At 32.8% G+C, this 65,970-nt stretch overlaps 2 protein-coding genes and 1 long non-coding RNA gene across 3 annotated transcripts; 2 read left to right on the plus strand and 1 right to left on the minus strand.

The window, feature by feature from the left end:
- Positions 1-22,723: 22,723 nt before the first annotated feature.
- Positions 22,724-24,757, minus strand: LOC108782452 (protein FAM192A). The gene is made up of 5 exons (XM_018550733.1): positions 24,529-24,757; positions 24,280-24,378; positions 23,692-23,911; positions 23,434-23,498; positions 22,724-23,360 (listed from the first exon to the last, which is right to left on the minus strand). Exons 1-5 carry the CDS (start codon positions 24,728-24,730, stop codon positions 23,005-23,007), a joined length of 942 nt encoding a protein of 313 aa, XP_018406235.1. The 5' UTR covers positions 24,731-24,757; the 3' UTR covers positions 22,724-23,004.
- Positions 24,758-25,965: 1,208 nt separating this feature from the next.
- On the plus strand, positions 25,966-26,523 carry LOC108782455 (uncharacterized). The gene is made up of 3 exons (XR_001940996.1): positions 25,966-26,051; positions 26,208-26,427; positions 26,508-26,523. It is a non-coding gene; the product is annotated as an uncharacterized LOC108782455 (long non-coding RNA).
- LOC108782432 (uncharacterized) lies at positions 26,522-29,324 on the plus strand. The gene is made up of 8 exons (XM_018550711.1): positions 26,522-26,702; positions 26,833-26,925; positions 27,231-27,329; positions 27,402-27,500; positions 27,696-27,788; positions 28,025-28,117; positions 28,615-28,674; positions 29,191-29,324. Exons 2-8 carry the CDS (start codon positions 26,877-26,879, stop codon positions 29,322-29,324), a joined length of 627 nt encoding a protein of 208 aa, XP_018406213.1. The 5' UTR covers positions 26,522-26,702; positions 26,833-26,876.
- The last annotated feature ends 36,646 nt before the right edge of the window (positions 29,325-65,970 follow it).

Below are 65,970 nucleotides of genomic sequence, written 5' to 3' on the forward strand. Positions count from 1 at the left end.
ACTATATAGACCCGCGTTCGCGTATTGAACGAGCGCACGTTGACACGAACACTCGCGTACGTGCGTTCTCCAGAACATGTGGCAAGCGCGTACCTACCCGTGTAGCTTTTGTGTTACAAATCATGTTTACATTATCGCTACACTTGTGCCGCTGCTAACCGGTGTTCTATACGCGCACTCATTCTCGACAGCCTAATAGCCCGAGGAGGCTAGGCAGCCAATTTACTGAGCTTGAGGGCTACGGCGATTAGTTTGATTTTCGGATTCGTTACGTCTATGTATAGTCATCGAAAAATCGGTTTCGCGAGAAACGATCAGCTGTGCCTCCGACGGAAAAAATACGTGTTATTGCGTTAAAGAGATTACAGAGATTTCCCTGTAAGTTTTACCAATGCAAAAAGAGAATGCAAATAAAATTTAATTTAATATTTATGTATAAATTTAATTTTTCAATATATTAGTAAAATTTTATGTGAGATGATGAGAAATTAGATAAATTAATGTCAGGTTTTTATTAAAAATTATTACGAACTACGTTCGTTTTGAGATGTTAGTTAGAAAGTACCAATGTTATAATGCAATCGTTTTATACGAGTAAAGAACGAATGAGTATAATAGCTCTAATGCGACGCTATTAGTTACTTCGGCGTCTAGCGTCGTTGCTGGAGTTACTAATACCTTCGTATTAGCAACCAAGTTAAAAGCAGAACAGACTATAGCCGTTAAATATTGATTCGGGAACATTTAACCGTCTGTGCCAAAACTAATCAGTCGGAATGTACTTTTTGGACAAAATTGCATTTTCCATATTTTGCACGTCATGATTAAAAATATCTTTCACGCATATTATATTAACGTTGATATATCTTTCCTCTTACAGATCTCCGTCATTCTCTTCGCGTTAAATTTATAAGGAAAATATTTTCACGCAAAAGTCATAAATTAGATATGTAAACTTAAATATATTTCTTTAAAATTTTAAAATAAAATTTATTTTTACACATTTGGAATACAACGTGTAATGGAAATAGAAACTGCAGTATTCTAATATATTATTAATAATTGTTTATTATCAACGTATTAACATCATACGTGATATTAAATAAATTATATGAATCATACGTGGCACTTCGATTTGGAATCTACCTATATTTCATATAATTCTAACGACTGGCAATGGTGGCAAAGAAACATTAACAATAAGTCTAATCTAATAATTTGAAGAGAAAACGTTATCTCTCCAAATTATTAATTTATGTCCTGTTGAATGATATGTTTCTGTATGATACTCACAATTTTTTTCTATATAATTTTCAGAATAACTATATAAATAATTTATTGAGAGAACAAAAGAAATTTAATTTAACTTTTTTCAAAGGTTTCTTACTAAAGAAAGATCGATTTTAGATTAGTTGGTAAGCTTATAAATAAAAAAAAAAAAATAGTTTGAGACATTTATACAGTTCGTTCTACGCAGATTTTACACTTAAGTTACACGTGCGATTGTAATGCTAATCAAATATTATATATCCTTATTTCTTTTCACACATTCAAGTTACTATATATCGCGGAGATTTTTAGATAAATGTCACAAAAGTGATGATAAAACTCGACAATACAAGTTTGCGAAATTCTCTATATCAGACCGATATCATAATCCCGTTGACAATAACAACCGGGAGAGAAGACGAACAGAAACTTTTCTATTGTACAAGAAGGAATATAGTGTATTAGCTTTGGCGATCACGTCACAAAAGTTATATTGCGATACAATGACAATCCTTATAAATGATTCAACGAGCGTAGAATTGTCAAGAGTTGTGTGACATTGTTCAACCGTTCGGGGAAGGTGCCCCTTCTTTACTTCTCCTTTCCCGCCTTCTCCCGAACAAAGGACTTTCTGACACGCAAAATTAACCAAAGGAAAAGAGAGAGAGAGAGAGAGAGTACAAAAAGGGATGTGACTGGAAAAGGAATGAATGTGTGTGATCGGCGAGCAGCTTTGCGCAAAGGAAAGAAGCCGAAGAGAGAATGAGAGTGTCGCGGTATCGCGATGAGACGCGAAAGCGAGAGAAAACTCTTTCTCCGTCTCTCATTATAAGGACGGTCGTGCGCAGCGCAGGAAAGAGATCCCAGGAAGCAGAAGGAGGGTCTCCAAGATGTCGTGACAGTGAGGGGTCGGATATATCGTTCCACGAGCCACTGCAACAGATATAACGGGTACAGACGGGGGTCCGGAGCTGCCGACGCGAGACCCGAGCGATGAAGGTGAATTATACATGACGCAGAACACAATCGCCCCTCTCTCGCCCGCAGTCCCGTCTCACAGCCCTACCCGAAAACCACCCCCAAACTGGCTTCCGCCAAACTGCCCGTACAAATGCCGACACTCGGGGATACCTCCTGATGTCCGCTGTCGCCCGGCCTGTCGCTCGTCGTTCCACCGAGCGCGAGTGTCTTCGATTCTCTGGCTGAAAATCAAAGATCGCGGAGAACATCACGCGTGAACGCGGTTGACTTGGTCTGCCGGTCGCAAAAGTCAGTGAATCGTATCTATACATCTTCGTTTAATATCGCGCGTGTTTTTTATCCGAAGTTACATTTATTTAAATAAAAAAAAATCGTATTATCGAGATATAAAAATCGTAAATTTTCAACCAATTTGATTTGAATCTGTTACAACTTTATGACATTCATTCTTTCTTCATAAAGAATTTATTTTTACATAAATTTATTTTATGCTTTTTCCAAAAAAGCGAACTGTTAAACACTTTTAATTTAAAAACTCAACAAATAAGTCATAGAAATGGTCAAAACGGTCGAAGCTGGATGTTTTAATGCTGAAATAATTCAATGGGAATTTGTATATAGGTACTACATATGCCTATACATGTATATGTACAACTTATTTGGAGTCATTTGAACTGCACGCCGAAATTTTATCAGACTTAAAAACGCAGTTAAACTACTTTACTATTGAAATAATAATATCACAATTAAATTTTGATGCTCAATAGGCAACTATTAATTAAAGGGATTTTAAATATCTGCAAATAAATTTATTGCAAAAAATACCATCTCGGCCGGGAATCAAACCCGGATCTCTAGTATTCCGAGCGAGTGTCCTAAGGACTGTTCTACAATAGAGTCGCGTAAGCCGTTAGAAATTAACTAACCATACTCGATTATTTTTGTCATATTCAATCGCGATTGGCCCATTTCTTACGACTTACGACTTGCAACCCCATTAAGCCCATTCTACAATAAATCGGAAGCCGTTGACGTATGTCGTGCCGTAAGAAATTGGCCAATCACAGTTGAATATGAAAAAAACAATGGACCATGATTGGTTAATTTCTTACGGCATGACATCCGACGCCGACATACGACGTATTGTAGAACAGGCCTTATAAAGCTGGCTTAAAGCCTTTAGACCAGCAAGGTTTAGTGTAATATTCTTCACAATAACTTTTAATTTAAATATTAATTGCGATTTTTATGTATAATGACTGTGAAACGTGAGAAAAATTGACTTGAATATTATTTGATAATTTCCGTCCATTTTATACAACGGTTTCTTGATTTCATATTTAAGCGGAAGAGTTGATGCGACAAAGACGGTTCTTCGTATTTTTACGAGAGTGTTAATGGCGTCGAAAGACCCTCTCGCCTCAACGAGAATCTACCCTCACTTCTTCGCTCGTCCCGTAATTGAAAAAATATGAACTTTTTTGTCGCCGCAGGAGAGTACTTTCTACCACCCTCGTTGCCTACCGCTGTCTTAGTTGGAACGTTATTATAAAACATCGCGTAGCGCTCTGTAGGCGAAAAATTAAGACCAATTTCACCGAGAGAAGAAAATTGATTTAAACAGAATTACGTGACGTGAGATAAAGAAATCGAAGCAATATTTAGATTCATAAAATTAAATGCTCATGGCATGATTGTTTCACATTTCCCAACATATACATATATATATTATGTAGCTTTTATAGAGAATATCCCATAAAATATTTATCTGTTCTGGAAAAGTTATACAGCATCTTAACAAAAAAAAACTGTCCTAACTAAAATTTTTATTTTTATCTTTATTTATACAGAATTTCCAGTAAATCCACAGTACAAGAAGTTATATAAACAAATAAAAAACAGAATAAATTTTAATTATGTAATAGTTATGTAGTTTTCGAGGAAAAAAGTTTACGTTTTTTATTTGTTTTTTTTACCGAAGAATAATCTCCTTATTGATTTTACCACGTTTTAGTGGACGCCCTGTATAAATAAATAATTGCTTTAATAGATTTTGTTTTACAAATAGTTAAAAATGAAAAGCTTTTTGCACAAATCAAAAACGATGGATGTAAATAACAAAATCTTATTCTATAGGCTTTGAGCCTTTATAACAGAATTTATACACAAAACTCAATTATCTATTATCTTTAAATTAATATATATAAAAAAAATAATTCAATATTAAAAATTTAAAAAATTGTTAAGAACTTAATAAGAAGATCTAAATCAATCTTTGCTAAAACGTTATTGGAAAAAAACCTCAATTAAAAAAATATACGTCCGTTTATATCTACATGAAGCTTATCAAGATATTTATTAGAAATACCTGCTGTATATTGCTTATTATTCTTTTTAAATCTATATGTTAATGAATTACAATTACATTATGATGCGTGCGGATTACAAATACGCGCCATATTACAAACATTCGTTTTATTGGATTGTAAAACTAATACTTAATTTTTTCTCTTAACAATAATTACCTAATTAACGAATACTTGATAATTTACTAAAAAATTCACGCGTTTGTGTTTCTTAAATGTGTTTCAATGTGTTTCTTAATTCTATAAGCTATAGCTATATTAAACATTCGACAAACTTACTTATTTTTCCGCACGCGGTTTCCTAAGGTGTTACCCCCCCCCCCCTTACGCCTCTATAATAATTACCAAGAATTGTTAACGTTAATCCGCGAGCCCAATTGCCAGTGGCGGTTGAAAGACGCCATCGTAGGTAAAAACAAGAGCTCGTCTCCGCTAATCAAAGTGTTTGCCTTCGCTTAATCCTAGCTTAGCGGAGACTTAAATATTCCTTGTAAACTCCCGGCCAACGTCGGGGATTACTAAATGGGAGCAGCGCGAAGGGGTCTTGTCTTCGACTTAGCTAGAAAGTGCCAAGCTTGACTGTAATAGGATAAGACCGGAGAGAGGAGTTTTCTCCGACGACGGTATACGCTTCAAAGCGTATAATGTATCGACGAGGAAAACCTCCACCTCTATACGCCCGCCGTTTCTCCCAATGTCGCGGCTTAACGGTCTAAAGCCTCGTTCACTCGGTTTTGTCCCGTAATGACCTACAAGAGATTCTAATTGTCGCATTATACATCGTATACGGTACCAATTTAATACTATTTGTAGCTAATTTCTTAACTTGATGGGGAAAGATAAGGAGTTTCGAGAGCAAAATAAGACGCCTTCATTGGAAAGTAAATAGATCAATTGTCTGCGTGTAATAACGTATATGGTATACCACGTGTCTATGTAGAAAATTACTTATCCTAGTATCAATTCAGCTTGAAATCTTATAAATTGCGAGGTCATTAAGATGTTTATCGTCAGGAAGATTTCTTTACTTTAAGTGCACCACTCTCTATGTATCTCCTATCAAAAAGAGATAAATGCATACATTGAATGCACGAGTGCACGCGAGTCACACTAGAGTATCCGCGTGCCTTCTCGCGTGTATATACACGCGCGTGTAACACACACACTACGTAAACTTGGTCATGCACGCGCCTACCAGTAGCGTGGCAGAGCACTTATCCATTGTTACGAAACACACACGCGTACACACACAAAACAGGGCGGAACACCCTATATGCGCTGAAGTGCCTTGTCGCACCACGTCGCAACGTCGCGCCGGGCAACACATACGTTAAGAGACCCGGAGAAGTATGCATGTTTTGAGAGAGCGGTATTATATCGAGCATAAAGAGCGGCCGCGTCCCAAGAGGATGTGCAGCGTGTACGTGCTCGTATGCTTTATTCGACCCCCGACTCGAACCCCCTTCTCTCTCTCTCTCTCTCTCTCTCTCCTTCTCTCCGTCCGTCTGTCTGTCTTTTTCTTGGTGACCCTCTCGATACACCCTACTTTCATCACATACGTCTCCCTTGGTGTCTATGTGCCATCATATCCTACCATTTCCTTCTTTCTCTTCGTGTCTATTCTTTCCATTAATCTCTCTCTCCTTCATCCTTTCTCGCTTCAGTATAGTATGGGATGAAACTGAACAGGTTGATAATCTCCGTATAATGCAAAAACTCATTCCGCATCCTCTGTCAGATCTCTTAACCCTCTTATATTTTTCTAATTACTTCAAATCGTCCCCCTCTCTTCGAATCTTCCGCTGTCGACACGTTTTCTCTTTCTCTTTTTACCCGCTCTGTCCACACCACACACACATACACACATCTTTCAAATGTGGATACCTAACAAAAATATTTCGTTATTGTTAAAATTGCAATCGATGGTATACAATATTCTAATCGATGTGGCAAGTTTCGTTTCGGCAAACGTCAAAAGTTACTTGACGTTACAGTCGGCTATCTACCGCCTGCGGTAGATAGCAGAATAAGCGATTAAACGCTTTTGATTTGGATCAAAATTTAGCCGCCCAAAGCTAATTTGAAACTACCCGTGTCTAATCTAACGTCACAGTAATTATTACACAAAACGACGATGTTTTAAAAATGTATTGTCTCTTAACATGAATAAAATTTAGATGGCTGAAAAGAAGATTGTACTTTATTTCAAACTCCTGTACATTTTTAATGAACGGAATTGAAATGTCGCGGTCAACTTGGCAGCGCGACGAAAATTTTGCGACTATATACGTGTCAAGATAAAATCAACTCGTCGCAACTCGTGGATACTCACGGATTACGTGTGTAAACCTCGTAGGAATGGTCAAACGAAGCAACGTCGGTTTACCCAGGGAATTACTGCGCGGGCCGGGCAGCCGATACTCTTAAAAGATTAATGCGTTTCTTTTCTAGGTAGTGACGTGACATTAGAAGAAGGAAAGCTACGTTGCTCGGTCTCTGGAACTTGGCTTGCGGGCAGCACCAACCTGGGCTTGGTCCGAGTACTCTATTCGATGTCGGTGTAGATCGAATATAGTCGACTGGTGATCCGTTGGTCGCAGGACTAGCGCAACCATGATTCTTTTTCTACTTCCGTCTCCTCAAGTCCTCCTGGGCTGGCTATATGGCCTACCCATTCTACCCGCCCGTCTTTTCCGTTGCTTGTCCCCCTTCGAGTTTGCGTGGATCCTTTTCGACTTCCACTTGTCTCCTTTACCTCCGCCGCCGCCCGCTCGATTTGCGCGGTTCTTCCAGTCTGATTCTCGTCGCTCCACCTACCCACCCGCTGTCGTCTCTATGCGCGACATTAAGTGCCCTGCTTTGATTTCTGTCGACGACGGAACACGGTAAATTCCTATTGACCCTGTCTGCCGTCCCGTTATCGCGTTAAATTAGTCGGTAGTAATGATTATCGACTACCTTTCTCTTTCTCTCTTTCATCGCGCCTCGTTCTTTACGTCGTATATACGTATCTCGTGCTCGCCGGATGCAATGAAATTCTTTGCCTTAAGTAGTATGTATCGTATCATTGAAAAGTTTAAAAACGTACGCTTTAGATATATCTCGATACACCTATTATGTTCAAAGCTGATTTATAAATAGTAAAATCTTCGTAAAAAAAATTAATCAATTTTTTTCTTAAGAAATTCAGTGACGAAATACTCGAAATATGTATCGAAGCGAAAAGTCGCGTGTAAGATAGAGAAACATATGCGCGTATATAAACTGATGATGTTTCCAAAAGCGTAATAGGTGCAGATATTGGTAAAGGAACGCCTCATATACAAATCTGTGAGAGTTAAGAAGAAGACCGAGCATAACGGTACTGCGTGACAGTGTCTCCTAAATATTCAAGCGGGGCAGGTACCTAAAACTTGGCAGCTTTATCTCGGCATTACTCGAAAATTTATTCATATATAATGAACGGTTGAATAATGTAGGAGGTTAACCCCTTGTTCTGCGCCTACAAAGCCTACGCGAGGAAACTGGGAACTCCGAATATTGCGAGGAGGAGATGGAAGAGTAAGAAGTAACAAACGCGGTACCAGATTATATTTAACAGCCCGGATGGGGTCTTCAGATTGGGGGAGAAATGTATTTTCCATGGAATTATGTGGGGATACAGTAGAATTAAGTGTACCATATTTGATTATTACCCTTTTAATCTGACTGCACACCACGGCCAATGCTCTCTCTCTCTCTCTCTCTCTCTCTCTCTCTCTCTCTCTCTCTCTCTCTCTCTCTCTCTCTCTCTCTCTCTCTCTCTCTCTCTCTCTCTCTCTCTCTCTCTCTCTCTCTCTCTCTCTCTCTCTCTCTCTCTCTCTCTCTCTCTCTCTCTCTCTCTCTCTCTCTCGTAATAGATACTCCCGCGTAATTGCACGTTTCATTATCGATATATGTATGTGCGTCTACATAATACATAATCTTTAACGTAAATTTACCTTTTTGTAACATATCAGTAGCAAACCGCGCTTTAAAAATCGAATATCAGCCCAGAACGCAGATTTTCAAGATATATAACCCATCTTAGATAGATGAACATATTGTATTGTATTTTGCCGACGAGGAAAATATTTTGGATTCAGTTCAAAGACGACCGCATCAAGAAAACGTCTTTGCATCTTACATAATACACTATTAAGTCCATAATAGAATAGAAAAGGGCGCTGAAATAAATCCGTTTCCAATACTCTTTGTAATTTGAGATGATCGGCTTGGCGTAGCCGTATGGGACTTCCCGGCTACTCTGATATGTGTCACCAAGAAGTAGCGCTGATCTGTGATGTGATCCGGTGGGTGAAAAAGGTTGCGAGAAGATCAGATCAAATGGATTACGGAGGAGAGAAAGTAAGAGAAGATGTCCCTTTTGAAGAAGAAGAAGAGCGTAACTTTGTCGACAGTGATCCGCCATGCGTTTAAGGCCCGTATTTATAGTTGCGTTTCTCTGTTCTAGAAGAACTTAGTTGAATCTTCTCATATAAGATACAGAAGTCTGAAAAAATAGATCTTGAGAATACATTTTTTTTTATTCGATACATCATACAATCGTGGTTCAATTAAGAAATTTGAATGAAATTTCTCTTAAGACGCGAGTCTTGCATTTTTCGTGATTCATTAATTACTTCTTGAAAAAAAGTATTATGTACATACATTAATAATTCTTGAATTTTAAACGTAACATGTCTCCGAAGATGAGACGAAGCACGATTACTTACGTGGAACTCAAACTGACAATGAGTTGAATACATTTTTTAAGTTTAAATTAAAATGAGAAAATATTTAAATGTATGAAATGACTTTAAGTGGTGTGTCACGATTATATATTTACAAATTAAGAAGTGACATTCGTGCATACTATTTGCGATTTGTTAGAATATTTTTGAGAATTTCTGTTTGAAATTTTATTTAATTTGTAATATTCACGTATGTCGCGCATAAGAAAGTTTTGAATATTTTTCGCTTTATTTTCGTGATCGCGTATTTCGATGGAATTTACGATGTACAGTGATAAAGTACATGTCGCGTGAGATTAACGTCGAAAATGTCGTGTAAAATCTTGGTGCATTTATTTTATTCTAGTAATTAATACGCACGATCGTAATTAGCTGTATTTTCGCAAGAGTTATAAGTACAAAAAACGAATATGAGAGAGAAGGAAGGGGCCTAGAAAGCATCGAGCGATAGGAATATTTTACGGGAGGAGCACAATTATGGGATAAATTATTTTTTATTTTAACTGATACTTTATGCAGAGAAATAATCATTTATACAATTTTACATGTGCAGTAGCAACAATTTATCCTTCTAGATGTTAATTGTTTTAGGTATTATTATAATTCATATATGTATATTTCTGTTTTATATAGTTATAAATGTAGTTCCAACATGATCAATGATTTTTAAGATATAATACACATTTGGTTAAATATAAATAATATATATTTCTATAATGTTATAAATTTATGATAATTTATATTATTTACTAAAGATGATGACATTTTCAAATATCAATAATATCGCAAAAATCTCTTAGCAAATCTGGCTTTATGAAATGATCGGGAACGTAAAACCTTCAAAGTGATAAAGTATTATATGTCGAAGAAAAGAACGGCGAATAATGCACACTTTCGGCATAATAATGGTACCTGGCTCATCCTACGCTATATAGGAACTTCAGATATAATGGCTGGGTGGAGTGTAGAGAGGAGCGGGCTGAGAGGAGAGATCGGCGTAGTGCTTGCTAATGGAGGCGCATTGCTCCCGTCAAATATACGTCTACTTATCAGCTTAATACTCACGCACGTAAAACAGCAGAAATAGCGGAAGCAAAAAGGACCACGCAACGTGCGTTAATACAGAGAAAGACCAATACATTATGAGTATTCCTGCGACGAAAAATATGTGCTTATTCTCCCATGAAATTAAATTATTCTAAAAATTATTCGGCATAATCGATAGTTCGAAAACTTAAAGTCGCTTAAATTTCGTATTTATCATAATTATATATATATTTCTCTTTCTCTCTACTTTATATACTATACTTTTCAAAATTATAGTTAAATTATAGTTAAAACAATATTAATAAATTTAATTTTTGTTTAATACTATCATAAGAAAGTACATATATTATAATTAATTCTGTTCGCATTAGCAACTAATCAAGGATATCATTTCCCATATACGGTCTAAACTCAATAAAATTATGATCGAAAGCCAGAGATTTATTATTAGTATATTTGCTAATCTTTAAAACTCAAATCGGTAATCCTACTTAGACAGAACTTAATAAAAAAATAACAAACTTTTGCATCAACTTGACGTACCCATTATTCAATCTCTGATTGCAATCGTTTACGAATCAATGCTTTAGAGTCGATTCTCGATAATCTGGTAGTCCATCGACCGCAGTCGCAACCTTTGAGATCGCGAATGTACAAGAGAGAGGAGGGGGGGGGGGGCTAGATCAAAGACGAAAGAGAGATAAGACGGAAAAGAAAGATAAAGAAAAAGAGAAATAGAGGGAAGGAGGGAGCGAGGAAGAGAGAGAGAGAGAGAGGGAAGAGTAAGAGGGCTTGAGGGAGGCGCGAGGGAGGGCAACGCGCATGAGAGAGATAACCGGTGTACGGATGCTGCGTGCTTCTCCATTTTGTCTTAACGCGGTGTATGCGGTTGCTAGGCAACAGCCCTTACGCTCCATTCATATATAATTCAACAGCCAATGCGGGCCACGCGGGCCCGCACCCTCGCTCAGTCATTCGGCTTCGCGCTGCTCCGAAACGAAACGAAACGACGCGACGGCTGAAACAGTGGCACGGTGCTTATAAAGCACGCGCACGCGAAAGCCTTTCGAAGGCTTTCGCTTGCACGCATATTTCGCGGCCACCACCGCGCTTCTTTCCCCTTTTTCTCCTATACGCCGACCTTCACCAGTGAGTGACCCCACCGCGGTCGCTCCCGTGCGTTCTCCTCGCCCGACGTTTGGTACGGTTGTCTCGTTATTAGTTTCGGTCGTCACATCGAAAGAAATATTTTTATTAGATTTTAGTAGGAGGAAACGGAGGGTGTCCTTTCATAAGTAGGTGTATACCTATACTCGACTTCGTTAAATAATCTTAGGATTTTCAAAGAGTAAACTACCAGAAATCCTAACTGAACGTCGCTTTAACTCTATTCCTTTACGTCAACACTGTGTCTTTACTGATGACTGTATTTTTCTCATCAACGAGCAGTTTTAATTCCAGCTAATAGCTAATTAAAGATATTTATACATATAGACAATAACAGAAGGACATTAAAATATATTAATCAAGAAAGATTGACTGAAATGTATTAACGCTTTCCTGTGTGTGAATATTTCAATAATGCCCAATTTCTTCACTTCTAGATAAGTTATGGATAACTTTATCTAGAAGATATTCCATTGTATTCTGGGAGATATCTTCTGGATAAAGGTTATTCAGAGGTGAACAAATTGAGCATAAGTATTACAATTGCACGAAAACCTTAATAATTACGTTTTAGTTTTGTGTAACTTTACACATATACTTTATACGTTAATCTTCTTGTATTTATCGATACATCAATTATCGATTATCAAATGAAGAAACAATTATCAAAAAGTAAATGATATTTAAAAGTACTGATTGACATTTACAGGATAATAAATTAATGACGCGTTGTAATACACAGCAATTTTGACGCGGCAACGACGGCTTAATAACGTTGAATATCGTAGCAGGTTATGATATCCGTTATCGCAGTCAACACGTTAAAATTACAGAATTTAACAGTAAAATTCTTTATGAAACAAATATGTTTACTTTTATTAAATCTAGTTAAAATTTATATCTTAAAAACTATATATTGTTATACTTTTCTTATTTTTAAGTAAAAATTGAATAAAGTAAATTCATAAAAATAACTGTTTATATATATAGTTTTAATAAAAAACGTTAAACTAATCAAGATACAAAAAATTTTTGGAGAACATGCAGAGTCCCGAAGATTAAAAACTGTACCAAAATGTCCCAGAATGTCACAATCCCGAATTTCAGAACTGTGATAGTGTCCCGAAAAATCACAATCCCGAGGAAATTCAATAAGTGCGACAATGTCCCCGAAAATCATAATCTCAAAATCTTAGAAAAACGAGATAACATCCCGAAAAATTATAATTCCGAAATTTTAGAAGTGGAACGTGATCCCTAAATAATTCTCGAAATATATGAGAAATTTAAGAAAGAAAGGTTAATACGAATCGTTGATATCAATACGTGAAGAGAAATTTTTCGTATATGTAGTTTCTGACATATACATATGTAATTAATAGATTTTTTTATCAAAGAAATATATTGTTACAAAAATAAAAATTTTTCAATCAGCAAAGAATTAAAAAAAAAACAAATGAGTAAAGATATATAAATTTATTGCGATAAAAAATGGACAGTGATAATGACAACTTTTTAATTTTGATTAACTATTCTGCTTATCTGTGTATAATGCTATATATTGCATTAAAATGCTATATTTCAATGATTAATGATTTTTGACGGTAATGATCACCTTATACATTTCAACGTAATGATAATCTGGCCAGACGTGTCGCCATGTTTTGCCGTAAAACGGGCACTCCGACTTGCACAGTCTGCCAAGTTTTCTAACCTCTCGTTAAACGGGTTTTTTTTCCGAATGTCGTTCCGCGCCTGTAGCGTCTCTCTCTCTCTCTCTCTCTCTCTCTCTCTCTCTTGTAAGATACGTACTTAAGCTGGCGCGGTTAACTCTGTAAAAACTGTGTGTATGTAAACGTATTCCCGCCTTTTTTTCCTTTGCTCTCTCTCTCTCTCTCTCTCGTTTCCTCTCGCTCTTATAGGTCCTTTCCTGACCCTTATTTTTCTCCTCCTTTACTACTCGCCCGCGGCCGCGCGTTATTTTATTTAACGCTCGCCCTCCTTTCGCGCGCCGTCTTCAATTTTTCGTCCGTTTGTGGCCGCAAGTATATCTCGAACTTGTCCGGCATCGGGGTGAACATAAACGAACGATCAATAATAAACGAGTGGAAGCCGAAGGCTCGACGTCATAAATCAGAAACGTTTGTCCCTTGGATTTGTGGTCTCAGAGAGCGCTTTGCAGGTATATCTCTCGCGATCGAAACAATACGATAGGTCCGCGATCCTATAATCGAAATAATTAGGATGCGGTATCGTAGATTAGCGTAACCGAATGTTTTTCCCCAAAAAAAATTCTTCTACACGTATATGCTTGTGTTATTATAATTTCGTTGATTAACCGAACGATACCTTTTTTGCCCGACTTTCTAATCGATAACTGCAATTACGATGCAATTTAGCAATCTGTCGTTCTAGCAATCGTAATCGCCGTCCATAGAAGGGCGTTCCATCGCAGCATCAAACAGATTTTTATTTATACACGGGAAATTATTGGTAATGATACTTTTCACACAGAGCAGCACACACAGGAAGTGACATCCCGCGTGTGTCGAAAAGGACTTTAATCCGAGCGTCAACAGAGGCATTACCGCGCATCGATGGCCTCGACTCTCTGCCCATCCCTTCATATTCCCACCTCAGTTCCCTTTAACCCCGACCATTGGCTACGGGTATGGAGCCTAGCGAGCGAAGCGAGGAGTTGGCGTCCCCAGCTCGCTCGCCTCATGCGATATTCATGGTTCATTATCATAGCGAATCATGGCCCATCAGCTTTTGATTGTCCGCCAGCGTTGTTAGTCCTAACTAATGCGACTGCAGTGACCACGATGGCGAGGATGGCCGGAATGTTGTATTAGAGGATAAGCGTCATCTTTCCTTCACGATTACATTGGCAATGTGTCGTTTTGCACCGACACTAATTACGCGACTTGACGTATCGCGCAATTTTTCCGAATAATTCAAAAAATGATTACCAATTTCGGAACATTTTGAATAAAGAACGGTACTCAATGTGTATACACACTTAAATATTCTTTTTTAATAATTATTGAAAATTATAAGTAAGAAATTTTATTTGTCACAAAAATATGTGTTTTTATTTTCAATTCATTTGAGCTATATAAATGTTGTATTTTTAATTGAATTAATTTTTCGTATAATATTTGTATAATAGATATCGCGAAGGCGCAACTTTCTCTCTTCTCATGCAAATAGGACAAGATACACGTAAATCAAATTGAAGGATATTAAATCCGTGATAATTTATTGCTTCGTTCGCTCTATTATGTATCTACAACTACTTAATTCGTTAAATATTCGAGTAAATTGAATTTTTTAAAGTAGTTTGTTAATTTAGTATTTCGAATTTCGGGATGATGTGGTTAAAACCGAGAAAAATAAAAGTTACGAAGAGAAAGATGTTACATTTTTAATGTAACGAGAATGTTGCAACGAAATCTTCGTGGAAGGTTAGAATGCAAAGTGCATCTCCATATTCGCTATCCTAATATAAATATTAATAAAGATCTCATAATATTTTTTGTATGATCTGGCAAAAGATAAGTTGGCTTATATATTTATAATTCGATAAAGACGTTGACTAAACTAAAAAAGAAGCTTTATCTTCTTTGAGATAACTTATTCACGAGTATCTATAATGTTATGTGAGTAATTCCATCTCTCTTGATATTCTGTTTCAAAACCACATTTTCCATATATGATATGACGCAGAATAAACTCCTGCAGATCTGCGTATAATATATTTCATCACGGCAAATAAAACTGTTTAAACTTGTTTCATCTAGTTGACAAAGTTTAGAATCGTCTGTATCTTTCTATGTTGTCTATACTTGTCAAATTTTTTAACAATTTACCATCGGTTGTACATAAAATTTTCAATAATTTTCTTGCTTGATATAACCGTAAATAAGTATATTGCACCTTAAATTAATTGTAACATACTTAATATTTTAAAAATTAATTATGAAAATATATAAAGTAAAGCTAGGAAAAATTATGATAAATATTGGATCTGTCAGTCTCATTAAAAAAAAAGTTGGCAAAATCGATAAAGAATATACATATAATAATATAAATACGATGAAATTTAGAAAGAGAGAGAGAGAGAGAGAGAGAGAGAGAGAGAAAGAGAGGGAGGGAGAGTTTTTACATTAATTATAATCTTATTTAATTCATAATGTAATTATCTGCTTTTTTCATATTTCTAAAAGTTAAAGTATACAATGACAAATACAATAATTGTATAAAAGAGATCGAAACACGGGCGATTTTACAATTCAAATGTCGAAAATGATAACGAAATATACCTTGTAATCGTACGAGATCAATGATTTTAAGTAATTCTTGCAAACGAGAGAAACCGTTTTGCATACATCATCGCTGATGTACCGTGTGAAGTCGTTTGATTAGACAGCCTAACTAAGTTGGCACGCCAGGCGAACGGCAAACGGCCTTTTCCTCTCTACCTCCCATCACTGCACCTTGACTCCTGCTCGACCACAGTTTCGCATTAAGTATTCACGTTGACCCCAATTTGCGTGCAAGGAGTGTTCTAGGAAACGGAAAGCACGATGGTATGCAGATCCGAAAGAAGAAAAGCGTAAGAGCTTTTCCGGAGAAGCACTTTTATCTATTGTACGAAGACAAGGTAGATATCGAAAATCGCATTTGACTTTGTGGGTCATTATTGGTCTTGCCTTACAATAATTAACAAATTAAATGAGAGAGAGAGAGAGAGAGAGAGAGAAATATTATACGAAATTCAACGTAGTGTCGAATCGTCAATATTTAATTGCCTTTTTCTTCCCTTTTTTTATTGCCTTTGGAGTACTGAAATTTCTTTCATTCTCTCATTTGCACCGCTATCCTGCATCCGGTTCGTATTAGCCTTCAATGCATTGATTTTTTTAATTCGTAATCAGCAAGCCCTTTCTTACTTCAATATTTAATTCTTTACAATGTTACGCTTTGATTAATATTAATTTCAGACGTACTTAAAATATTAATATCATGTACATAAACAAAACGTTTTCTGTGATTACTATTAATTTCTTTATGAATAAATTACATTGCTTACACACATACGCTCGCGCGCGCGCGCGTGTGTATGTAAAAGATACTGATATATATTCAGAAAATTATATTTTTAAATATGTTATAATTTTTGTAATTATATAATAACAACATTATTGTGATATACAGTTTTCTGCATTTTTTCGTCAACATAATTATTTTATATCAGATATTATAAATTTTCTTGTAATGTAATTAACAAGTTAAGAAAAATATATCCCTCTATTGACAGAAAGAGATGCTCGCAAATAAGATATATGACGTAAACTTTCTTTGAAGACAAATAAAATCATGAAAAGAGTTAATGCACACTGAATGTCCCTCAGCGCGATTAAGCGCTGAGTATGAAACTCTACTTTAAATACAATCAAAGGGTAGTCAACCCACTGTCAGTGCCTGCTCCCATTAGAAGTGTGTTTCGAGTACTAGATCGAGTGGGATCAGCTCGTAAAATCCTAACACTTTCATACCCTCTTAAATCGACCTAAAAATGCTCCGTTGTATACAATAGTGTATAATATTATTGTTTTTGAACAATGTTATATTTATTATGCGTATAATAATAAAAATATTTTGCAAATATGATTTTGCAATGATTATAATAAAATATTGTTTATTCACGCAAGCATTCTTTTATTTATTAAAGAAAAATATTTTCATATAGAAATGCTTTCATAGAGATAAGATCTGTATATAGGAATCTGTACATAATTATGCATCTCAATGTGAGTACAAATAAAATTAATAATAATGAATCAAAATCCTTGATACGCAAATGATTTTCATTAAAATGGTTAACTATACATGACACATTTCTATTCACCTTCAATCGTAAAATTTCGCTTTTAAAATATAGAATAATATTCAAATATAAAAATAGCCAGCCCAATAGTTTGAATTTAACAAATGGATCTAAATTATTAGAATATTAGACCATATCTATCATCAGATGATCAATAAGATTTCTAGCATTCAAATCTATAAATATACTTTCCGTGCTAATTTTCATGGCTCGAATTTACATTTTTTATACCGTCACGCTCAGTGGCTGATCTGTTTGCCTTATCTTATTTTCGGCTATAAAACAGCTATAAGCACACAGAGCTCTTTCCGTTATATTGTGAGAAAATTGTTTCACAATAATTATATTTATAAAATTAATATATCGCAAAATTTTGTAATAACTGATAATAGACAATAATTTAATTAAAAAAGAAGAAAAATTATTCATATTCTATATAGATTTATCTAAGATCAAAATCAAGTAACATGTTAAAATCGGATTTTTGTATTTTTTAAATACATTTTTTCGACAAATTTACAGCAAATTTTATAAAACATCACTGATATTTGTAAGAAAGACGAAATTACGGTACGTACTAAAAATACTATTAATGTTTGGAATTTACATAATTTATTAAGCTTATTGTCCTAAGAGGTAAAAAAAAAGATTAATTTTATAAAGTTAGTTTCTCACTTACAATTACTTTATAGTTTTAATTTATTTTTTCATATATATATATATATGGTATACATCTCTTTCAGTTACATGAATAACGATATATGTATAAAAGTTGATATTTATTTGAAGTACTATTTGTATAGTTTCTTTTTAAGAAAGACAAAGCGTTTTACGAGTCATTGCACTATAATAAAACGGTGCTTAATCTCTGTTTCTATCATCGAAATAATAAATATAATGAAATTTTGGTGTCTCAGAAACGCCAATGCTATTTTTGATATTCGCCATCGTCTCAATTCTTACAGGCGTCGGTGACGCTTCGCAAAATCCATCGTGAATTTGCCGATAGCGTGTCCCAGAAATACGAAAATCAAGTCTCGTCGTGCAGCTTGATTTCGATCGCAGGTAGACACACACAGGATGTGACAAGCACGAGAGCCGGGGGTATGTACAGCCAATCAGTGGTTTTTCCTAGACTGGCTGTCATTCAGTCAGCCAAGTGGAAGGACAGGAACGGCTTGTGGTTCGGCTTTCGCATTATTCATTATGCAGCTCACAACACGCCGTCACCTGCCACCGCAGTCCTGCATACACAGTCAGGTCGGGATTGACCACACACACACGCACGTGTTACGTGTACATACAAACGTGAACAAGGATGTATGCATGCTTATCTAACAATAAGCCTATATGATAAAAATAATTGCGTCTCCATACAGCAAATGTTACAAATTGCAACAATAATCTCGATATTCCGTCAAATTTTGGACTATATAGCATCATCATATTCGATTTCCGATTGTTGCTTTGTAATAGGTTCGTCAGTATATTGCTAATAAAATATGAAAATCTTTTGGCTTTGGGAATTGATTCTCCTATCAATTCCCAATCAGAATATTGTACTAAATGTAAATATTAATTTGAAAAGATGGAAGATGCTTCTCTTATATACATAGGTATATATGTATACATAATGTACATTTAATAAAGAAACAAGTAGTAATAGTTCTATTTTTTTTCTCAGTATTTATAATATACGCGTATTACAATTTCGAATCTAATCAACGAAATGACGAGATGGCATATCTCTCGGTTGGAGTTTTTCAATTGTATTTTTTTCCCCCAAAGTAAAAAAGAAAGACGCGAATCGCACGATTTCAATGCACACATCAAAAGATCCGCAGTTACGATGCATGTATATATGTAGAAATAATTGGGAAAGGGACAGTAAAAAATGCGGCTCTGTTGACTGACAGTGCCCCATCTATATACAGACAATATGTTTATACTAGACTGATAATGAATTCATGCTTACGTGGGGCAGGCTACTTGTGAACAGGTTGCAGGAGCATTACGGATCGGTTCGCACAGATGCTCTTTTGTCGGCAGATGAGTGAGAGCCCAAGGGATAACGTTGGATGATATCAGATCTGTCGGATCGATATAAGAATCAGGGGAATCGGGATAAAACACACTTACACACACACGTATGTAGTGAGGTATTGCGTGAGTGTGATACGCAGCCGGGAAATCCCACGGGTCCCAATGGGAAACCATCCACGGGGCTTAATGACAATTCTAGCTATTCTATATCGCTCAAACGCTCGTTTGCGCTCGTTTGTATGTACAATCATTGGTACTTAAGCATGTATATCCACAAAATGGCGACGTTAATAGCCGAAGTTAAGAGAGTGATACGCGAAAATATGCAAGATTCCGAAACAATAGGAAAATTTCGATAAACATTACTTTGTAATAAAATTTCAGTCAATTTTTTACTATAGGTAGAACGTAAATCAAATACAGATAATCCCCATGGAGGAGTGGAAGCGCGAAGCATAAAAAGGAGGGGAAGAATTTAATAAATAAAAACAGAAAGATTATATGATTTTTTTATATGATTTACTAATGTGATGAACAAAGAAATAACCTAAATTCGCGAGTTTCTATAGGAATAAGATCTCCAAAGTATAAATAAAGTTTGATGATTTTGCCATACAGATTTTATAACGCAGAAATAAAGAAAATATTTAGATAAAACACTGAAAAATCATAACAAGATCAAAATGACATTTAAATTATTTTAAGAAAAATTATTATGTTGTCTCATTCACATACACTTTTGACGAAGATTTTGTGACAAATTCTTGACGCAATAATGATTTTTTAATTAATGATGACGTCATTTTCAGTAATTTTTTTACTAAGTTTTTAAGTTACTTAAAAATTATTGTCATAATAAGAATTCGTCACAAAATCATTGCCAAAAGTGTATCAAATAATACAATTTCTTCTGAAGTAACTTTATTTAAAGCTGTTTTGATTTTAATATCGTATATTCAATCTAGGTATTTGGTACACACATTTTTATGGTGAAAAAATCAATGGCATTAAGACATTAACTCTGTATTTTAAAAATCTTATGCCTCAAAAGTAATTCAAATTCAGAGGCTATTTCTTTGTTACACCATATGGGTAAATCTATTCTATTTTCATTTATTTAAAATAATCTCTCTTTTCTCTTTTCGTGCTGCTTCACAGCACCGTTCCTCGCACGCAGATTTATCCCTGAAATAAAATCTTCTACTGAGAAATGTATTATATAATACATATATATATTATATTATACATATATTATAACATATCTATATATAATATTATATTATATTATAAATACAAAAAAAAATAAAAACGTATTGTACTTAACCTGCGAAATACGTCGAGAGAAGTTAATACTCTTCTAATGGAAATCTATTAAATTGGAAGATATTGTACTTCCAAAATCACATGACGATACAAAGGAAAAAATAGAAAAAAACTCGATCTATACAATAAACATTAATACGCAATGGCTGCGTTCAGTAGACTCAACAGTTGAGTGAGCGCTCGTTACTATTGGTGTATTCTTTTAGATTTAAAATTTGATTGGATGATCTAAAAGAATACACTAATAACAGCAAGTGCTCACTCAACTGTTGAGTCTGCTGAACGCAGCCATTGTATACTCTCTCTATAATGTCTATATTGTATACAATAGACGTAATATGTTATCTAGCGGGAAAATTTTTGTGATTGGCTACTTTAGTTCAATATGTGGGCGTTCTGGATGAAGTTTCTTTATCTATCTATACCGAGTGACAGCTCGAGAATAACTGAAGAATTTTGAATGTCCGAACGTAGGTAACATTGCGGTAATGGTAATATATCGACTTGAATTTAGCGCCGCATATATACTGCTGATAATAAAGATATATATAGGAACAACCTGTATTATCAATAAAACTAGCATTTTTGATAATATATAGTTTCGTTCCTGTTCAATTTTTTCGTAAGTTTCACAGAATAAAAATTCCTTTTCCACGATTAAAATATACATGCTAATGTACCTGCCTCTGATGTATTTTAAACTTGAAAAATCAATTTTTAACCAAAATTCAACTTTATCTTTTTGAAAAAAAAACGTAAAAAAATGAAGAAGGCAGATAAAGACTACAATTTTTAATGTACTTTAAGATTTTTTTTGAATTTTTTGTTTCAGATGAACCAGGTCGTAGACATTTACCGTGAAATTCTAGGCATACCGTGTAATGCCTAGAAAGAAAGAGGCGTATTTTTCAGTGAAAATAAAATAAAAAATTTGCAATTAATAGTAAAAAATGTATGTTTTTATATTTACACAAAATTCAATCTTTGTATAGTTTATATATCTTTTCTAGAAAAAAAGACATGAAAAAGGCAAACTTTTTAAAGCCAAGAATCTTATGCCCTCTTAAGCTGGTTCTACATTAATTGCAACTCGATCGCAAGTTCGTTAAGACAGCCAATTTCAAGCTTGCATTTTGAAATCAACGCTTCAGATTGACTGTCGCAACAAACTTGCGATCGGCTTGCAACTAATGTAGAACCGGCTTTATAGAGAGGTGCAATTCACAAAGTAACGATGTTAGTGTGCCAAAACTTGAAAATCTTATATAATATTCGGATTATTTCAATAAATTAAGGTTTACCTATCCTAGGTAAATCCTGACAAACAAAATGCATTTGCAACGTTTATCACGCGATAGCCAATCAGAAGCATCTACTGATCACTTCTAATTAACAATCGCTGCAAACGTTGCGAATGCATATTGCGACTTACCTAGAATATTCCATTTTATGCATAATGCATGATGCATCATTTCATCATCCTTTGTTTATTCGGTAAATAACAATAATTAAAGAACGAAAATATTAATAATCGAATAATGCGTTATATAGTTTCACGCAGTAATAATTTAAAATAATTTTGATTCATGTTTCAATATAAATGATCAAAATAATCAAAATATAAAATTGGTAGAACATTTGACAAATATTAAAAAATTGTCGAGAACAGCAAGGGAAAGTATAAAAACATGTATAATCTTATTTATAATTGTTTATTTAATTGGTAAATCAATTATTTCAATATATTTTATATATCAATCTTTCTATGGCCAGTTAGATTGTGTGTATTTACATTATAAAATTTGAAATTATGATAAAATAAATAACCAATGATTATATTAAAATTGACATGTATGAATGTTTAAACTATCCATGAATTCCCCCCCCCCCTCCCCTCTCTCTATCTCTCTCACTGCTTCTAATTTAAGAAAATTCTAGTAAATAGATAAAAATTAAACCGGTATATTTTCGCTAAATGTAATAGAAAGTAAGTATTCAAATGCAGCGTGTTGCAAATACAATCAACTGCGGCATAATAATAATTTTCTTTCTTCTATATGCTTACAAATATTATCTCTTGTCATACATACATACATACATATATTCGTACATGTGTACATATGTATGTATTTACAGACGTCATTCAGCTTTTCTCCTCCTTATCTTTCAATGATTTTATTTTTCGACCTAACATATCATAAACAGTAGGGTTTGGTTCTGTTTCCTGATCTGTATCAGAACTACAATCACTGTCACTAGAATTATTATATGTTCCAAGACCAGGTAATATACCAATACATTTGAGTCCGCTATACAAGTAATTTGCATTTACTTGATTTTGTGTAGTCTTATCGTTTTGTTTATCTGATTTGGGACTAGAAAGAGAAGAATCCACGCGTGCAACTGGTTCACAAGATGCATGTGGCTCTTTCTTTTTGCTAATATCGGCATTATCTTTGGATGGAGACAATTTTCTCTTTATTCCTTTAAGTCCTTCTTCTGCATTAAATAATAAATATATCAAATAGACTATTATTCAACTGTTTCATAGAATATTTTTAAAACACTTTACCTTGTTTTTGTTTGTCAGGTCGTTTCAATACAATGCCTGCAGGTAATTTTAACTGCAAAGTACGACTAAAACATAATTAAAGTTGAATAATTTCTATCGTTATATTATTAAATATATTCAAGAATTAATCTCTGGACTTGAATTTTATTCAAAATATCACAGCTTTCAAAATAGAAACTCATTATGATATTATAATGTCAAAAATAATACAATATTCTTTCTATTATATTATAATTTAATTTGCCTTTCACACAGTACCTTCCACAGGCAGCATTTTTACTGCTAACAGGTAGATTCTTCAATTCTTGCTTTAATTTTTCATTTAATTTCTGTTCTTGAAGAGAAGCAACTGCAGCTTTAAAATCACGCATTTCTTTTTCTTCTTCAAGATTCTTTTTACGTTCTTCTTCTATCTTAGTTCTATCAACTAAGTCCAAAAATTCAACTTCATCATCATCTAATCCTTTGATCATATTTTCTGAAAAAAAAGTATATATGTATACATCAAAATGTATTTTTTAGAATATTATTTTAAATGTCAACAATAAATTGAAGTATTAAAAACATTGTAGTTACAAATATTGAGATATTCCATGTTGATATAATTTTCAATCATTTTAAATTATTAACAAATATTAATATTTGTTAACATAAATAACAAAAAGAGTAGTATAAAATAACTTATGAAGAGAAAGGTTATTAATTCTTATTAATTGTTTACATTTTAATATATATTAAAATAAAAGAAATCCATGTACTATATTAGAAATCACATACATACAAATGAGTACTTAATTTATGGTAGATCCATAATTCAAACAAAATCAATTTCACTTTTTCACTTACTTAGCTTGTGAGCTTCTTCATACTCTATGTCTCTTTTATTTTTCTGTTCCTGCAATCTCTCATACAATGATCTAGGATCATAAGGTTCATCTGGAGCTTCTATAAATCATTAGATAAATAAGATTTCTTATCAGTTATTATTCATAAACACTCAAAATCGATAAATTAACGTTAATAAATGTTTGCATTTGTTTGCAATTGCATAGGAGTGGCTGTATAAATATAGACACACAGAACAGTGAAGCTAACCTAAAGGTTGATCGGCAGTCCGTACACGTTCCCATTCCTCCTGTCGCATTCGCCGTTGTTCGGCAATTTCGGCTTCCGATATGAAACCTGAGCTCATTTTCACTTTATGTAAATAATCTTGACGAAAGACAATCCACAGCACCCGCAAATGTTTTTTCGTACACGTCTCGGTAAAATATATGAAACATAGACCCACATACATACACGATCGCGATTGACTACCTGCGCTACCTGCACATTCTGCAGCTATCTAGACCATGGCCACGGAATACTCCGTGATCATGGCATGGTAAACGTGCGCACGAACATACCCTTGTCTTTATACCAGAGAGAAACAGGTTTCTCTGTTTATACCAAGGGTATGCTCGTGCGCACTAGAGGCCTAGAAAACAGAGATGCGACATTGCGTCGGTTGGGTTAGGTAACCACCGCCATTTGAATTCAATATAAGTGCTCTTGACGCAGTGTTGCCAGATTTGGGGGTTTCCCCCTAGTTCTAGGGGGTTTTTTACCTTACAGGGGGAAATCTGGGGGGCAAAAATGTTTGAAGGGAAATCTGGGGTTTTTTCGATTATTTGTCGAGACGTAACGGCGGAATGAAAGGATTGGAAGGAACCAATCAAATCAGATTTTGATTGTTTACCTTTGTCTAACCTACGGTATAAAGCGGGGAGCACAGACTTTTGCATAACGCATAAAGCATGTGCATAAGGAATTTCATTGGTCCATTTTCTTATGCATGAGTCAATGGACCAATCAAATTCTTTATGTATATGGTTTATGCGTTATGCAAAAGTCTGTGCTCCCCGCTTAACACGGAAAAGAACCTGCAACATACCTATTTTACATACAGCCCACATTTCGTTCACCTCTACAGAAGATTATTGGATTGGTATTAATGAAATACTCAATGCAGGTGGACAACAGCGATATGGACATATCTGTAAATTAATTTTAGCTATTTTAAGTTTACCATTTTCTAACGCGAGCGTGGAGAGAATGTTCTCGATCATGAATATTATAAAAGACAAGTTAAGAAACAATATGTTCATAAAAACCACAGAAACAATTTTACGTGTAAGGGACAATCTTTTGGATGGATGTATAAATTTCGAACCTTCAAAAGAAATGATTCGAAAATTTAATTCGGAAAATATGTACTCTTCGAATTTTGTTGAAAGCGTGTTGGAGACATTTGTGAAAAATAATATAATATAGAATGGTATATGTGTGTTCAAATGCAAATAATTTTAATGCAATAAACAATGTAATACATTCTTCTTCTCTCTCTCCCTTTTTTTTTTTTTTTTTGGTGCCGACGGTTTATAGGGCCTGAAAACTCGCTTGAAGTTTTTGGGGGGTTTTTTGTTCATATAGGGGGAATTAGCATTACTTGTGGGGGGTTTTGGCTCTGGGCATCTGGCAACACTGTCTTGACCAATAAGCTGATGACAGTTGATGCAAAAGGTAGAAAGATTAGATTAGGTTAGGTGAAGTCCGATATTAAATATTCACACAAATAGGTAAGAATACTTACACCATAATAATAGTTTTTTATTGCACTTCGACACTGTATTGTCTAAATTTTTCTCTATATATATATGTACTACATACGTTATAAAACTATATCTATTAGATGCAATAGTGAATTAAAATGGCTCTCTGATCACGTGTTTTAGACAGCCAATCAAGCCATACCCTTCAATGACGCATCTCTAGAAAATACCTTGATCTTCAACCCATACCGATATATCCATGTAATTCGCAAGACATGAATATCCACAGAACAAGTAGGCACACGCATCTGGACATAATACCTGTAAAGGAAATAAACACGAAAGCCTTTAGAATAATTTTTGATAATGTCCATTATGTAATGCCTCTTTTACATTTATAATTGTACGCATTCTGTTAAAAGATATGTTTTTCTCTTGCATATTTCTGTATATATGTATATTTATTTTCGTTTTCTTTTACAGTTGTATATCAAGTTATTTCTTTGTAAATAGAAAAAATAATAATTTTTTCAACGTCTCTTGTAACAAAGCTATGAATAGATTTCTTAAAGAAAAAAAAGAAAAGTAATTTTGAGCCACAGTCTTCTCCATTTGGTTACAAATCAACCTACAAAAGATCAGTTCATGTCTATAGCTCTTCTGGAGATGAAACAGATGGTATGTATGCTTTTAATTTCGTTATTCGTCTTTAGAATTGTTTCATATCTCTATATTTTTGAAATCAATTTATATAATGCTCGTATAATTGAATATTCCTCTAATAATTAAATATATCCATTTTATATAGAACAAAACTCAGTAAACATCTCTCAGTCAAGATCTTCTATTTATATGCAAGATGACATGAGCAATTATGACCTTTATAATAAAGAAATAGGTGGTATGTACAATTTTAATTTCGTTATTTATATAAAAAAAGTTTTAAAAAAGTAATTCAAAATTGTTTAAGTATATATATACAATCAACTCTTTTTATACAAGATAGGTCACGGGTTGCTTTCTACACTTAAATCCATCAAAAAACTAAAAAAGTCAGTAAACACTTCGTTGAATCTAAATGTAGAAACTGTAATAAAGAATCACTGAACTGATCACTGAATCACTCATCTTATTTCTTACTAACATAAGTGTTTGTAAATGAGTAACATTTCTATACTAATTAAATATAAGTTTTCTATGTTTTAGAACAAGAATCAGTTTCTTTTGCTTCAACCTCTACTTCCATTCATAAAGTTTTAAACGTGAGCAAAAATAAGAATATCCATGAGAATAAAGAAAAAAATAGTACGTATAATTTTGCATTTCTTCTGTGTATTTATTTCTATATAATATTAATATTTGTAATACATGTTATAGAGCACACAAAGTATGAAACCAATCTTTCTATAATACCTCATTCAAAATATATACGAACTTATTTCTATAACAATACTGATAATGAACAAGAATTGAATAGTACGTATACTTTCAATTTTTTCCCATTTTTACATTTTTCATTTTTATTTCTATATTCTGCGATATATTGGTTCTTAAAAAAAAAACCACAATATATTTACAACTTACAATATATAAGTATATATATGTATATGTATATATATATACTTTCAATATATTCATTATTAAATATAATATAAATTGCTTATGTTACAGAATCTATAGGAAAAAAATTAAAGCTTGTATCTTCATCTTCTAAATACAGACAAGCATCGATTGACAATTACGATATTAATAATGGGAAAAATGGTATGCACAATTTTAATTTCATTAAATGTTTGTAGAGAAAAATAACTTTCCAGGGTTGTATAAATGTAACGAAACTATCTTTTTCGTTATCTTTTTTTTTACATAATTATTGCCTTTCCTAGTGAGTAAAAAAAAATAACGACACAGTAACGAGAAAGTAACTTTTAACGACCCTGACTTCTTCTATCTACACATAATTAATATAAATAATATAATGTGAATTATACATACTATAGAAGAAGAACTTAACCGTGTGCCAATAGCTTCTCCCATTTCTAAACAAGCCTCTACTAATGTTTATGATACAAGTGATGATGATGAGATGGATGGTATGTATAATAACTTTCTTTCTTTTTCCCTTTATGTATAATAAGAAATAGAAATATCTAAAATGACATGAAAAATCTTATTAAAATATGTATATTTTGAACAAAAAAGGACCCCACACCATTCTTATGAGAAAATATCTTTCTGCGAATTTGGCTCATTTTGGGATATGTTGTAGTTCTTTTCATTCTGAACAAATGTTTCAATGGGCACAACTTGAGCCTATGAGCCGTTTCTGCGCTACAATCCTTCAAAGATTCAGATTTAATACATTATATTTAGGTATAGTAGTATCTTGGACCCTTCAAGGCTTGCGCGGAAACGGCTCATAAGATCAAGTTGTGCCCATTGAGAAAATTTAGCCAAATCCGCAGACATTATCTCATAAGAACAGTGTGGGTTCCTTTATATATATTTGTAAAATAATTAATGTTCACATAAATTAATGTTCTAACTAAAATAATATTTCTTTAATCATATATGTACACGTGTCTTATAGAACAAGACTTTTATGCGCCTTTCACTTCTAATCAACTCCCCAACGTGAACAATAACAAGGGTAGGAAGTTACATAAGAATATTGAAATAAATGGTACATATAATTTTAATATTTTATTCTTTATCTATATGTAATACTTGCATTATCTGTTATAAAAAAAAACTATTTCTAAATAAGTTAAAAAAAGAATCTCTCTCTGTGTGTGTGTGTGTGTGTACGTGTGCGTGTGTGTGTGTGCGTGCGCGCGCGCGCGCGCGTAAGCAAATAGAAAGATATTAAAATATTAATATTTTAAACATAAAAAAATATCTATGAAACTAATAATTAAAGAACAATAAATGTTCTTTATATAAAATTTACGATATCAACTAATTTTAATTATAGGTATATTTGCTGCGCATCTTAAGATTACTTTCCTTCAAAACTAATACATTCTACAATATATTTAAAAAACACATTATATTTACAACTTATAATATATTTTTAAAAAATGACAATTATATATATCATTTGATAGAGCAAAGTTTTTAAAACAATGTTTTATTCATAATTAAATATAAATTGCTTATATTACAGAATCTACAGGAAAACAATTAAAGCTTATGTCTTCATCTTTGAAATACAGAAAAGTATCAACTGACAATTATAATATTAATAACGGGAAAAATGATAAGTACAATTTTAATTTCATTAAATGTAGAAAAAAATGATTTTCCAGGGTTGTATCAGTTATATAAAAATGTAACAAAGTAATCTTTTTCGTTACCCCTTTTTACGTAATTATTGCTTTTCCTAGTGAGTAACAATAATGATAATTAAAGGCCGCAGTACAGACTTGCATAACGCATAATACATAGTGCATAAGAATCAACTAATCGAAATTCTTTTTCTTGAAATGGGAGAAAATATTTTGATTGGTTGATTCCGCTTATGCACTATGCGTTATGTGTTATGATAAATCTGTGCTGCCGTTTCTAATACAATCTTATAGTATTTAGTTATTTAGCGTTACTATCATAAAAAATTACAACGTCATTATAACTTGTTTATTATAAAAAGTAACGACGCAGTAACAAGAAAGTGACTTTTAATAACCCTGACTTCTTTTATCTACATATAATTAATATAATTAATATAAAGAAAATTATGCATACTATAGAAGAACTCAACCGTGTGCCAATGGCTTCGTCCATTTCCAAACAAGCCTCTATTAATGTTCATGATATATGTGATGATGATGATAAGATGGATGGTATGTATAATGGCTTCCTTTCTCTTTCCTTTACCTGTAATAAAAATATAAATAGAAATATCTGACATCACATTAGAAATCTTAAGATAAACAGAAAGATATTAAAAGACAAATAGATAGATATTAGAAAAGTAAGACAAATAGAAAGATATTAAATTTAAGATATTAAATAAATAAGATATTAATATTTTGAACATAAAAAAATGTATATATGAAATTAATAATTAAATAATAATATAAATGTTCTTTATATAAAATTTACGATATCAATTAATTTGGATAGCTATATCTGCTACGCATCTTTTCGAAAATCATTTGCTATATATTAATATATAACTATTTAAAAGAATAATGAAAATTTTTCTTTCTGATACAGATATCCTATCTGAATATGAATCCATTCAGAAAGATGTAGGTGCGGATAAAATTTTGATTCTCAACATACATGTTGTAGTAAGTACTGCCATTGTATATTTTTGTTACTAAATTATATTCTTTTCTTCCTGCATTGTATACTTTTCTTATTAAATTATCTCTCTCTCTCTGATTTTCACTACGTTTTTCTACTGTGCGCAGTCTGATAACAAGACTCGTTTAGTGCTCTCTTTCTCGCAAAAGAACAAAATTATTTTACGTGTTTACACGTTTACTAAACTTTTTCTTATTTTAATTTTATTTCCATTAATATTAAAAAATTTGTGTGCGTGTTGTTTCAATCTTTGTAAAAAGAAGTAAAAAATCTATGACAGTTTAATATTATAAAACTTGTTTATAGAAAATTTAATTCTTTCAACTTTTAGTTACATAACAAGAAGATCGATTGTATATATCAGAAAATTGTAAATATTCTAAATTTTTGTAATTTTATTACATTACTTTAATCTCGATTTAATTTGCTCTTCGTCTTTTTCTGGTTCTAAAAATTAGAAAAAGATGAATAGTAAATTAAATCGAGATTAAAGTTAATCTACATCGGTGGAAACGGACATAAAGGTATCTATATGTAAACTCAATCATTATTGCCAAGTCTACTTGAAATCAGTGTTATTAGACGGACTCCCGTTTTCGTGCATGCGCATTAAATGTAGTCTCATTGCAGTACTTAACTCGAGCAAAATATGGCCCTCTATAATAAAGGTGTAATATTATACAATATATGCAAATATAAATAACATTTATGTAATTTAATACAATTTAAAGTATTAATCAATACAACAAATATTATAAAGATAAGACAACAAAGGGAATAATGTCAAAATAATTGTTTTTAAACACAATTTTATATAAATAAAAATTCTTACTTATATTTTTAATATATTATATATATATATATTTTTTCTTTATCTGTTAGTCTGTTCAATAAAAACAAATTGAATAAAATTAAAAACTCAAAATCTTGATTTAAAAGCTAATGTACAGAATCAGATGCTCGTCGCATATTGCGTATCACGCTGGTGTGCCGGAGCTATAAGAATTATATCACCGAATTCATCGATGATTATTAAAACGGTCGACCAAAAGTATTTTAACTTTTAACAAAGGGGTCGCTGGAAACATTGAAAATTGTGAAAATCCAGTCGCAATCGAAAAATATCTCATTCGTAAGATCTTAAGCTTGAAATTAGTTGAAATACGAATATAAATATCACATGTTTTAATAATGTAAATAATTAAATAAATGTATATAAAATGTAAATAAAATTGTTGATACTTTCCTTGCAGAAATAGGAATTCGTATACGGGGGAGATTTAGTAAAGTGCATGCACACCACTCTGTATGTGAATATGAGATAGAACACAGTTTCTTTATTATAAATCAAAGAGAACACACACGTTTTACCGCGTACCGTGAGAGACGTGTATCAGTCTCGGCGCTCAAAAACGAATACATACAATAAAAGGTAACGGACGCAGGACAAAGCTCGACCCGCGCAAGAAGGGGCGCGCTCATTGGCCGCCTCGATTGCGCCGTCTCGAGCACGTCGATCTCGCGTGCTCCACTGGAATGTAAGAGAGGAAGGCGGACACGCATCAACAAAAATTAAATAAGTAGTTTAACTAAAATTAAACATATTTTAAATAATATTAAAAGAAAAATGTTTTAATCTATTTTAAACATGTTTTAAACATGTTTTTTATTAATGTTGTTTAAAACTTATTTAAAATCTCCGTCTGACTCTGGGGGGAATGTTTCTGATAGTATTGTTATAAATTCTTCTACTTTTTATAATTCTTTTTTTTGAACAGTCTTCAACATCTTTAACTACAATAAGGAATAAATGGTTTATCAATTTGTCTTCTATTCAGATTCCTAATGAGGTACAATTCTTATTACAACTAGGAGATAATTTCTCATTACCTTTCAATAATTTCCAAAACATAGCTATTGAATTAATTAAAAATATTGAAAATAATGTCAAAAAACTACAAACTTCAGTACACAATACTATCAGAAATAGATCTTGGAATATTGTTAGTCGGTGTATTTCCTTCAAATACAAAAAGTCTTTTCCATTTTCTACTCTTAAAGATCTTACTTTTGCTACTAAGAAATTCGTTAGGAATAATCCAAATGTCATTTTTACAAAGGCTGACAAAGGTAATATCACAGTGGCATTAGATAAAAAAGATTACCTTGATAAGGTTAATGTTACGTTACAGGATACTTATATACATACATAAGAATTAATAAAGATCCGTTAGCCTCTTTGACTTATAGATTAAAATGCTTGCTTGTTAGATGGAAAAGAATGGAGTTTGTTTCTTGCGTCATTTATAAGAAGTTATACTGTGGTGATGGCAATTTGCCAAGAGCATATGCGTTGCCTAAGGTTCACAAGCCTGATTGCCCATTACGTATAATTATCTCTTCAATAGATAGCCCACTCTATAATTTGGCAACTTTCTTACATGAATTGATTATCAAAAGTATTCCGAAAGCACCTAGCTTTATCAACAACAGTTTTCAATTGGTGAAGAATCTTAAGAACACTAAAATAAATACAGATTTTGGACTAATTTCTTTGGATGTTACTTCTCTTTTTACTAACATTCCTACTACATTGGTGATTTCGGCTCTAGACAGGAGGTGGAATTGCATTTCAGTTAATTGTAAGTTACCTAAAAAAGAATTTCTTGATGCATTAAAAATGGTACTTGATTCAACTTTCTTCACTTTTGATGGTCAATTCTATAAACAAAAATTTGGTATTCCGATGGGTTCACCTTTATCTCCGGTGGTTGCGGATTTAGTTATGCAGGATTTGGAGAATTGGGTGATGGGGAAATTGAAATTTTCGTTTATGTTTTATTATAGATATGTAGATGATCTTCTTATTTGCCTTCCTTATATGGAATTTGACAATACTTTAAATCTTTTTAATTCTTACCATCCAAGAATAAAATTTACAATAGAAAGAGGAGGTAACATTATTGAGATCTTACAATAGAAATTGAATGTTACTATTACATGTATTACTTTTTAGTAATACTATTAATCAAACACAATTATATTTAAACATGTACATTTTAATATTGTGATCAAGATGTTACATTACACAAATATCTTTAGAGAAAAATAGAAATAATTAATTGTTCACATAGATGAACGAATTACACAGAATAAATCTAGTTGTTAATTACACTTATCTGATATATTCTGACCATCCTTATAGATCATCACATAAGTATTAAACGCTTTATAAATATATATAAAATAATATGTAAGGCCTTACATCCGCAACGCACGACAGATCTGATGAGTGAGCAGAGCATCAAAAAATAACAGTAGACATTCATGCATTAATTACAAATGTAGCTAAACGTAATCTGAATATCAGCTTTATTCAACTCAATCAATCGAATTAATCGATCGACAACTGAATTAGTTAGATCAAATTATTTTTCTCAACACTTCTCCTTAATTTAAGCTAACTAATTCACTAAATACTTCTTGCAATTATCGAATTTACAAGTATTTAAAGCTTTGGTTAAAATATCAGCTTTCTGTTCATTTGTTGAACAATACTTTAATTTAATTATTTTATTTTTTACCAGATCATGAACAAATCTATACTTAACATCTATATGTCTTGATCTTTTTATTAACAATTCCATTCGAAAAAAATATCAATGATATCGCACTTTGGTTGTCAATGTTAAGTTCGATTTTAATTTCTTTATTCAGTAATTCTTCTAATAAAGATTTTATATATAATAGTTCTTTGCAACATTCTGCAGCTGCTACATACTCCGCTTCTGTGCTTGACAAAACTATATTGGATTGTCTTCGTGTACACCAACTTATGGCTCCTTCGCCGTAAAAAATTATATATCCTATTGTACTACGTCTGGTTTGTATGTTTCCTGCAAAATCTACATCGCAGTATGCCTGCAACAAGCTTGTGTTTCCGTTACTGTTGAATTGTATTCCTTGATTGATTGTTCCATTTAGATATTTCATTATATGTTTAACATCGTTTATATTATCTTGAGTATAATTTTCTACATATCTGCTGCTAAAACCTACTCCGTATGATATATCGGGTCTTGTCTTCGTTGACAAATACAACAAACTTCCTATTACTTGTCTGTAGCAATAATCTTCTTTCTTTTCAGTATTTCTTTCTTCATTTTTAACAATAATTAATACGTTAAAAATGGCGAATAAGAGTCAAATTACAATTTAAAATCTGAATCTTATAATTTATTCTAATATTCTATATTGCGAAGAATATCACGTAATTGTTTGGCGTTTCATCCCGGCTTCCACTACTGGACTCATCAGTAAGGTATTGTAATGGAAGCCTACCTTAGACGCCGGTGTAAGTTATTAAATCGAGATGTTATATAAAGAGATATACGCGTGTCTCAGCACTTGCGAGAATTTGCGAATATCGATAGACCTCTGATGGCGGGTCGACGTAGTAATATTCTTCGCAATATTTATCCAAAGTAAGAATTAAATAACGTTCTATTAATATATGTAATCCCCCCAAATTGCGCGCCTATTCCCTTTTAAAACTATCTTGTTGTCTGCTTTGATTATAACATTTTCTTTTGTAAATATAACTTCTCCGCCGTTTTTAGTAATTGAATTTACAGAAAGTAGATTCGTACTCAGTTTTGGCACATACAAAACTTCTCTTAAACTACAGCTATCAAACTCTATACTTCCTTCTCCATATGCCTTCATTAATTCTTCAGTCTTCGCAACACTTATTGTTGTATTTGATTTCTTCAACTCTTTAAAATAACTTTTAATATTGGTCATATTCGATGTACTTCCAGAATCTACTATCCAAGAATTTTCTTCAATCATTTCACTTGTAAGTAACGCAACCTTCTTATCTTCGTTTTTATTCTGCTTCTTGTCTCTGAAATAACAATCTTTCTCTTCATGATTATTCTTCTTACATATGTTACATTTTTTCTCATCTTTGACGCTATCACTATCTCCGTCTCTGCGCAATCTAGCAATATGCCCTACTTTATTACATTTAAAACACCGTATTTGCTTTTTATCCTTTATGTCAGTCTTCATCCTGCAGTTCTTAGCAAAATGTCCAGTCTTGTTACATTTAAAACATTTCTTTTGCATTGCTTTGAAGGTCACTGCTTCTTCCGTTACTTTTGAATGTATCCTCTGTTCTTCTCCTAAAAGTCTTGCTATCATATTTTCCAAAGTTTTCTTATCTGTCTCTGTCGACTCCCAAGCACTAATAAAATAGATATATTCTTTCGGTAGAGTTGTTAATATTTTAGCCATAATCATTCTATCATCTATCTTTAAATCTAATGCATTCAGTCTAAAAGCTAAGTTTTTAATTTTATTTATATAGGTTGACATACAAGAACCCTTTTCAAACGTTATACCGTAAAATTCCTACAATAGGTTACATTTTTGTTGCTCTGAATCCCTCTCATAAATATTACATATCTTTTTCCACATTTCATTTGACGTATTACAATCCATTACATTTAAAAGCGGTTTCCTATCTAAAGTTGAAATTATTATCTTTTGCGCTATTGCATCTTTCTCTTCCCAATTTCCAGTTCTATTTTCATTTTCTGTTACTGTTTCTACTATTTGTAAAACTTTATTTACCCGAAACAATATTTTTATTTGAAATTTCCAAATCTGAAAATTTTCTGCATTTACTAATTTTTCAATGTTACAATAATCTTCTACAATCTTCGTCATTTCAGATTATTAATTTATTTTATTTTAATTTAAAAAAAAATGCAAAAAACTGCACTAATCTATTACTGTTTTTATGTAAAAACAACACTTTCAAATCTAAATCTTTCAATAAACTTAACCTTTCAGTTTCTTATAAATCTTACGCTTTTTATTAGTTTCAATTTAAATCTATTTTTCTCTATTTTATTATTTCAATCTTTTATTAGATTTCAATTAATTAAATTTTAATTTCTTGAACACAAAATGTCAGACGCTTGTCTGGGCCCATAACCTGTTGAGATCTTACAATAGAAATTGAATGTTACTATTACATGTATTACTTTTTAGTAATACTATTAATTAAACACAATTATATTTAAACATGTACATTTTAATATTGTGATCGAGATATTACATTACACAAATATCTTTAGAGAAAAATAGAAATAATTAATTGCTCACATAGATGAACGAATTACATAGAATAAATCTAGTTGTTAATCACACTTATCTGATATATTCTGACCATCCTTATAGATCATCACATAAGTATTAAACGCTTTATAAATATATATAAAATAATATGTAAGGCCTTACATCCGCAACGCACGACAGATTTGATGAGAGTGAGCAGAGCATAAAAATAACAGTAGACATTCATGCATTACGAATGTAGCTAAACATAATCTGAATATCAACTTTATTCAACTCAATCAATCGAATTAATCGATCGACAACTGAATTAGTTCGATCAAATTATTTTTCTCAACAAACATGATTAATTTTTGGATGTTTCGTTAACCATAGAAAAAAATTTTATTAAATTTAATTGGTATCAAAAACCTACGTTTTCAGGAAGATTTCTAAACTTTTTTTCTCATCACCCTATATCTCAAAAAAGAGGTGTTATATTAGGCTTGGTTGATAAGGTTTTTCATCTCTCACATCCACAATATCATGAAGAAAATTTAACCAAAATAATTAAAATTTTGATGGAGAATGATTATCCTTTGGACTATATTTTTAAGATTATTACTGAAAGAGTTTCGTGTTTAATTAAAAAAACAAAGCACTTTAATAATATTAATCATACTTCTTTTGTTAGACCAAGAATTAATTGGTTTACAGTACCATATATTGAAGGAATAACTGAAAGTTTTAAAAGCTTTATAAATAGTGATATGACAAGAATCTCTTTCCAATAGATTCATTAAAGTGCATAAGGATGGTCTTTCTAAGGAACAAAAAAGAAATGTGGTGTATAAGATAAAATGTAAAGATTGTGATGCTTTCTATGTTGGTCAGACGAGCAGGAAACTTAAAACAAGAATAAAAGAACATAAAAATAATTTACATAGTACATCTGGTACATTTTCTGTTGTTTCGGGACATAGGTTGCATCACAGTCATGATTTTGATTGGGATGATACACAGATTTTGGATGTAGAGAGTAGCTATAATAGAAGAATCATATCTGAGAACATTCATATAAAGTTGCAAAAGAACGGACTTAATATACAAAATGAGTGTGATAGTTTAAACCATACTTACAATGACATTTTAGATAAATTGTAAATACAAATAAACTTTATGTTTCACATTTGTATTACCTTTTGACATGTACGTTTTGTATTTATTATTTTAAATCAGAGACAATCGGAACAGGACATATATAGCTTTGACATATTATACTGTTACAATTTATAATTACACCTATTGGAAATATCAACATCGATGGATTTTATTAAATTTAGTAAATAAATAAAACAATTTTTATAAAATTAGACTTATTTTAAATAAATTTTATAGCTGATTTTGCACCAGCACTCTACTTTTTTTTTACTACGTTCGGCTATCATTTTGCGGATTTTGTCCTGCAATGTAATAAATTTCATTAGTGTTAACCCTTTTTTTATGTCATATAAATATATTTAACTACATATGCTTACAATTTCATCTTCTATTAATCCCATCGTCTCCGGGGAAACGGTTTTTAGAATTCCGTTTTCTTTTATTATTCCTTTGTCCCTATAACAGAAAAACGATGAACATGAGTAGTTTATTAATAATTTATTCTATTACAAAAAAAAAGAATAACATAATAATAATAATAATTATTATTATTATGGAGTTTATAATTTTGTTGCTTAATTTAATAATTTAATTCTTAATAATTTAAGAATATTAAAAAGGTGAAGTACTAACCATCTGTCGATAGTAATTTCTAGTTCCAGATAGGCCATATTGGAGATACAGCTGCTGACATCATCCTGACGCTGCGTGAAATTGGCACAACAAACAGAAAGATTCCGTCAGTCAAGTAATTCAAAGTCTATGAAGTTGTGAACCCTAAATGTGAATTTTGAGAAAATCTATGTCACATTCGATTGTCCACAATTTGTCCATAAAAATAATCTTTTTTACACTTCAAAAAAGTTATAAATAATTCTAGCACTCCTGTGCATATTCCTTTTTAAATTATATACAAAATTCAATTATCCACCATATGTATGTCATATGCACATATCCGTACATAATTTTTTTTCTTCGCTTTGCAAAACCAAGTTATGAACAAATGAAAAGTTAAAAAATTCTTCATTGTCTCGTAAAATGTGAGTGTATCCTTAAAATTACATAGGGGTTTCATTTAGGAATGTTCTAATATTTTTTTTTAGTCAATATTTTAAAATATCTATATATTATTAGATTTTGACATACGATATTTACATTGAAATTTCAAGTTTCTATGAATTTCCGTATCGTAATGGATTTAGAATTTAGATATCAATTGATTTCTTTTTTCAAAGTGTTTCAAAGTGTTTACTAAATTCATTATTAGCTCATCGGCAGTCAACAATGAAAATCAATAGATACTATTAAAGACGAACGGTCCTAGGTATATTTTCTAGACTATTGGGCCCCGGAGACCCGGAAATAATTTGAGAATGGTGACTTTATCTACAATTAATAATAATTTGCAATTATCAAGAGCATAACTATTTCGATAATATATTATTAACTTCATGTTTTTTTTTATTATATAATATATAAATAAGTAAGCATACTTTTAATGCTATCATATATAGATATCTTGATAAAAAATTAAAATTTTTTTTGCAGTTAAAGTATCTCTATTCATTAATAAAACTTGAATGAAAACGTTAAAATCACAATTTTAAATAAAATTATTAAATTTTAAACGTATATACATATGCTACAAAACTAATAAATCTAATAAATCATGGAAATAGTACCGTATTATCAATTTCTTACTCTTAATCACTTTTAAATTTTAACAATCACATAAATTTCCATACGAGTCAATCGTCTTGAGGTCTCTTTCACTAACCTCGATCAAGTTAACCGACGGTTACTCGGGACTCCTTCAACGGAATCATGTAACTGTCGGTTAGAAGATTAACCGTGAAGTTGATGAAAGAGACCTTTCTGGTATTGTAGTATCTCGTTGATGCTACAACTAACGAAAAAGTAGGAATACTAGAAAGGCAAAAATGTGCGAAAGAATATAAACTTTCAATATTTATCGTATCGTATTGATGCTGCGCATTTTGATTCATGTCAATATAAAATATCAAAAATCAGATGCTCTATTTTTTATTTGAATGCAATGTAGATTTTGTCAGAATTTATATTTGTGGGTTTCCACTTCACTTATTGATTTGCGCTTGTATCAATTATTGTCAAGTACGTATATGATTTTATTACCAAATATGAAAACAGATGACAAAGGAATTATTTATTTAATAACAGTTTTATTATCAAATATTGAAAAATATTTGAATATCGAACCGTTGATTAAATTTAATTTTAATTTTTGGATGTCACATGCAAGAATAATAAGTAAGATAAAAACAGCTACTATAATTGCATTGTGCAGACAACACAAAGTGCAGAAAATTTATGATAAATATTTATTATTATTCATATTTTTAAATATTATATAAATATTTAAAAAATTTTATACAAAGTTTTATTCAAAATACATATTATTAAAATATAGACTAAGTAAATACTGTGTAAGAGCCAATCGTATATAGTTTTCAGAGTAGAATATTTTAATCTTGAATGAAAAATTCTAAAATTTAGAATGAAGTATTCTTGATGTTAGCTCATTAATTTTCTTAATAGAAAAATTTTATTTCGACATAATATTCTTTATTTAAACATTCTTATTCTATTACTGCGGAAGGAATTTTATTTATATTTTTACGAAAAACTGAGTTCAGTCGGGATTCGAACTAGGGATCTCTCGTTCTGCGTCTCTCTGCCTTTTACCTAACGCGCTACACCACGAGAACTTTGCTGTTTTGATGTTGTAACATTGCGTATATAACTGAATAGACTTATTCTAAATGTAAGAATATATTTTCTAAATTTATACGTGTGTTATACTTGTTCCAAGATAAGATGTCGATCTTATTTTATTCGAGGATGTAGAATCAAATTATCGATTTCATTTTAAAATAATCTTAATTTTATAATATATAGGGTTGACTAAAGATGAAGTATGTCAAGAACATTTTTTTCCTCAGTATTAGAAATCCTTTCTGTGAGTGATAGTGTCTCATGGAATATTTTCACAGCATTTACTATACAACATTTACAATCAATGTTTCATAATATTTATAATAAATGTTTATAATCTTATACAACACTTAGACAGACCTGAATCAAGCAAAATCTTGGCGCTTATTTTTTGTTATATTTGCTCCATCTCTTTCTCAACGAGACGATAGAAAGATGAAAACGTTTGGCTCAAGAGTAAAGTGTTGGGCAAGCCTGTCGTAATGCGTATTCGTAAATATGTATCTCATTATTTTTATTGAACGCCCCAGGTAGAAGGAATTAGTCAATCAACGTACAATCAGCATCAATTTAATCATCTCTAGCTAGGATGTAATATAGTCAACGTAATATAGTATGATACGCTTGACAATAAAATGCCTATGAGAATAGAATAATTCGTTATTGTGTGCGCGCGTCCGTGAGCGAACGATGTGTATCGAAACAGTAGGTATTGACTGTTGTTAAACGAATGCTTTTACGTTGCACTGTGAGCTCACATTGCAAGTGAATTGGAAGTGTTCGTTTAACAACAGCAAATACCGTTTAATAAAAAATTTTTTTGTACACTTTAAAATATGTAGAACAAAGTACTTAAGAAAGACTTTTTATTCCTGTTTCTGTTTTCCCGTAAAAAAATATCAAAAATACGCTTTTTGGGGGAGTTTTAGAGTAGCCTTACTTCTTAAAAAAAAATTAATTAAAAAATGAATTATATAACATTTTAAATCTTTTACTGGAGACAGGTCTGTCCGTGTGTTAAATTTTTAGCTTCCGTTTAAGGGAAGAAGTTATATGATCAATACATGTTGAGCATGTATTTAAAATATTTTTATTTAAAACGCAGTTTTTACAATATATAAGTGTATTTTATAATTTTTATTTCAGCGGTGCACGTAAAAGTATTACATATTTTTGTATATTTGGGATACAAAAAAAATCAACAGATTAAAGATTTTATATATTTCGTAAATAATAAAATTAATTGTCCTTCATTTAAGACATGTGTTGGCGCAATATTATGTATATATACATACATCATATATATATATATATATATGTACATTATTCACTGTTCGTTTTTCGCTATACAATGCAATCACATTTTCTGTAGTGGACAAGCTTTATAATAATTTTGCTGAATAAAAATAGAAATTATAAACACAATAATCCAGCCTTCTATAATTAGCCTATTATAAAATATATACCATATGTAATATATTTAAATATATGTACACACATTTATATATGCATATATATGTATATTGTATATAGCCATGTTCAAAAAAAGATCCTCAAAAATTTAAATCTTTTTATCTAATAATAATATATCAGTTACTTTTCATGGTAATATATTATTATCAGATAAAAAAGTTTGAATTTTGAGGATCTTTTTTTGAACATGGCTTGACCTTTTCATTTTTATGGTATAATTTTTTTCGTATATCACTTTTTAAAGTACAAATATATTACAAATATATATTAAAAAAATGATTTAAAAATATTGAGTAAAATACGACGAAAAAGAGGGATGATGAGGTGGTGGAAGGAGTGCGATGGGTCAAAGTTGATGGAGGTGTGAGTGAAAAGTAAGACAGGAGAGAGATGCATATGACTGCGGATAGAGAAGAAGGAGAAGGAGAAGAAGGAGACGTTACTTCATTTCTCATGAAAATCATCACTTTTCGACCGCTTGTATGTCCAGAACGGCTTGACCAATTAGAAATTTTTTTAGCTCAAATTACTCGTGGCGATGCCGCCTTTCAGGACATATATGGGCAAATCCACCGTAGTTTAAACTTTTGAGAAACTGTGATGTAGTTATGAATGTAAGTTGCTTTTCGTGTAAAAAAAATATGTTTTCTCTTCGTATTTTATCCCTTAGCAAGTACGTATATAGATATTGGTGATTCGTGTCGTTGTTATTGTTTAAAAATAGAATAACTGAACAAAAACATCGAAAAGTACGATATTTATTCTGTGACTTCTGAATCTACGTTTCGCTCTTATTCATATTATAATTGCGCCGTTTCGAAAAATGTCATAAATATGATTGGAACATATAGTTCTTATATTAATGTAACTGTACTGCAAGGGTCGATTATGTGCCATGCATCCCTGAAAAATAGGAAACAAAGAGAAACATATGTGACTAAATTTTACAAAATATTAATTTTTGTGAAGTTAATGATTTTACGTACGCGCCGTGGAGTTGCTAGACAAAATTATTTGTGGAAGTTGTAGTAAACACGAAAACCAAGAATTGAAGCCATTTTTTAATAGTGTGCGTTAATCGTAAAGCTCACGCCAGCACTATAAAGCTTATTTTCAAGTGCGTCAATGAATTGAAAAATTCACATATTGTTTTAACATTAATTCACATAATTTTTTTTGTTTTTCATATGAACTGTAAATCTTTCATGATGTCATAATCGATCACGTAATCCATAAGGCCACCATTTTTAGCTCATATTTTACAAGTTATCATATTAGTAGCGCGAAATTGCAAAATAATTTTTTTTCAATTGTTCCGTATATTTTAATACTGGATAATAATTGACTACAGGGATGCACTAGACAGTAAAAATATTAAACAAATTCACTTTTGTAGAACGTACATTATCAATGATTGCATTTCGTAAACTTCATCAATAAGTAGGAATGTTGTAAGCGCGAATTAACGTTTGCATTGGTCGCGTTCAGTAGACTGAACTGTTGCGGAGCGGATGCGTGAGCGTTCGCTGCTATTGGATGATCTAAAAGAATACATCAATAGCAGCGAGCGCTTACGGATCCGCTCCGCAACAGTTGAGTCTGCTGAACGCGACCATTAAAGCTCGAGTTTATAAACAAATCAAGTAAGATCATGTGACTTTTCAGTAACTTTTGTTAAAGTTATAACTTTTGTGCCATTCACTAAATTCTCTTGACGCTTGCTGATTACTGCTTCTAAACCAATTCAAGACCGTTGATTATTTGTAAATTGATGTGCTATTCGTATGTAAAAAAAAAAAAATTCGTAAAGTTAAAACTACGATGGATTTGCCCATATAACGTTCGATTCAAAATTTTTTGTATTTTAATAGGCATGCACCCTCGAAAAATGTACTTTTGTGACTCGGGATAAGAGACTTTTAGTGTCTTTCAGTTTTTGAACATGGCCGGAGACACTACCGCGTCTACTGATATCAAAAGAATCATATTATACAAAACAGGTTTTAGTAATACTTTCAGTTTACTAATTACTATTATTAATGCTGTAGAAAACGTAAATAAAAGTATTATAATATGATCGTAGATCATACAAAAAACGATAAACTTATATTATTTATATTTGAAATTTTTCAGTATAAAGATACAATATATTATAATTTTTTGTTAATGTTATATACTCATATATGGTATATACATATATAAAGTAAAAATATTTTTATTATAAGTTGAAAATGTTTATTTATATATTTACATATGTATTAATTATTCTCAATTATGAGTTATTATTCTCAAAACTAACACTAGCTGCGGAACTCAATTAGAAACTTTATGTGCATATTTACTTTGTACATAATTAGGGCTTGTGGTATGATGTTTTTTTGCTATTAGCCCTTATTTCAGTTTTTTTAAGTGTGTTTTTTTATGTTACAGCCGAAAAACTAATAGAAATTACTTACCTTCGTCATACAGTTGCCCATTTTCCCAAATCCTCAATTTACTCCGGATTCAAAGAATGTAGAGCTGGCAAGATTTTGCGCCTAAATTGAATATAATCTTTTAAATCATACCTTTTAAATCAAACCTTAATGTTACGAAGACCTTTAAATTTTGATAAAAATACACTCAATCGATGAGTTTTCGCATAAAAATAAAGATTTGACAATAAAAAAAACGTCGCTTTGCCCTGTGAATCGAGATATCAATTGTTAAAGTCAACGGCTATTCAAGTTAGGAAAGGAGGATGCCCACGGCGCGGCGGCATAGGGAGGTTCTGCCTTGGAGATGGAACCTTTGAAACTGATAAATTCGTTTAGAGTATGATGAAATCTATCGTCCAATACCAAATTCCACTTTCTTGTTGGTAAAAAAAATTTAAAAAATCATGTTTGAAGTTTTACGTTTAATCAATTTTGACTATTACTACTAACGATTTATCAACATTAAAGATTATAGTATTTAAACATAAGTAACCAAGGGGATGCATAAATCATAGAAAGAACATACATGAGCCTATGATGGAAGCAGAAAGAAAACCTTTTTTTTTACGTATTTGTTTTATTTATTACTCGCACAATACCAGGTAATCAAATGTATTATTAAAATATATTGAGATTGATTTTTGAATAATGTTGAATATCATAGATTTTGGTATGTAGATGAAATGGATATTTTTCCAAATTATGTTTTAATATAATTTTTTTTGTTTAGTTTATTTTGAAATGTTAGCATTGCCAATATATTAGCAATTTTTTTACGTGAGGAATTCATTTACTTTTCCGAGAATATTATTCAATTTTTGTGTATATTATGGTATATAAGACCATGTAAATACATAGATGTACGCCACAATTGTCGTAACTATCTTCGACAACGGTTTGCTCTGGAATATCATGTGAATTATGTTTAAAACCATTCTGATCAATTAATATTAACAGTTTGGTTTTCTATTTGAATGTTTCCTATTCACAGCGGAGTTTATTGGACTTTATTTATAATATTTGTAAAACATAAGATTTATTATATACTTCGATGCATAGAATATTATCTATAGAATGGATAAACCATCTATGTGGAAGCTTATCAAGAAAACCAAACTGTTAATATTAAGATCAGAGTGGTTTTTATCAACATTATTCAAAAATCAGTCTCAATATTGTATTTTAATAATACATTCGATTATCTGAAGGTATTGTGTGAATAATAAATAAAACAAATAATACTTAAAAAAATAATACTTAAAAAAAAAAGGTTTTTTTTCTTTCTGCTTCTACCATAGGCTCATGTATGTTATTTCTACAATTTCTGCCTTTCCTCGGTTCCTTATATTTAAATATTACAAACTTTAAAGTTGATAAATCGTTAGTAATAATAGTCAAAATTGGTCGAACATAAAACTTCATACATGATTTTTTCAACTTTCTTTGTCGATAAGAAAGTAGAATTTGGTATTAGATGATAGATTTCATTTGAACGAATTTATCGGTTTCAAAGGTTCCATCTCCAGGACAAAAACCTCCCTATACCGTGGGCATCTTCCTTTGTCACAGCAATGGTTCATTGCTTTAAAAATACAAATCTTCTACATTAAAAACAAATACTTTGCTAAAACAGTGAGTTTATGTTTTAAAAACAATGAATCACACACTGCTGACAGATTTCCTAATCTGAATAGTTATCTACTTTAATTTGTTATATCTCAGTTCACAGGAAAGAGCGACGCTTTTTTTTCTTGTCAAGTTTTTATTTTTACGCGAAAACACATCAATTGAGTAAATTTTTATCAAAATTTGAGGCGGTCGGGATCTTCTTAGGAAAGAATGTCCTAAATCGGACCTTTTTAATTTAAATAAATACGGTTAAGCAGATTTGCGTGCTATTTATAATGTAAAGTCCTTATAAGACACCGAACATGTGACAGCAGTTTGGCAGTACTCTATCATAACGTTCATAGAATAGACGCAAATATGTATTTTCGGTTATCATGCAAACATTTTTTTTTAAAAAGAAAATCCTTGTAAATCATTATTTAAAAGATGTTAAAAATTTGAACGGTAATTGATTTAAGATAATTAAAGAGTGTAGAATTCAAAAATATTAAGAGTTTTGTGATTACTTTTGCGGTTTATTATAAAATTTATTTCAATAGTTTGAAAGAACACCTGTCCAAATCAGACCCCTCTTTGGGTATCCAAATCGGAACTATACAAAAAATACTAAAAAGAGTAAACCAGCTAATTCATCGAAGAAAGAAGATTCGCCACAACCTGATTGGAGTACTGGTGATCGACCGACCAGATCTGGTCTAAGGAATACTAAATCAATAAAATATCATGTGTCATCAGACTCAGATTGATGGAATCTTTTATTGATTTTAATTCTAATAATATAAACTGTACTTTTATCTTTGAGCCTTAAATTGCTCGTTTTTACTCAATACTAACAAAAATTGATTAAAATATTTTAAAATTTTATCTAAAAGTTCATAAAAATAGGAGTTCAATTTGGAACTCATGGTTCCAAATCAGACCGGAAAATGCATTTAAAAAAAAAATTCTAAATAGGTCCGATTTAGATCACTCTCCCCTACCATAAACTTAAATGACACTGTTATAACACTGTTATAATACTCACTGTTATAACACTGTTTAAAACTCTTACACGGAGTGTTCACACGGAGTGTCGGTAAGGTACTGCCGGCCGGCTCCCGGGTGTACCGGGACCAGCTGGAATTATACCTCCTAGCTGACGTAATCAGAAGTGGGGATTCCTAGGGGAAGCAAGGTAAAGGTCAACGAGTCATATAATCGCGGGAATGGATGGTTGCGCATTCGTGTCTAAGCATCCTTTAACCTTTACCTTAGGATCTTTATCTACCACTAGTTGAGTAAAATTCAAACACATTCTCACTCGTGTCCACATACACATACGCGATACTTAAGTCGAACTTAGTAAAGACTTGCGCAGAATAAAAGGAACAGAGAACAGAGAACAAGACTTTCAACCTATCCAGATATCATGTAGGTACTGTAGAATACGCAGTTTCTGAAAGATTGAAATTTTTATTCTCTGTTCTCTGTTCCCTGTTGCTTTTATTCAGCGTAGCTCCTTATTCTCTCAGTGCAAATGTAAATTATAACACGTTTAAATTATTAGTCCAGCCTATGTTGTAACTTACGCACTACCAAAGATGCATAAACCAAACTACTATTTTAGAATTATTATACTCTCTATTGATTGCAGTTCTCAGTACAATTTGGCAAAATATTTATAAAAATTAATTGTTGAAAGCATTCTAAAAACATATAATAACACAAATAACAGCTTTGAATTGGTGTGCAAATTAAATATTATTAAATATTGATCCAGGTTGCAGGAATAAAATTCCAATACAAATTGATTTTGTTAAATGCAGTGGCGGATCCACGAAAGGGGCCATGGGAACCATGGCCCCTCCCTTTAGGGGAATTTCTTTTTTTAAAAACATTTATATCAAAAGGTTACATATACTTTTAGTATTTCTGAAATACTTAATCACAATTTTTATATACCAAAAATATTTTTTATTTTAAGAATCTTCTAAGTATATAAAAATATAGATTTCTTTATATATTCAAATAAGTAAATTAAAATTAAAATCTGTGCTACAGCTTATATTTTCCGCCCGTTCGCGCTGGGTAAACAAAGTTCAGTATTGGTGTCATTATTATGCAGGCATAACTAAATCGCATGAGTGAAGAGAGACTTTTGGAGCTTGCGTTGTTACCACGTTAATAGAGACATTGAAACTAGAAAGAAGTAGTGTTAAAACAGATTTGCTACAAATAACAAAAGTAAATTAGATATTTTACTATAAAGTTTTATATATTATATAAATATACATATTATAATTGTTTTATATATTATATATATGTATATATTATTCTCTTTGTGTTTATATAATTTTAAATAAAACGTTTCCTGAATTATAAAATTACATAGTACTTTTCAACATAATATGCCAATAGTAACTTAAATATTTCATATTTTATATTTCGACATTGAAAAAATTTTGTTTGCGGCGCGTCAATGCCTCCCTCCTCCATGACAAATTTCTGAATCCGCCACTGATTGAATGTAATTTTACTCTTCACCAATATTCCAATAAATTTGGCAACAGAGTTTGTTTCCAATAGATGGAATTTTACTATCAAAAATTGCAGTCTACCTAAAACTAAATTTTTAAAGGCAATCCGTATGATTTTAAATTCTATTTGCTTCGCACACATACTTTTGACAATCAATTTTATAAATTAACTTTCGATACATTTATAAGCTCACCGTTATCACCGATAGATACCAATTTAGATACGGTGGATTTGGAAAATTGGGTATTGAGCAATATTCAGTACAACATAACATGATATTGTTCTTTGTTTGCCAAACACTGAAAATGCAGATTCCATTCTTGTTCTTGATAAATTTAATTCTTACCATTCAAGATTACAATTCACTTTTGAGTAGGTGGCAAATCCATTAATTTTTTAGATACAACAATTATTATGAGAAATAATTCACTCAATTTTGGCGTATCAGAAATCTACGTATTCAGAGAGAATTTTGAATGTTTTGTCTCAGCACCCAGCTTCCTAAAAATTTTGTATCATCCGAGAGATACATGAAACGCATCATCACGCAGGCATTCAAACCACGCTATACATTTTCCGGCAGAGATTCTGGTTATTATAGATGGCTGAAAGCAGGTGCGGAAAATAGTGCGCGGGTGTGTTGCTTTCGTCACAATACCGATACGGTCGAATACAAGATAAATGATTTTTCTGTGTATGCGAAGCGATACCTTTTGCTAATACGAGCACTGATTTTTACGTGGTTCGATCTACATAAAGGAGAAAAAAAACTGTAATCAACGAAAATTAAGACGTGCGTATTCGAAAAAAATATGTATATAAAATAACATTAAAACAGTGTATTCGGACAAATATTTATAATAAACTAATATGCTAATTATACGAGTAAACACACGTCTTCGTTTAAAGTTTAAACTTATAAAATGAGAAAGAAAAATTTCTCTATAGATGTACTCTTACAATTTTTTCTTTAAAAAAGAGAATTAATATTAGGTTGCGAATTTTCTTGATGTTCTAGCTTAATTTTAGACTGAACGCTCGTTTAAAAAACGAAGGATCCAAATATCAAAGAATTTTATTAGCTATTTTTCTTATTCCGCAACGCGGATTTTAGACCACAAATGGGAGCAAATGATTCTTATATGCATTTGGAAAAAATTTATAAATTTAACATAAACCGCATGTCCTAAACAATCCACTCAAATTTTTAAGTTAATTCAACATAAGATGAATATGGGTGCGTTTAGGCATCAGATTTGGAAGCCGCTACACATCGGATTTGCCGGTTCCGCATTTTTATTAATCATGTAGATATGTAGTCGGCTGCGTAGTTAATTCTAATTATCTGCGTATCTACTGCATATCCATTGCCAAAAGGACGAAAATCTGCGCTGCAATCAACTGTACAATTGGACTAAAAAAACAAATTACTTCAAGAACTGCTATATCTAATTGCCTAAAAGAACGCACCCTATGTTACAAGGTTACACAAATAAGTTCGTAAACAAACTATAAAAGCATATTGTTGTTAGTAGAATTAACATTTACGATAATGTTAAATTTTAATCCACATTTTATTCAATTATCTTAAACTTTAAGTTTTATAGAGCTTTATTTTTATGTTATTTGTTTAATTATTGTAGTATACACAGTTGGAAAATTTGTGTATTTTTGTGAAAAAATCTGCTAGTAAAAGTTTTTGTGTTAAGTATAAGGTACACATTTAGATGTAAATTTAACATATGTTTCTTATGTTAAATGAATATATTGAATATGAAGTGTAAAATTATTGAAAACGATTTAAAAAATATGTTAAAGTGACACAATTTGCACGTATTTAGTAAATATGTTAAAATTAACAGAATAAGGGTGATTTTACTCTATAACAGGAATGGGTGGTGTTAGACGACGAGAGTCAATTCGTAAGTAAACAAGAAAGCGATTATAACATAAAAATTATAATATGAATTTTTAAAGAAAAAGAATACAATAAAATACTTAGCCGCTTTAAAATTAGAATATCGGTCAATATACTATAATAGTATAAAAAATCGTTCGATGTAAAATGTCGTAACAAGTTTCGACTCTTGGTTTGAGTCCTCTTCAGACGTTCAACAAAAATTCCTTAATCCAATATAATTGAGACAACACATTTCTCACTGACTCCTCGATTTCCCTCTTCGTTACACAACATTGACAATACAAGATGGCAAAGTCGTATATTGAAACAATGTATCTGTAACTTGGCATGAGAACAAAATCAAAAGATGTGAAAATAATGAAATTCAACAAAAATGTCTAACTCACCAGCGAAAACGATTTGTCAGTTTACAATATGAAAGTTAAATAAAATAAAAGAAGTTATAGAGTAAAATGAACAAAAAAGTAATAATACAAAACATTATCACAAAACTTATTGTATAAAATATGCAAAGTAAAACGAATGCAAGGATTAAGTGTACTAAGTCGTTTAACTGTCTTGCAAATACTGTGAAATAACAACAAAACTAAGCAGTGTGTCGATTGTCGATAACAAAAGATCAAACCTTATTTACAATGGGAATATATGAATCGTGAAGACCTTCAGTGTCCGTTTGTAAGTTAAGACTATTTTTCTGCTTTTTAATGTTAAGCATCTCAGAAATTATTCGCTTTCTATAATTAGGTTCTTCATCTAAAATTTTAACATCTTCCCATTGAAAGTCATGATCATATTGCAATCTGTGATCCGTAATAACCGAACGGTTAGAAGTATTATGTCTAATATGGCTACGGTGTTCATTAATTCTGGTTTTCAGCTGCCTTCCAGTCTGTCCTACATAAGACGCATCACAATCATTACATTGGATTCTATACACCACATTACTCTTGGATGTGTGCGACAGACTATCCTTCTGTACCTTAATGTATTTACCCATCTTATTAGGACTATGGAAAGAAACTTTAATTTCATCATTGTTAAAACGTTTGAATTTTTCAGTATGGAAAGGTATGAAAGGTACCGTAAGCCAAGAGACAGCTTTTTTATTCTCCAATTCATTAGCCTTTTCAACATGAGAAATTTGTCTATTTCTTTGCAAAAGTTTTATTCATTGGTTGATTGTATCAAAAATAAATGAGAGTGGGTAGTCATTATCAAGTAAATTATTAATTATAAGTATTAAATTCTTTTCATGGAATACTACGTCTGAAAGTAAAAAAGCTCTATCAACCAACGAATAAATTACGCCTCTTTTTTGAGAAATTGGATGGTTAGACAGAAAATTAAGAAATCTACCTGAGAATGTGGGCTTACGGTACCAATCAAACCTGAATCTGTTATTAATTATTGTTATTGTGGTGTCTAGAAATTCCAATTTATCACCTCCAATTTCACATGTAAATTGGAGACGTGGATGGAATGCATTGAAAACCAGAAGTAATGTGTCAATTTTTTCAGGATCAACCATAGTACAAATATCGTCTACATATCTGAAATAAAAGAGGGTGTCAATATTACAAGACGACAGAGACAAAGACTCCAATCTACTCATCACAAGATTAGCAATAATGGGAGATAAAGGAGAGTCCATGGGAGTGCCAAAACATTGCTTGTAAATCTTATTGTCAAATATAAAATATGTTGAATCCAGAATAAATTTAACGGCCTCTAAAAATTCATTTTTTGGTAAAGAACAGCCTCTAGACATAAAGCTCTATTTTTCATTATCACAGTCAATGGCTATGTCTATGGGAATATTTGTAAAAAGTGATATAACATCTAACGATATAAGTTTATAATTATCTTTTACTGCAATATTATTTATTTTATCTATTAATTGAAAACTGTTCTTGATGTAGCTGTCTGTCTTTGGAATCGTTAAGTAGAAAATATTATTTAAAAAGGTAGCCAAAGAGTGTAATGGAATGCCTATCGAAGAGACAATAATCCTGAGAGGACAATTAGGCTTATGAATCTCCTTCCGAGAGCTTATGGGTTGCCAAAGATTCATAAGCCTAATTGTCCTCTCAGGATTATTGTCCCTTCGATAGGCATTCCATTACACTCTTTGGCTACCTTTTTAAATAATATTTTCTACTTAACGATTCCAAAGACAGACAGCTACATCAAGAACAGTTTTCAATTAATAGATAAAATAAATAATATTGCAGTAAAAGATAATTATAAACTTATATCGTTAGATGTTATATCACTTTTTACAAATATTCCCATAGACATAGCCATTGACTGTGATAATGAAAAATGGAGCTTTATCTCTAGAGGCTGTTCTTTACCAAAAAATGAATTTTTAGAGGCCGTTAAATTTATTCTGGATTCAACATATTTTATGTTTGACAGTAAGATTTACAAGCAATGTTTTGGCACTCCCATGGGCTCTCCTTTATCTCCCATTATTGCTAATCTTGTGATGAGTAGATTGGAGTCTTTGTCTCTGTCGTCTTGTAATATTGACACCCTCTTTTATTTCAGATATGTAGACGATATTTGTACTATGGTTGATCCTGAAAAAATTGACACATTACTTCTGGTTTTCAATGCATTCCATCCACGTCTCCAATTTACATGTGAAATTGGAGGTGATAAATTGGAATTTCTAGACACCACAATAACAATAATTAATAACAGATTGAGGTTTGATTGGTACCGTAAGCCCACATTCTCAGGTAGATTTCTTAATTTTCTGTCTAACCATCCAATTTCTCAAAAAAGAGGCGTAATTTATTCGTTGGTTGATAGAGCTTTTTTACTTTCAGACGTAGTATTCCATGAAAAGAATTTAATACTTATAATTAATAATTTACTTGATAATGACTACCCACTCTCATTTATTTTTGATACAATCAACCAATGAATAAAACTTTTGCAAAGAAATAGACAAATTTCTCATGTTGAAAAGGCTAATGAATTGGAGAATAAAAAAGCTGTCTCTTGGCTTACGGTACCTTTCATACCTTTCCATACTGAAAAATTCAAACGTTTTAACAATGATGAAATTAAAGTTTCTTTCCATAGTCCTAATAAGATGGGTAAATACATTAAGGTACAGAAGGATAGTCTGTCGCACACATCCAAGAGTAATGTGGTGTATAGAATCCAATGTAATGATTGTGATGCGTCTTATGTAGGACAGACTGGAAGGCAGCTGAAAACCAGAATTAATGAACACCGTAGCCATATTAGACATAATACTTCTAACCGTTCGGTTATTACGGATCACAGATTGCAATATGATCATGACTTTCAATGGGAAGATGTTAAAATTTTAGATGAAGAACCTAATTATAGAAAGCGAATAATTTCTGAGATGCTTAACATTAAAAAGCAGAAAAATAGTCTTAACTTACAAACGGACACTGAAGGTCTTCACGATTCATATATTCCCATTGTAAATAAGGTTTGATCTTTTGTTATCGACAATCGACACACTGCTTAGTTTTGTTGTTATTTCACAGTATTTGCAAGACAGTTAAACGACTTAGTACACTTAATCCTTGCATTCGTTTTACTTTGCATATTTTATACAATAAGTTTTGTGATAATGTTTTGTATTATTACTTTTTTGTTCATTTTACTCTATAACTTCTTTTATTTTATTTAACTTTCATATTGTAAACTGACAAATCGTTTTCGCTGGTGAGTTAGACATTTTTGTTGAATTTCATTATTTTCACATCTTTTGATTTTGTTCTCATGCCAAGTTACAGATACATTGTTTCAATATACGACTTTGCCATCTTGTATTGTCAATGTTGTGTAACGAAGAGGGAAATCGAGGAGTCAGTGAGAAATGTGTTGTCTCAATTATATTGGATTAAGGAATTTTTGTTGAACGTCTGAAGAGGACTCAAACCAAGAGTCGAAACTTGTTACGACATTTTACATCGAACGATTTTTTATACTATTATAGTATATTGACCGATATTCTAATTTTAAAGCGGCTAAGTATTTTATTGTATTCTTTTTCTTTAAAAATTCATATTATAATTTTTATGTTATAATCGCTTTCTTGTTTACTTACGAATTGACTCTCATTGTCCTTCACCTTGTTTTAATTATTAATTTCATATAAAGAGTCCTTCAACTTTAATTTTATTTGTTATTAGACGAATTGTCATATTAGAGAACATTTGTTATATGTCAATTTTGTCATAATAATTATGTTGATTGTACATATAACTCTCTTCAAGTTTTATTCAAGATTAAATTCCATTTTTGTTAAAATATAAACATAATATCCATGTTACCATTCAACATACTTTAACATATTATGTTAAATTAACACAAAAATTTGAGTGGATATGCGATTTATATTAAATTTAATATATTTTTTCCAACTATATATTGAACTAACTGGATAATTCAAGTGAACGGGTTAAACTATAAGAAAATGCAAAAAAATTTTTAATTTTATTAAAAAAAACGTTAAAATATTTGACAGGACGTTTTTCATAGATGCTAAATATATATGTAAATGTATTTTCGTTTAAACGTATAATAAAATATATTAGAAACAATATATATATCTAGAAAAACGTTTCTAATAAACGGATATGCTAATTAAATATCTAAACGTGTACCTACAAGTAAACGTTTTTCTGAAAGCGAATATAAACAGATAAACGTTTTACGTTTACATGTATCTTCGAAAAATGAAATAAAATTAGAGTCCTAATTCGTATACATGGTAATTAAAGAGGTAATTCGTCTCGAGCTCGTAAGTGAATTATCGTCCGACGGATTTATTGCCGCATTGCAAAGGTTCGTATCAAAACGAGGCTTGCCGGAACATGCGTATTCCGATAACGAGATTAATTTTGTAGGAGCAAACAGTTAATGTAAGGAAATGTACATGCTTTTCAATTCAGAACAACATAAAGGGACTGTGAACAAATTTTCGAGTGAACATCGCAACTCATGGCTTTATTTACTTATCATTACATCGCATCTCATGGCTTTATTTACCGGGCACTTTATTCTCCACACTTTGGTGGATTATGGGAATCATTAGTGAAGCTCTGAAGCATCACTTCAAGCGTATAATAGGAGAACTCAAATCTACGTTCGAAGAGCTCAATACGTTTATTATCGAGGTAGAGGATATTCCAGACTAACTACGGCTTTTTCAGTCCCCAACGATATTAGTATTGACACTCGCTTACTATCTTATTGGCAAGCCGCTAACGGCTCTTCTTTCTTCGGGGGCAATTTGCTCTCTGTTCCAACTAATCAACTGTCGACATGACAGCATATCGCAAAGGTTCGACAAGACTTTTGATCACGCTGGAACCTGGAGTATTTCAATGAAGAGAGGAAATGAACTGATAATGGACCAAAATTCCAATTTGGGGCAGTGGTTCTTATAAAAAACAAGGGCTTGCCATGCACGCAATGGTTGCTGGGCAGAATCAAAGCGAGGATGAAATCGCTCGAGTAGCCACCATCAAGACAGCGACTGATGAAATAAAGAGGTCAATAAGGCTCCTTTGTCCATTATCAGTGGAGTCATAACCAGCTGCATAGACATGTAGTGATGGATCATATAAACATACGAATAACAGTGTAACATACATAACATGCGTAACGGCCGAATATATGCGTAATATATGTAGCTACGGATCCAAGGCGCTGCCGCTGGTCGGGATGCATGTCCCAGCTAGGCCTCGAAATCGAAAATGACGCGACGCGAGTACAATGTGCGTTAAATATACGTAGTAAATTGTAAGTATACGCAAATTTATAAGACGTTAATAAACAATTGTGACTAAAACTAATCCTGTAGATAAAATTATTGGAGAATAGTAAAACGCCTATTTAATCAATAGCAAAACGCCTGTTTAAGGTTTTTTTCTACTCCAATAATTTTATCTACGAGTAAGACAATTCGAAGTTTGAAAAGGACTCAATGTCGGAGTCGAAACTAGTTACACTCATTTTAATTTTTAAGTACTCATATTAATTTTTAAATAGTTTTTAAGTATAATTAAGTAATTTCATATATTTATGATTAGATTATCTAATTATACGTTTTTGTAAGTTTACAGTATATTTATTTAAAATTTTTTCTTATTTTTCGCTCTTTTTTATTATAGAAGAATATAATTATAAAATAGTATATAAATCCGGAACTTGTAATGTCAATGCAGATGCTAACGCGTGCGACAATTAACGCCATCGTTTATAAAATGTGTAGATGCCCCGGTGGCGCGGTGGCCGTGAGTGGACTGATCCTGAGGAAGCTGGTGGGATTATACATTAAAATCGCCGACTTCGATCCACGCGGCCTGTCGGATCCCCTCTGGATCCAGCTAAAGCAGAAGTATTACCCGGTACCGGGCAATCCCGACCCGCTACTACCTCGCGGAACTCATCAGACGCAGATTACAAAAATTGAAATAATCACCCGTCCGATACAAGTGATCAGGCAGTCGACCAATAAAACTAAAGTTTAAACTATACCGCCGCAGACTCTTTAGCTCTCTCTCTTTCGCAACTGCAACCACACACACGCGCTCCTCTCTCTCTTCACTCACTTGCGCGCGTTTCAGCCGAACTAGACGCTCGATATTGATGCTCGGCGAAAAACAAACTCTAGAATACTGTCAATATTAAACAACTAATATAGGAGATAAGGGCAAGAGCCAATAATTCCGTTAAAACCTTTTTAAATTAATCTAATATATACTGTCAATATTTCCATGTTAATCTAGCAATATTAAAACACGGTCAGTAATATTGTCAGTGTTCGTTAATGCTGACAGTTTTATTGATCGTGTAGAGTAATTAATGCAAAAATATTTAATTACTAGTTGATTGCGAATTGTTGGATTAATTCTTTTTGAAAAATTATTATCTTAATAAAAACAATTACGAAAAAATTCTATTATTTTTTAAAACTATGAAATCCAGTAAATTAAAGGCGAATGAGAGTACAGCGTTGTTATTGGTATGCACAATAATAAATAAATTTTCAAATTACTCTATTCCATTGAAATAACAAAATTTAGAACGTTCTCTTTGGAGCCATCTTCAGCTAATATAAATTTAAAATACCTCCTTTGTAATTATTTAACGAGTGACATCAGATTTACAAATTTGATGTACGGTGACTAAGCCATGTGTTAGAGGATTTCCTGGCATTGCATGTCATTATCAAGAGATTACCGAATACCAAGATGAGCGAGAGGAGGTTCTGGAGGAGTTGCCATGGTGAGACGAGCGTCATCACTTAAGTCCCTTTGTAAAGCCACCGATCGATATTTTTGTGTGTGCGTCTTGAGTGGATCGTGCGTTATTAAGATTTACACGAATTGTGAGCGACCGACGTCGTACTGGTCAATTATAGCGCATAAAGTATTCACTGGCGAACATGTACCATCCACTCAGACGCGAATATTTGAGAATTCATAGCTGTGTTGTTACTCGCCCTGATCACTGCCAAGTCATTAATGTTAATCTTCTGTATGACGAGAGTCCTTTACGATTGAGATTAAAGTCATCTTACGTTGTTGAGCTACCGTTGTCGGCTGTCGAATCATTTATTACTTTCTGCTGTATTAAGATCAACGACTCATTCGAAGAGCTGTCGAATATATTACCGATATGAATTATCGTAAGCTAGAAAGCTCCGAGATTTCCTTTCATTACCATTCGTATACTCTCGATTGATTTACAAAATATATTAGATACCTGTTATTCTTGTTAATTGCTGCTGAATTATTTCAGTCTCTCTCTATCTTGTTCTCCGACATTCTTCTCGCACACCACGAATCACTCCTCTTTGCCAATTCCGTGGCTGACCCAGCCGTTACCATCCATCGCGATAATCTGTTTGAGTTATCGATTTCTTTTGTCCGAGTAAATTATCATAGTAATGGTGCGAAGAGTGGCACGCTCTCTTGTGTCTGGCGCCCAATCGAAATAAGAGGACAAGTAAGATAATTGTCAATTAACATAAGTTGCCGAACAACGCAAAATATTGGATTGATTAAGAACTTAAAGACGAAACGTACATTATGCTTTTCAATGTAACTCATGTTAGGATATCCTCGTTATTGTTCTATTATCTTTCCGGGTATTATTCTAACGATATATAGGCTTATGTCTCGCTTCGATCACTTCTTCCGATAATTGTCCTATCGAAAGTTGATAGTGTTTTATTATTTCTGCGCCATGAATCAAATCTTATGAACGTTAACCGGCATATAATACCACGGATAATTTTCAATAAGAAGTTTTGCAAGTTTTTTTTTGCAAATTCATCAAATGCCTTAATATCGATTTCTTTACCGGATGCAATGGCTTGGAGAAAAATCGCAAAATTTTGAATAATATTTTCATGAAAACAATGTATGAAAGAAAACAATGTATAAAAGAAAAGATCACATGAGATTGCATCAGTGCGAATCTTTATTACACAAAAGGTTGTTTGAAATCCCATATAGAAAATTTTGGACAAATACGGACATTTTTTAAAATAACTTAGTAAACATTTAAATTGACTTGAAAATTTCGTTTTGAACCGTCACAGAGAAAAATATGTGAAGAATAATGAAATCTAGCAACAGAAATGGTAGAAACAAAAAGCACCAAGAATTGGATTCATACAATAAAACAATGATAGATAATCCTTTGTACAGAATACAGCGAACACGAATGGTTGACTTCTACTTCACGAATTTTATTTATCACAGAAATGTGCTAATTGACATATCTACAGTATTACTCATTGATCTCATTTCTTACTATCAAGTTATTAGGAATACTCTAATTTCAATTGGTTAAAATTGTTAAATTAAAACTTTTATTTTTTGCTCAATGTCCATTTATTTTTTTATTTCGATCCACTGTGCGACGGCTGGCTGCAGCGGCCAGCTCTCAGCGTCGTCATTTCACGTACTACCGATTGGCATATTGTTAATTTCAGTAAATATAGTTTTCTCGTGAGTTTTTTTCTCGTTTTCTGGAAATTATAAGTTTTCGATAGAACTCATTTCATAATTCTATTCCTCAATTATTTGAATATTTTATATTAAATTGATACTGAACATTTCTTACTAAAATAACATTTATGAAGGAATGAAAAAATAATATAAAATTATGTTTCTCAAAATGTAAGTTAAAAGATAAATGAATAAAACGTTAATTAATTCAACATATTATCTATAAATGTTAAATGTTATTTTGATGTATAGAGAGATCACAGTAAATTTGTAATCAACATCTTAAAAATGTTTTAATCCCGATCTGAATTAAAGACATTAAAAAAATTTTGGGTCATCATATTGAATCTACCATTCTGGCGGTGGCATCCCGAAAGACTTTCAATACAGATTTACGAAGCAAGTGAATCAATTATCAGTATTTTGATCCACTATTGGATCCCTCATTTTGAATTCTATTAATGCAGATGCAGATTCGTGATTAGCGATCCAAAGCACCCCTGATCACCGATTGATGCCGGGCACGTGTAAACTTGTGCATTGTCTTGATGAAAAAGATGTTGATGAATTTGGATTTAAAATTTGTATGAAATGTGACTGTAGTGAAAGAAATATTAATACATGTCCCGTAATCGATAAATCATATGAAATAAATCAGCGAATCGTTTTTGCAATGCGATTTCTTGACATTGGATTACAAGGAATAAATTTATTTTGTGGATTAATGGATATTGGAAAAGGATTAAATTATTAGATATGTTACAATTGTCTCGAAAATTTGTATACAGCTGCCTAGGCTGTTTACATTTTATCAACCAAAACTGCTTTTGATAAAGAAAACGAATTCACTGAAGCTGCAAACGAAAATCCGCAATGTTTGTCCGTATCATGAAACCTGGAAAAAGAGCGGATTTAGCTCATTGTTCGGTGTCACTACTCTAATTGGAAAATATTCCAAAAAAGCGATTGATACAGTTGTAAAATCGAGTTTTCGTATGTCATCTGTTATTGGAACAAAAAACAAGAAACGCCTGAATACAATGAGTGACATGAATGTCACGAGGAAGAATGTTCCGTAGGTAATTCTGGAAAAATGGAAGTAGAGATTGTAAAAGAAATATTCTTAAGGTCGATGGAAAAATATGATATCAAATATACAACATATATCGGAGATAGCAATAATCGTAAGTACAGACGCTCCTGAGGTAAGCCGGTACGCGCGTTGCAGTTTACAAGCATCGGGAGCTTCGTTGCTACGGGATACGCGGCAAGGGGGGACAAGTAGGCGTCGACAACGAAATCGGCCCTAAATGTGCAACTAAATTTAACAGTAAATATACACCATTGATTGTGTTGTTTTAAATTTGAAAAGAAAAAGACATGTATGTTTAATTACAACTGGTATTAACTCATTTTTTTTTTAATTGGACCTATATTACTTTAAAAAAAAAAAACGGTTCATATGCACCATAAAGCTCACGACAGAACAGAAAATTCAGGGGCAAGAAAAAGTAGCATCTATTTATTCTTATGGCAAGTCCCTGTACAACATGTTCAGTTATACTATTTACTAATTGTAAGAAATAATCATACACGTATATACGCACACATGAAAAACGATAAAAAAAAAACTTTTGAGTAATGATACTAGGAGAGTTCTAGATACACGTGTGTTAGTGCATATAGGTACGTGTATACGTAGATGCGATACTCAGGCGCGCGTGTGCGTGCGTGCGTGCGTGCGTGCGTGCGTGCGTGCGTGTGTGTATGTGTGTGTGAGAGAGAGGCTATGGAGGGGGTATGCGAGCGCGTTAGATATCGTTACCGAAATGTTTTGGTATACATTTTCAAAAGCAGCCGCCGTCCTTTCTTTCGAGGCGATAACATCATCGCGTGAAAAATAAGTACTGGCGCAAAAATTTTCAAAAGCCGCCAACCCCTTCCCCTCTGAAAAATACTTCTTCAATTTAATTTGATACTCGTGCGACATTTCGGCGTTACGACTACGATAGAGTACAATCGAACGTCCTGTCAGACGTACGATCAGAACTTTTGCGGACAGATGTGTCTGCGGTTTCTACAAACGGTCGAATTTTAAAAAGCCCGACGAGGCGTCGTGAAATCTCAATGCTCGTCGAACGCTTCATCCGTCATGTCGCTGACACTTACGCTGAGCGGAAAGAACAGCGTCCTCGCGGCAAACTACTTTCTCCCGCGATAGACTTGAGCGACGACGACTACGAGCTCGATCTGACGATTTTCGAGGATTATCACACGATATCGAATGTGAACGATTCGAACAATAAATTTCATTTCGGAAACGACGATACGGAAATTACGATTCCCAAGGGTTTTCGTATACGAACTGCAAGCCATAAACGAATTTTTAAAACGTGCGATTTTGCGGAAACGTCCGCGGCCCGACTTGCTCGATATACCGTTTGCGCGGTGCGTGGTGACGCAGCGCGCGATGACGACGATGACGACGACATGGGTGGAGAGTACCCGATAGCGCTCTGCGTAAACTACAACACGATGAGATGCGAGATTATATGCGCTTTCAAAATAAACTTTGACAAACCCAACAGCATTGGATCGCTGCTGGGATTCTCATCAAAGCGTATATTACGACCGCGAAAATGGCTCCAGTCGGACGTGTCGGTCAATATAATGAACGTGAACATCATTCGCGTAGAGTGTAACGTGACGGCGGGGGCGTACAGCAACGGTAACAGCGTGCACACGATACACGAATTTTCGCCGCAAATGCCACCGGGATATAAGATATCGGAAAGGCCTACGCAGATCATTTACCTTCCGATCATCGCACGGAGCGTTACTGATCTAACGATACGCATTGTCGATCAGAACGGACGGTTGATTGAGATTTTCGTGGGGAAGAGATCACCGTTAGATTGTACGTGCAACGGCGGCGCGATAAGACGCGCGCGTAAGATGCTTTCGTGTTGAACCAGCGGAGAGATAACGTATCCTTTACAAGATCTGTGACGTCACCGCTCGTCAGTGCTCGCTCATCCAGGTGCACCGAAAAGAAGAAGAAGAGGAAGAGGCTCAGTGCATCGAACGTTGAGTTTTTAAAATCTCTGGGATTCGCGGTGCGCAACTTTTGAGAAAGATGACTGACATTCTAAATGTCGAAAAGAGCCTGTCTTCGACGATCGTCAAGATCGAGACTCACACGTACAATCCGTTCGCTAACACGACGTTCGGACACAGCGACGAGATACAAATACCCATACATCAGCAGGATCTGTACACGCTGCCGTACGAAAGTTTTTTATACGTCGAAGGAAAATTGACGAAGACCAAAGTGGTACCGAATGCCGACGTGGAATTGGGAAATAATTGCGTCGTGTTCATGTTCGATGAGATTCTCTACGAACTCGACGGCGTGGAGATAGATCGCAACAGAAACGTGGGCGTAACTAGCACGGTCAAAAACTACGTGACGGTATCGTCCGACAAAAGCGTGGTTCTGCGAAATGCCAGCTGGGATGTGCAGACTACCGCGAGCGGATACTTTAATTTCTGCGTACCGCTCAACGTACTATTGGGATTCTGCGAGGATTACAGACGCGTGGTTATCAACATCCTCAGCAAAAAGTATAAAATATAATATAACCAGGGAATGGAAGTAACTCGTTACTTGTAACGAAGTTACAGTTACAAGTTACTTTTTTGGTAACTTTACTGGTAACTGCGTTACTTTCTTTTTTTGGTAACTGTAACGGTAACGAGATAAATTGATTTAAAAAAGTAACGGAAAAGTAACGAAAAGTTATTTTTTAAGTAACGGTAACTGTAACGAGTTACTTTTAAAAAGCGATAACTGTAACTGTAACTAGTTACATTTTTTACTCGGTAACGAGTAACTGTAACTAGTTACTTTTAAAAAGTAACTTTCCATTCCCTGAATATAACATAGTATCTTAACTCCGTTGGTTTTGTTCATTAAACATTAAAATTGTCAAGATTTTGTAATCTATACGGCAAGTACAGTCATTCACCCTTGAAGATACGTCACGAATGCGCGAGGCCGCGTTGAATCTTGTGCCTTGCTCCGTAATACGGCGCGGCTTCCGTCCGACACGGCGAGAATGCCGCGAGAGTGTATCGAGACGCGCGCTACGCGTTGTGAGGGGGCGAATTTGAAATTAAAGCCTGACACGTACGACGGAAGTGCTCTCCTTCGAGAGTTCTTTGCTCAATTTAATTTGATCGCAAATTGCTGGGAAGGGGAAGTAAAAACGGCTGTTTTAGTATCGTGTTTGAGAGGGAAAGCGCGCGCGGTACTTGAAAATATTCAAAATTTGAAGAATTGGAAGCAAAATTAGAATCGCGTTTTAGTGAGGCGCACTCTTTGCAGAATTATTATGTGCAATTCACGAGTAGAAGCAGAGATTCGGAGAAACTATCGCGACTCTCGGTTCTGATGTCGAAAGGCTGGCTCGGTTAGCTTATCCGGAATCTTCTGATACAATGCGCGATAAAATCGCTTGCGCGCAGTTTGTTTCCGCCCTGTCTGATAATTATTTGAAAAGAGTGTTGCAATTGGAAGTCGCATCTCTGAGACTCGTTATTGAGAGAGCGAAAACAATTCGTAAAATTCGTTTGATTCAAGAAAGTTGTTTTGGAAAAAAAAAGTGAAGATAGTTTAAATTCAGGAAATAAAAGAGAGAAAAATTATTAAAATTTTAACGAAAGGGAAGGTAGACAAGATGGAATTGATAAAAAAGGGGAGAATGATGAAGAGGAAACAGATAAAGATAATAAAAAATAGAAAATTCTTTAAAAATTAAAATGGTGGAAGAGCTGGGAATAAGAGAAAATGTTGGAAGTGTGGCAAGGAGGGCCACTTTCGTTCGGAATGTCCTGGCAGGGCGGGGACGGAAAACACGAATTAATCGAGTTTTTCGGGGTCGGTTCGACTGAAGGAGAGAATACCCCGAAGGACAGTTGTTCTGTTTTTAATCCTTGTTCTTGTAAATCTGACAATAAAATATGTATTTATGATGTTACTAACAATGATTCTTTCAGATTAAACGTAATTGAAAATAAAAATAATTATAATAGTTGTGTGTTGTTCAATATTCTTTTCTTGACACAATTTTAATATTTCTTGTACTCAATTTTTTTCAGGTTGATTAGAATTGATTTTAATTCGGCAAAGTTTTGTTACAAGGGTGAAGCTAATGGTAAAGCCCTGCGTTTTTAAGATGAATACGGGCTCCGTTGTTTCTATCATAAATAAAATTTTATTGGATGTGAAAGGCCAAAGATAAAAATAATTAATTGAAGCGTCAAATATCCCACGAAGGAACAAGTTTTGTTTAAATATGGTAGAAATAAAATATTGTGAAAGTTCGACTTGCGAAATACTCCTTTTAGAAGTTTCGATGCTAGTTGCGGAAATAATAACGACTGTATTAAGAAGCTCAGCGACGTAGTTTATTGTATTCACAAGTCGGGTAAACATAAAAATAAAATTGTTCATTCAAATAGGCTGACACCTTATTTGGAGAGGCATTTGATTTAGTTAAAATTTATTGAAAATCTCGGAGCCCTAGTGTCTTTGAGTAGGACTAACATGATTTAATCCTATAAGCAACATAAGCTTCGCGTTATTGTTTTGTACCTGAAGGTAATGCTAACGTCCCGGCAGCTTTCGGCGACAGCAATCTCTTTTCCTCGGAGAACGCAATCTTTTCATCGAAGAAGCTGGTTTTTTTTTTTTTTTTTTTTTTTTAAGAAGGCCGCCTCGCCCACGGTTTTTGAGCCGTGGTTTTTCCGTGGGACGACGGGTGAATGCCGAAGCGGCGACTGGAGGTAGAGATACTGCGGCAGAACAAAATTCATTCCCCCCCAACCCCCTGTCCGAAAAACGAAGAAACCAGAACGCAAAGCTTAAGAGAAGAGACAAGAGGATATACATAGTGTTCCCTTCATGAAGATGAGGGGATTCTCTGGATGCGTTCCTCCGGAGGCTTAACTACCCTCCGAGGGGGGAACTGAAGAGGGATCCTGCTCAGAAGGGAAGGAAACTCGAGAAGCCTCAGATATGAGAGAACGGGTCCCAAAGGAAGCAGAGTCCCGAGAAAACTGTGGCAGCAGCACAGAAGGGGGTAGGAAACTGGTGAGGAGCCCGAAGTTCTTCATAAAGAAAAAAAGGGCCAGTGCGCTTTTTGTTGCAGAGAGTTTTGATTGTCGGGACGACAATCTACGAGAGGAAGGGCAGTGTTACGCCCGTGTCGAATGCCCGCGCCGTCTCAAGCCGAAAGCAGGCACCGAATATAGCCGAGAGAAGCGATCGCGTTCCCCTGGAGACACGCTTTGTTATTATTTGATGTTTGACGAAGTTCGAATTGCTCTGTCTGCTAGTTGAGACGTGTTCTCGTTTCGTCTTTGTGTAATTAAAGGTGTTTCTTCTTTAAACGAATATCGTTATTTCCGAGCGATCGGAGCGGTAGTGTGCGAGAGGCTATACGTGGTGCGAGCGTAACGTGACAGTCGCGAGTGGAACAATATATATATATATATAT

The sequence above is a fragment of the Cyphomyrmex costatus genome, unplaced genomic scaffold (assembly GCF_001594065.2).
Source record: "Cyphomyrmex costatus isolate MS0001 unplaced genomic scaffold, Ccosl1.0 scaffold127, whole genome shotgun sequence".
NCBI classification, from domain to species: Eukaryota; Metazoa; Arthropoda; class Insecta; order Hymenoptera; family Formicidae; genus Cyphomyrmex; species Cyphomyrmex costatus.

Coding starts and splice junctions, on each gene's coding strand:
- LOC108782452 (XM_018550733.1), bottom strand. CDS start 24,730: ATGTATGTGGGTCTATGTTTCATATATTTTACCGAGACGTGTACGAAA. Junction 23,912..24,279: donor TGAAGAAGCTCACAAGCTAA/GTAAGTGAAAAA, acceptor CTTTTTTTTCAG/AAAATATGATCAAAGGATTA. Junction 23,499..23,691: donor AAAAATGCTGCCTGTGGAAG/GTACTGTGTGAA, acceptor ATTATGTTTTAG/TCGTACTTTGCAGTTAAAAT.
- LOC108782432 (XM_018550711.1), top strand. CDS start 26,877: ATGCAAGATGACATGAGCAATTATGACCTTTATAATAAAGAAATAGGT. Junction 26,926..27,230: donor TTATAATAAAGAAATAGGTG/GTATGTACAATT, acceptor TCTATGTTTTAG/AACAAGAATCAGTTTCTTTT. Junction 28,118..28,614: donor TGATGATGATGAGATGGATG/GTATGTATAATA, acceptor CGTGTCTTATAG/AACAAGACTTTTATGCGCCT.